Source organism: Falco biarmicus, chromosome 4 (assembly GCF_023638135.1).
Source record: "Falco biarmicus isolate bFalBia1 chromosome 4, bFalBia1.pri, whole genome shotgun sequence".
Classification (NCBI taxonomy): Eukaryota; Metazoa; Chordata; class Aves; order Falconiformes; family Falconidae; genus Falco; species Falco biarmicus.
In genome coordinates, this window is record NC_079291.1 from 76,165,145 (window position 1) to 76,226,092 (window position 60,948).

General features: G+C 47.2%; 1 protein-coding gene across 6 annotated transcripts; it reads left to right on the top strand.

Moving 5' to 3' along the window:
- The first annotated feature begins 30,302 nt into the window (after positions 1–30,302).
- On the top strand, positions 30,303–60,626 carry TBC1D24 (TBC1 domain family member 24). Of its 6 annotated transcripts, XM_056335750.1 has the most exons (10): positions 30,303–30,406; positions 33,890–33,943; positions 41,735–41,856; positions 43,508–44,542; positions 46,856–46,873; positions 51,321–51,479; positions 52,401–52,464; positions 54,585–54,680; positions 55,117–55,351; positions 56,190–60,626. In XM_056335750.1, exons 4-10 carry the CDS (start codon positions 43,584–43,586, stop codon positions 56,342–56,344), a joined length of 1,686 nt encoding a protein of 561 aa, XP_056191725.1. In that variant the 5' UTR covers positions 30,303–30,406; positions 33,890–33,943; positions 41,735–41,856; positions 43,508–43,583; the 3' UTR covers positions 56,345–60,626. The 6 variants fall into 6 exon arrangements, with proteins under 6 accessions (XP_056191725.1, XP_056191723.1, XP_056191728.1 ...); XM_056335748.1 differs by lacking the exon at positions 41,735–41,856; XM_056335751.1 differs by lacking the exon at positions 30,303–30,406 and having other exon boundaries at positions 33,552–33,943.
- The last annotated feature ends 322 nt before the right edge of the window (positions 60,627–60,948 follow it).

Below are 60,948 nucleotides of genomic sequence, written 5' to 3' on the forward strand. Positions count from 1 at the left end.
TCAGAGCAGTGCCGCGAGCCTGGAGGAAAGAACAGAGGGGAGGAAAATGTTCTTCTGCACTGCACTCACCCTGTTTTGAGCTCCCACTCAGCAAATTTTGAGCAGGACACCAACCCTGTGTGCCTACCCTGCTCATGGCCTCCATCTGCCAGGTGTCTGCTCCTACCCAAAAATCCCGTGGGAGTGGAGAGGGACTGGTCTGCAACCATGTCTCGCCTTCCCCCCACACAGTCCCCAAGACCCACCAGAGCAGCCCAGCTGCCTGAGCACCACCTTGGCTCACCCAGGCACCCCGGGACCCGGCACAACCTGGATCTCGTTTCATGGCAGCAGCATCCCATCACCAGCAGTAGGGACCAGCAGCAGGTGCTTTCTAAGCCAAGAAGGGACAAACCTACTCAATGCCTTGGGAGTGCTGAAAGAGACTGCTTGGGAAGCCAGGTCCCCAGTGCCTGTTGAAGCCATGCAGTCCACTTCAGAGAAGATATCTTGGATCAGAGGCACCATGCGCTGGAGAATCCACCACGCTCCTAATAAGTGGAAATTGTAGGCGTTGGGTGGTGTTGAAGCTGACAATGAAGACAGTGATTAGTGATGACGGGCAGTACCAATTAAGGCTAATCTGCCTAATGGCCAAGTCTGAGAGTAGTGCGTGTGTGTGTGTGACGGATGGTGACAAGTGATGGCAGCTGGAGGAGGCCACAGTGACCACAGAGATGTAAGACAATGCTGGTGGCAGACAGAGCAAACGAGTGGTGACACAGTAATCTGTTACTCGGGTTATTTGTAATCCTGCAGACACATCTGGCACCGAGCACGCCGCTGTCCTGCGCTTCTCCTGAAGGATCAAACCAGCAGCACTGGAGAAAAGACCTCTCTCTGCAGCTTTCTGAGGGAAGTGTGGGATGCAAAGGAGCAGTGGGACGGTCTGGCGTGGCACATCAACAGCTGATGTCTTGCTCTGCTCCAGCCCAGCTCCACCAGTGCCCTTTGGCTCAGCAAGAGGAGGGCAGAGCTGGCAGAGTGGTCTGGGAGGGGTCAGACCCCCTTGGCACAGCGGATCAAGGAACCTAAGGGTCCATTGGGCCCCGGCAACCAGCTGCCCACCACCAGCCACCTGCCCTGGCACAGCTCCTGTGCTGGCCAGTCCCTTGCAGCGGGAGCAGTCCCATGCCAGCAGTACACAGCTCCATGAACTGCCAGCCAGGGCAGCCAGCCAAGAGCAAGGAGCCAGTGCAGCCAGGGTGCTGGCATGGTCAACCCATGGGGCTATGGATGCACTGGGTGCTCCGTGGCCACTCATAGCCCAGGCCAGCACTAGGCATGTTGCTGGCATTCCTGTCCCCTCCCACACTGACTTTAAGCATCAGACACCGGCAGGGAGGAGGGACACAGATGCCCCAGCAGCAGAAACATAGGCACGTCCCAGCAGCAGGGTCAGCCAGTGCATGAAAAACAGGCTGGCCCTTGGGGACTGGGGTGATACTGCACATGGGTGAAAAGGGCAAAACATGTCAGCTCGCTGTGATAAGAGCAGTCACACAAAGCAGGCACCATTTGCAGAGCAATATGTTAACTGTCATCAAGCCTGGCAGCATGACAAGGGCCAGCACCTCATGCCCATCAGATTTGTTCTCTGCCTGAGGTTAAAGCAGGGCTCTGGTCCAAACGAAGCTGGTGCAGATCAGCTGAAAGCTGCCCAAGTATGACCACAGACTTACTAGCAGTGGTAGGGTGCAAGCAAGCTCCGGGACTGCTGCTAAAGGCTGAAACTGCAACCCAAGAACTGCTCACTGAGCCTGCCAGTTTGGGGTTAGAAAGGCTGGTTTTGTGCCATCTCCACGGGAGCAGGACAGGAGCCCTGCTCACACCAGGCCAGCACCCAGCACCTTCACCTGGGGTCCTTCCCAGCCGCGGTGATGAACAAGCTCGGCCCAAACCCCTCCTAACAGGGCTGCCCTGCCCGCACTGCAGCAGACCGCACCGGACACTGTCTGTGGCCCTTGCTTCTCCACGTCTGGGGGTCATGGTTGATGGAGCTAGGTGCTCCCATGAGGACGTGGCTGCAGCTCAGGTCATAAGAGCTCACAGGCAGTGTGCTGGCCACTGGGGACTTGGAAAGCAGACCAGCAGTGGTGGTACAAGCCCAGAGCCAACCTGGAAGCACCAGTGAAGGACATGGGCACCAGTGGCACCCGCAGCCCACATAGCACCTTGCTCAGGGGAGCCCCAGGTCTCCTAGTCCTGCATCCCTGCAGGCTCAGGATGCTCTCCACTGGTAGTACTGGGGGTGGGGAGCATGGCACGGTGGTGGCACAGTGCTGCTCCCAACTGGAGCAGGAATTTTCAGAGGGACATGCCCCAGCATGAGGGCACGGCAGGGCAGTCCCTGCTCTCACCCCCTCCCCCCCGCACACTGATCTTATCACCAGCCTTGAGACTCAGACACATTTTTGTCTAGATTTTGAATTTGCTCTGGTTTTAATTTGGGGGGATGATGCCGTATCTAGCGCTGCAGCCCTTGATTAGCACACGCACCAGCACACATACCCCCCCCACTGCCAGACTCAATCACACATGTTTGCTCAAAACCTCTTGGAAATCTTTGGATTCAGACCAACTTTTCTTTTCTTACATGCATTTGTTGTAGTCCGATATTTATAGTTTACTTAAAATAAATGGCTCCTTATGTTTCCCGCTTCCTGCTCCCGAGGGGAGGGTCTCATGGGGTTGCTGTCTGTCTTCTTCTCTCTTTCCTCAACCTTTTGCTATTTTTTTTCCTCTTCCATAAACATTTTTCAAGCAGATCCTACATTTGCCAGATGCTGCAGACCCTCTCCCCAGACCAGGGTGCGGTGCTGGGTGGTGGAGCCTTGTGAAGGTCTCTGCTCCCACCCGGGCCAGTTCTGAGCAGACTGCTCCAGTCTCGGTCTGTGTATCTCCAAGGTCAAAGATTCCTACCCCTCTCCAGGCCCCTACTGCAGTATCTGAGCACCCTCACAGCAGCCTCATAATCTGTCCTTGCATTTGCAGGGAATTTCCCTTGTTCCAGCTCCTGCTGCTGCCTCTCACTGTCTCTCTGTGCACCTTGAAGAAGACCCAGCTGCATCTTCCCTGCACCCTCACATTTGTTTTTGGATGACCAAATGCCTTGTGTCCTACAGCAAAGGGAGCTCAAGTGCTTGATGGAGGATGGACACCTCCCAGGGACCTCAGCCACTCAGCATGGCAGGTCTGGGGGAGCCAGAGAGAGGGACCCAGGACACCTCCTGGGGGAGGAGCAGTCCCCAGGCAGCTCCTTGTTGCCTTGCAGCATCTCGGGGTGCAAGAGGCAGGGATATTGCTAGAGCATCCCTACAGATGGTGGGAGGACAGAGGGATTAAGCCAATGTTTGCATGGCCTTTCCCACCCAGCAGCCTCTTGGCAGCTCTCTCTATTGCTGGGGCTGATGAGCCCCATTTGTTTTGGAAGAGCCATTTGTTTTCTAACACTGCTGCAAAGGGAACAATTTTACTGCAAAAATTATCCTCCCTTCTTTTTTCAGGCCCTGGGGCTCCATATAGCCCTGTCTCCCCAGGGGTAGCCCACCTGCACATACACACATGTGCAAGCTCACATCCAGCCCACCTTGCAGTATAAGTAGGATCACATACTCCCCATTTACACACTGACCCACATGCTGCATATCCCAACACATATGTGCAGGCTCAAAGACTGCCACCCACACACACACATGCAAGCTCAGAAGTCTGCAAGTTCACACACTGCACCTTTGCATACGCATGTGCAAGCTCACACACTGCTCTTCCGCATAAGCGTGCCTGCTCACACCCTACTGCTGTGCCTACACGCGTGCAAGCTCACACCTTACCCATCTGCAAGCATGTTGTAAGGTGAGCAGGCAGCTACTATCACCCTGGGACGGCAGCCTGGGGACCCTTATCCCCTCCTCTGAAGCACCACCTTGATGTATGGAGGAGCCCAGGCAAGCTAGAAGAGAGCTGGTCGCACACCAGTCCCCCTCCCAGCCTGCCTGGCGGCCCACATACGATGCCAGGCAGGACTGACTCTGCAGTGGCTTTATGGGCAAAGTGGTGGCCAGCACCACTCCATCTGCAGGCAGGGCTGTGCAGGCAGCAGGGCTGAGCATGCTCAGGGAAAGGCTGAGGCCCCCCTCCACCCAGGCACATATAGGATGACACCCACTGCCCTCACCTACAACAACAGCACCCCACCACCTCCCCAACTCCTGGGAAACACCCTGCAGAAAAAACAGAAGCACAGAATCACAGAGCGGTTTGGGTTGGAAGGGACTGCTAAAGGCCATCCAGTCTAACCCCCGCTGCAGCAAGCAGGGACACCTTGCACTGGATCAGGCTGCCCAGAGCCCCGTCCAGCCTGACCCTGGATGTGTCCAGGGATGGGGCATCCACCACCTCCCTGGGCAGCCTGTGCCAGTGTCTCACCACCCTCAGCATCAAAAATTTCCTCCTTATATCTAGTCTAAATCGACCCTCTTTTGGTTTAAAACCATTGTCCCTTGTCCCATTGCTACAGGCCCTGCTAACACATCTGTCCCCATCTTTCTAACAAGCCCCCTTTAAGTACTGAAAGGCCACAAGGAGGTCTCCTCAGAGCCTTCTCTTCTCCAGGCTGAACAGCCCCAACGTTCCCAGCCTTTCCCCCATAGAGAGGTGCTCCACCCTCTGATCATGTGTGATGCCAAAGGCTTCATCCAGGAGGAAGCCTGGATGCAATGGCAGGAGTAAAGCCAGGCTTTCTCCTCCAGACAGCCCTGCAGGCACATTGTCCCTTTGGAAAATGCTCCCAGATGATGGCACCACACAGGCCTGGGCTGTTTCCATATGGTGCTTTTACCTCAGTTGCTTTTTTCCTTTTCTTTTGTCTTTCTTTTCTCTTTTCGTTCCTTTCTTTCTTTTCTTTCTCTTTTTTCCCCATTATTTTTTATTTTTCCTTTTCTTTTTTATTTTCATTTCCTTTTCCCTTTTCTTTTTCCTCTTTCTTCCATTTGTCTCCCTCCTCCCTGGCCCAGCTGTACGCAATCCACGCAAAGAGCATTTGACTTTCACACACCCGTTAATCATTTGCCAGCTCGGGTTGTGAGTGGGCCGGCGGCACATGAGCACAGCAGCACCCTAAGGCTGGGGTGGGGGACAGGACTGGGGGGGGGGGGGGTGGCAGCACAAGCCTGAGCACCTAGTGCCTCCCAGCACCACAGCCAGTGGGCTGGGGGGACCCATGGCTGGGAAATGCCAGCAGATGGCCTGGCTCTAATGAGCAAAATCCCCCCGCAAAAATGCTCCTGCAGATAGCATTACAATGGGCTGAATTAAACTGCCTCCTCAAAATGCTCTCCGCTGGGAGCGGGGCCACCAGCAGCCGCTGCCTTGGCAGAGCTGCCTAACCAGCACCCAGCAGGCAGCTCTGCCCACCCTGCCTCTGCTCCAGGCTGCTCCCCACCCCAGCACAGCCCCCGCTCGCTGCTGAAAATCTTCAAATCTCTGTGGGTAAAATGTCATCAGAAAAAAGGGGATTCACCTGGGCAAGTGGTGGCCTCAGCTCTGGGGCTAGAAGGTATACTGGGCTGCTGGGTATAAAGTGATACAAGGCGAGGGTCCTCCCTGTCCAGCTGATCCTAGTGCAGGCGGGAGGCCCTGGGGATACACAGATGAGGAGCAACTTCTGACTACAAACCCTGACCAAGGGAGGAGCACAGCAAGGGCCAAGCAATATTTTCTGGAGTGTTTCTGGGCAGAGGTCCTGGGCTTAATGATGGAGGAGGGTGGTGTGGCACCCAGATGGATGCAAGAGCAAATCCCAAGCCCCATGGCAAACCAGACCCAGTGGCTGCAGGGCTTACACCCAGGAGCCCAAACAAGCACTCAGGTGCCTCTCTCCTGGTCTTCACTGAGCTCCTGGTCTTTGTCCAGTCCCAGCCCCACTCCCATTAGCACACCCCTCCTTGTCAGGGGGCTCTGAGGTGGACAATGCCACCATCCCACAGCAAGAAACAGGACCCAGTGAGCCAAAACACCCTGAGTCCCCTGGGCTGCTTGCAGCAGGCTGAAGAGCACATCTCCCAGGCATCAGCATGAACTCCTTCGCCATCCCTCATGCCCTGGAGACCTCAGACAGTCTGAAGGCACCAAGGGGCTTTGCTCCCCCGGAGGAAACCAAGACCCAACACAGGACAGGATCTCGGATTCTCATAGGAGTGGAGAGAGGGGCTGTAGAAGCCAGCTCACAAATGAACTCCCCAGACCCCGGAGGCACCATGCAGCGGGAAGGCCCTGCGGGAGTGCCGGAGCTGGCCAGGCTCTCCGCAGTACGTTGACAGCTCTCCAGCCACAGGGAGAGCAGTTGACGTCAGCTAGAGCAAACCAACACCCCACAGAGCCATGGGGTCAACATAACCTCTGGCTGTCCTGGGCAGCCTCACACGGACACCACTGAGAGTGGCCACGGCCACCCTCACACCCTGGGAAATGCCCTCCACCACCAGCGTGGCCCCAGGGATGAGCCCTCCTGGATTTTGACAGCTCCCAGATCTTTTTCTCCTGGCACAGGGAGTCCCCAGAAAGGGTCCAGGGCATCCAGTTTGGAGGGGAGCAAGAGCCAAGCACCTCGGGCAGGCCACGAGGATGCTGAAGCATTTCAGAGTGTGGGGGCAGGCCAGCAGGACCTGGCAGGCGATGAGACGGGAGGACAATACAACAGCCCGTTTGTGCTCCTGGCTCCCGGCATCCCCCGCCCTGCCCCATGCCATAGTAAGGCTGGTATTCAGGAATTAATTGATGTAATTAAAGTGTGGCATGACTTTGCCACGGCCTCCAAAGTTGGTGGCAGCAGGCCAGGGTCTGCGGGTGGAGGAGGAGCCCCTCGCGTGCTATTCTCCATATAGAAAAAGGGCAGATCCTGGGCAGATCCAAGGCATGAAATTGGTATAAAGAGATTGTCAGGGAAGCGTAATGGTGCCAGTCTTGCCGCCATCAGCAGCTGCAGGGCGATAATTCATCCTGGCAAGCTGCTGCATCCTGTCCCACTGCAGCAGCACCTCTGGCAGGAGATGCTAGACCTGACACTGAGTGGTGTCCAGGGATGTGCCAACCCGGCTGTGCTCCATGGTTGCTCCGTTCTGGTTCTGCACCATGGCTCCTGAGCATGGACAGGGCTTGGACATGGAGCCGGGGGCTGTGCTGGCAGGTCGGAGTCCCCTCACCTCACCCTGGTCCGCACACTACAGGATGGGTGTCTCCAGCCTTCCCCTGCCCCAGCTCTCAAAGGCGGCGCAATTCAAAGAGTGACAGTAACAATATCCTGAGACTGAGAGCACACGGGGAGAGCAAACAGAGCCTGGCCCTGATTTCTGACCGCTTGCCCGGGTGGGAATAATTTTCCCACTGGGGTTCCTGTGTCAGAGGGCTGTCAAGCCCGGGGCTAACTGCGGCACGCCAGCTGGAGCCCTCCCAGCTCACTGTCGGCCTGGCAAAGTTGTAAGCAAACCCCCTGGTGCTTTCAGCAGCCGAGGGAGAATGGAGCAGCATGGCCCGGGGGGAGCAGGATCCCACACAGGGCTCTGTGGCAAGCTGGTGACAGGGGACGCCTTGTTGTTAATGAGGTGCAGAAGAGGATGCAGACATCCGCCCCCTCACCTCCCCAAGGGCACTGGCTCTGCAGCCACCCCAGCAGCTTTCTCTGGGTATTGGAGCAGCAGCAGGCTGAACCCTGCGCTCCTCCTCATCTCCCCATCCAAGCACAGAGCGTGCCCACGCCTGCCCAAGGGAATGTGGGGTGCAGGTCGGAGAGCTGGGCCACAGGCAAGTGGTCTGACTCTGCTAGCACTGGGGTTTGGTTACTGCAGGATGGAGGAGTCCATTCCCGTCCCTATAGCACAGTGACAGCATCAGGACTGAATTCTGTCTCCTCCTGAGAAGCCTATGGCTCCTTGCACTGCATGGTCTGCTTCATCCACCCTCCCTGGTATCGTCTGGGCGACAGCCCAGCCTCCTGGTCAGGAGGAGGGATAAACCAGGAAGCTGGGAGACAAACGGCTCTAGAGTAAGCATCTCCCAGGGGTCTCCATCCCCACACCGCTGTGCTCCCTGCAGCCTCAGGCAAAGGGCTGTGCTTCCGTTTCCCCTGGGAAAGGGAGAAATAAGCCATGTGCCATCTTATTTCAGATGGTCATAGAGGGGTGACGATTGCCCCTGTGCCAGAGTGGTGTCTTCAGCCAGCCACTCCATCCCATGTGGGCCCTGGGATGGCAGAACAGGATCACAGAGCAGGCTGGGCATCCATGCAGCTGCAGCCACTAGCTCACTGGGCTGGGGACAAACCAGGAGGGCCGCACCTCCAGGGTCCCTTGCAGCCTCTCAACCAGAGCAGCAGAAGCCACTGGGTTCCCACCACTGCTCCACCAGTGTGGTGCTGGAGGGAGAGCAGACATAAGATCAACCTCTGGAGCAGCCACTGGAAACCCAAACAGAGCAATCCAGCTGTGCCACAGAACTGGGGCTCTCCCCATCCCTCCTTTCCAAACCCAGGGGCCACTTCTGTGAGCCACCACCAAAGCCATGCACTGGCTCCTCTGCCTGCCGAAACCACAGCTCCCACGCCGTGCACGCTCCATCCTCTTGCGGTTGCTCGCCAGACACTGCGGCTTGGCCCATGCCCCGCAGGCTCGAGCGCGCCTGTGGCCCAGGGTAAACAAACAGCCTTTCCTCCAGGGCTGTTGCCTCTTGCCACCACAGCCGTCTTCGGCTGGCCCGGCTGTGCCAGCAGCACGGCTGAGAGATTTAGCAAGGTCCACCCCTGTGGTCGCTGTGGGCTCGGCTGCCGGCGCTGCCTGCCACCACGGCTGGCGGAGAGCAGGACTGAAACAACAAACAAACAAGAAACATGCACAGCTTGGCTAGGCCTGCACATTGGAAACAGAGATAAGCTCCTCTAGAAGCTGAATCCCATCGAGGCGGTGGAGCGGGGAAGAGAGAGCGGCAGAGCTGCCACACGCCGGCCGGGGAGCAGACAGCCCTGTCAGACGCCAGCTCCCACCTCCAGGAGCTGGGGAGGGGAAGCACCCCAAGGTGTGAGCAGGAATGCCCAGCCATGCTGTGGCTCCTGGCTCTGCCATACAGTGCCCAGCTCCGGCCGCGGGCTGGAGGGAGGTCAGGCTGGGCTGGAGATGGCAGTCCCATCGCCTTGCACTGTAGCCAGCCCTGCCAGAGGCCACGTGGACAAGTGCATGTGGTGACGGTAGCAAAATGAAGGGTAGTAAATCATTAAGCTGCTGTGACTATGCTATTAGACCCTATGCTGGAAGCCCCTGGGCACCTCGACTTGCCTGTGACCACACAAAGGCTGGAGACAGGGTCTCTGCACCTGGCTCACTACCCTCTCCATTGTGCAAAGACCCTTGTGCTCTGCCCTGGCAGGAGCAGCTGCCTTGCTCCCTGGGCTCATATTTTTCTAAACAACCAATCTTGCAAGTGCAGTTTGGAGCAGAGCGTCTGCTGTGAAACTGGGACTGGGTTATTTCTGCAGCCCGGACTCTTTGGGAACTGCTGAAGCAGGCGAGAAAATAGTTCATGGTCCCCTCAAACGCACTCGACCTCCCGGGAGAAGCTGGCTGAGTTAGTGGTTTGAGCAGGAGAAGACTTGTGCTTTATTCCCAGCTCTGCCACTGACTCACTGGGTGGCTCTGAGTGAATCACTTCCCTCCGTGTGTGTTTTCAGCTGGGAAGTGCCAGCTGGGGCAGCTGCTGCTCCCCAGGCACCATGTGGATGTACCTGGCTGTCTGCAGGATGGGCAGCAAGGGCACAACATAGTGGAGAAGGGCAGCTCTCGGCTCCATCAGGACCAGCCTCTGCCCTGAGGACCAGGTCATCCCCGTTAACAGGCACAAGGTAAAGCAGGCGAACACCCCAAGCTGTACCCAGCCTGCCTGAAATACAGCCCGCTGCAGGCACAGTAGGGACAAGGCCACCTGTGCCACCAAAGTGGTTTCCTTCCTCTCCCTCCTGTGCCCCCTTCTGCCATCCCCACATCCTTGGAGCCCATTTTTGCCTCGGACAGCCTCATGTGCTCCAGCAGTCCAGTGCAGATGGGGCTCCCATACCCCCTCCCTGGTGCCATGTGCCTGGTTGGAAAGATCCAGGTTAGACCCAGCAGTGGTATCCCCAGGATTTCTGATGCTTGGGGAAAAAAAGGCTTGTTGCTAGAAATAAAACTTTAAATGTTCTGGACCATCAGGATGACTCAGTACTGTTAATGCTGCACAAGTTGTGCATCTGCTGGGCTTGCACTAGCGCAGATGCACGCCAGTCAGGGGGCTGCACCCACAGGCCTGTGAGGTACGGCTCCCACGCTTGTCATAGCACCGGGCTGGGCAATTGCAGCCATCAGGCATTTGGGGTAGGGACCATCAGGTTCCTTGAAGAGCTTCCACAAGAGTGGCCTCTGCGACATCACAAGGGGATGAAGTGAAGGCAGGAAATACAGAAACTGGTAGGGAATGTGGATGGCTGTCGCAGGCCATATGTCAGGGGGAGGCTAGGAGGTGCAGTAGGCAGCATTGCAGTTGTCTGGAGGAGAACAAGGGTCTGTCCATGAACACAAATCCCCCTGATGATACTGGCTTACAGTTTCCTTCCACATGGCATTACCCAGGGACATGATGTTCTCTGCATTTTACCAAAGAGAAAACTGTGACAGCAAGAGGCAAGTCAGCTACAGAGGTCAGCAACAGTGTGAAACTGGAAAGCAAGCTTGAAGCACCCTGCCCAGCACCTCCACCATGTACAGTCTTCCCATGAGGGCACTGTTCCCCTCTGCAGCGCACGTGGGTGCCCTGAGTGTGCAACCAGATGTCAGCCCTTCCACGGTGCAGGGTGAACAGCCACAGAGGCAGAGAGAGGAAAAATACATGCATCAGAACACAGGTATCTTCCACTGATAATGTGGCTACTGGGGTCCCAGGGGAGAAACAGAAGGGATGGGGAAGGATCTGCCAAAGGAAACACACAGCAGGCCCCAGCAGCCAGCTTTGTCCCCAGGGTTGCAAAGGTTTTGGATCCGGTCTCTTGTGACACAGACTGTGGTGGTGTGGCCCTGGCCACATCAGTCCCAGTCCCCACAAGGGCACCCCCGAGGGAGCCCCCAGGGATGCTCTGGTAGACCACGGCAGCTGAGCTCTCTGCCAGCAGGTCTGCAGGCAGCTCCTGGCACATCGGGGCCACAGCAGAGCCAGGTGAAGGCAGGGGGGCTGCTCCCAGGGCTCCATAGGCCTCCCCTGCCACCTCCAGCAGATCCACTGCCGAAGCCTGAACAGTTTGTTCCCCTTCACGTCCCAGCTGGCTCCAGGCAAGGCAGGGCTGCATGTGCTTTGGGCAGGCAGCTCTGCCTGCCTGCCTGCAGCCAGACCTGGGCAGGCAAAGAGCACCCTCTGCTGCTGCTCCGGCAGGCCCTGCTGTGAATCCAGCACCCAGCTCTCAGCCTGGAAAATGAGACAAACTCCAAGGCCCCAGCTTGTCACTAGTTTAATAGGCACAGAAAAAGGAAGTTTATAAATCCAGTTTGCTTCTCTAAATGGATTTGCATTTGGCATCTCTTTCAACAAGAGCAATGAAAACAGACTTTGATATCATATGCTATCATTTTACTAATAAAAACAGACCACAGTTGCCAAATACATCTAAGCATCTTAAAAGTGCTCTCTGAATTAAAGAGACATTGCCAAATTTAAAGTGCATGTTCTTGGTTTAGAAACTAGCCTGCATCAATTAGACGTGACTATACCAGCAGAGACAGAAGGATGCAGACCGAGTACGCCCAGTATATTCCTACACACATCTATACATGCACACAGCTGCTTGCATATATACGTGTCTGGCCTCTGCTTTGCTTCTTCAGCAGGAGCATCCCTGGGTACAGAGCGGACATCCTAGGCCTGCTCCCTTGCACACACCTGTCTGGGAGAGCTGGGCTCTCACAGGAACCAGGAAAGCAGCACTGCAGGAAGCTGCAGCAGCACAGCAGGCTCCCAGCAGCCAGCACAGGCTGCAGCTGGCCGTGCACGGAGCAGTGCGCCTCACCAGGAGCCAGCGCCTTGCTGCTGCTCTCCCACAAGGCTGCATGGCTTTCTAGGCTGCTCCCACCTGCAGAAAAAACTGGTGGGTGAGATCACTTCGGGGATCGGCCAGCCACTGAGGTGAGTTCATGGCACAGAGGTGAGAGCCCTTGGGTTTCCATCAGAGGGGACCTGCAGCTTGCATCTCCTCCAGTGCGGCTGCCTGCAGCAAGACACAAGTGAACGAGAGCCCAGCCTTCACCAGCCACCTGGTCTGGGGTTCAGCATGCCCACAGGGTTATTGATCAGAGTATGGGGGCCCTGCTTTTTGGGGAGAATGGGGGAGCAGCAGCTGGGATGGTTACAATGTCTGTCCCTACAGATTTCTGTCTCTGAGTCACTGGCTGATGCTGGCTAACAATACAGGGAGTTATCAAAAAAGCAGTTGTCGAAAGGGATAAGTCTGATTGTTCTTGTCCCTGTCTGCCTAAACCTGTCTGCATACCTTCACGCCATGTTGACAAAGTCCCCAAGGCCTGGAAAGGCTCCCACTTCCCAAAAGTCAGCAGTTCAGACAGCCGCTTTGAGGAGTCCCAGCCTCCACTCGGCATGCAGGAGGATGCAGGGGGCCATGTTCCCTGGGAGACCCTCTCTAGGGATGTACAACTCTCTCCATCCTAGAGCTCCCAGTCTTAGCTCCTCACAAAGGGGCCTAAAATTGGGAGAGGTGAATTATCCCCTTCCTTGCCCCTAGGGCAAAGCTGGTCAGGAATTTTCTGTCATTGTAATTTTCCTAAAGGAAAATCCACTTGTGCCCAGCCGTGCTTCTCAGCTCTGTGACCTTTAAGACTGACTGTCTGCTGGGAAAGCAGGAAACAGACAGATTTGTTTCATTCAGTTTGATCCGACTTGAAATATTTTTGGTTGTGGTCCTGATCCAAAGTGTTTCATCTCAGATCAGTTCCACATTAATCCGTAATTCCCTGGCAGGCTGCACTGCCAGCAGCACTGTAGCTGGGATGCTGCTCTCTCTTGGGGCCCCGCTCCCATGCCAGAGTGGATCTCTGTGGCTGCTCTGACTAGCCCTGGCCAGGTGTGCCATGAGGGTCACACACAGCTCGGCAGGAGCATTTTTCAGAGGTTGCGGGCCCCCAGCTGTGATTGAAGGTCTGCGACAGCTTCCCTCACTGCTGTCCCCAAGCAGTTCAGTGCCCACAACTGTGCACTGGCTGAGAACTTGGCCATAAAGCATCCGACAGGCCTTCGCAGCTCAGCAGGAGGCTCCTCTGAAGCAGCTCCTCACTGTCTTCTCTGCAACTTTTATTTGCTTCTCTCTGCCCTGTGACTGTCCCATTTCTTTCCTGCATTTGCCCCATCACCAGCGATCCTTGTCTTCTTGACACTGTCCCCCTGCCCTGCTCATAATGCCTTGTGTGAGCACAGTGGGAAGCTGAGCCCTGTATGAACAGACAAAAAAACCCTTGCCGACTCTTGCTGCTGAGCTGGTCTCATCAGTGTAAGTCAGTTAACGTTACAGGACATGGAGATGTGAGGGCAGAGGCCAGTGCTGCTGGTAGAAAAGCAAGGGCATCGTGTCAGGGACGGCAGCAAGCAAGGGCTACAGACAACCAGTGGCTGTGTGTGCTCATTCCACGCCAGCTCCCTTGAGCAAGCCCGGCTCCAGGCAGACGCACTTCCAGTATGGAGGTGTTGATGGAGCCACAGGCCTGCACGGGGGCCTGCTCACAGGAGGTTGTGTCTGAGGCAGAGCAGGATTGCTGTGACCAGGGTATCAGCCACATGCAGGGCAGAGAGCTCAGCCAGGAAGGCAGGGTCAGGTCCATCCACCTAACATGAACTTCAGGTGCCATGTGGCACAACTGTGCTGTCCCTCTGTTTTAGCCCTGGTTGTCCTCAGCCCTAAGCAGAAAGGGTTTGCAGAGCACAAGGATGCCGTCCTTCCCTTTGGTAGGATGCACCTGCAAGTGTGCATATGCAGAGAGCTACTCTGCAGCAGGGTCAGCTCCAAGGGTGTCTCTGTTGGACATGCACGCAGCTCACTCTGCCCTGAAATTGCAAGGGAGGACTCAAGTATCACACACCTTGCCACTCACTGCAGAAGTTTGTCCAGATACCAAAACATCCCAGCCAGCCTCAGTGGCTTTATCTGCAGGGTGGGAAGGAGCATCTCAGTGAACCTCTGCCCATTAATTACAGTCTCCTTCCTCTACCTCTTACAGAGCAACTCTTACAGAGTGATATAGAAGCCAGCTAGTGCATTTCCTCAGATAGGAGAGAGCAGAAGGCATGGTGAAGCTGAGGACAACTCAAGACAGTGGCCTTGGGTAGAGCCACTGAAGAGCAAGGATCGTGAGGAGCACCATGAACCTCTGTGGTCCAGCACAGCCTGTAACCCACAGCCACGACAGTGCTTTCAAGAGGGGTAACGTTTACTCCAGCAATACCTGTGAGTTACCCCAGCATCTGTGTTTCCCACTGACCTACAACATGGTTTTATAAATGGATAGTTCTTGGCCATGGAGGCTGGTGTACACATGGCCTCTATGAAAGATTTTCAGGTTGTTTCTGCAGAAAAATCTTACAGCGTCTAGGTGTTTTGGCCTATCCAGCTAAGATAACAGGCGCATACTATTGTCTCAAACAGCCAAGGTTCCCAGGAGCAGCATTACGAAGCCAAATGTTTGCATGCTCAAGATTGTGCTCCATGGCCCCTAGGCACATCTTTGCTGCCTTATTTCTGAAGAGCTTCTGGTCTGGGTCAGTTCCTGCACAGGAGCATAAGACACAAGACACACCACTATACACCCAAACAATTTGAATTTGTCACTTGAGCACCCAGTTCCCTGAGCAACTTTCCTGGCAGAAGACTCACTTCCCTTCTCCTTTTTGACTCTTGACACTTAAGACTGCCAGCCACATCACCTCACAGATACAGATCCCATGTGCCACCCCACCTCCATATGGACACATCCTCCCCTGCAGAGAGGCAACTCTTACTTCAAAGAATCACAGAATGGTTGAGGCTGGAAGGCAGCTCTTGTCCAACCCCCTCAGGGTAGGCACTTGGGAGGAGGGAGACACACAGAAAAGCGCATGGTTTTAGGTCAAGGCCATTCTGGCATGTCCACAGGCAACAACTACAAAACTATATTGACATGCTCACAGCAACTGCATTACTGCAGCGTAGCACATTACTGCCAGCTGCCATCCTCAGCTGTGTGAGTGCTGCAAGTAGCGGCAAATGCACAGAGAGCTGTGGCCATGAGTTGCCTCCAGAAACAGCTGCATGAGCACAGTACGTAGAGCCGCCACGCAGGGACTTGCGCCAGGAACTTCACAAGGAACCAGACAGCTCACGGAAGCGTCGGCGTAGCAGGAACCACCTCCATCCCTGGCAGCACACCTGCTCTCCTGGCATCACGGTGGTAGGGGGGCTACAGGAGGGGTGTGAGGTATGGGACAGAAGGGCAATGGATGGGTACAGAGGGTGGGAGAGGAACTGGGAAAGGGAGGCAGGCAGTGTGATTGGCCATGACAGAAAACAAGGAGCCAGAAAGAGTATTCTTAGTAATCTAAAAATAAGGTCTTTCAGTTCTTCATCTTTGCTGCCTCTGAGGGTTTCAGTCCTGAGGACTGAGAAGTATGAGACAGACCAGAGAGACAGTAATGTGCCTAAACTGGCAGACTCAGGAACACCTTTCAGCACCAGTATTTGGTAGGAATCAAGTCACATCACAGCTCTACAGCAGAGAAGTAACACGGTCATCCCTCCCGCTCTTGATGCCAAAGTAAGTCAAGGCAGCAGAAGCTGAGCAGTCAGCACACTGTCCTGGACTCACATACAGCTCTAAGCAGCAATATGTACAGTCTTTAGCAAGACCTCAAGGTACTGGGCAGACATTTGAGGAGCATCAGGAACATGGAGATGATGCACTAGGAAGCTCTGCCAACTCTCCTCCTTCAGGCTCAGCAGAGGTCACAGCCTGCTCAGTTGCTCATGGTTTCTTTATTCTGGCTCCCTTTTAAAAATTTTGCAGTTCTTTGTCTAGAAACACCTTTACTGCTCTTGGTGGTTTTTGCTTCTTCCTAACTCAACCATAACTTGCTTTGTTTTGTTCTGTTTATCTTTCCAAGGACACTTTGCCTGGTTTTCCTTATCTCTGTTCTTAAAGAGCCTTGAATCACACCAGAGCCGCTACTCTGCTCACTGTTTTCGTGGTTTATAGTATGTTGCTTGTGCTAACCATCACTCACAGCAGCTACAAACTGTTTGGCCTGCCCTCTCCCTTGCTGAGTTTTGTGGGAAAGCAAGCTGGACACACAGCTTGGAACAAAACTGTGACATGCTCTAATCCTGCAGATTAGGCATAATTTATTGATGTAGGGTGAAGAAGTACTGTGTACTGCAGGGGTAGGCTGGCCTCCAGCTTCTACTTTACTGCCACAAACAAAAATCCCTGGCAGCCAGGAAAGCCAAGCAGACCAAAACTGCTTGGGTCACCTCTCCCACCATCTGCATCCTCCTGCTGACTGGAGTCCAGTGGGATGGAACCTGTCTTGAGCCAGACCACCCCACCAGGGCCAGCACACCTCAGGCAGCTCTGCTCTGCTGTGCCTCACTTTGAAAGACTCCAGCACCTGGGAAAATGAGTGGTCTCACTTCTGTGTCCCCACTGTATTCAGTGGGGCTTGCTCTCTGTTGGCAGAAGCCCAAGAGCAAAATCAAGTGTTTCTTAACCCAGTTTTCTCCTTTGGCTACCTGTGCATGCCTTAGCATAGTTCTTTGAAACCCCAGCACAGCAGGATCTACAGTTTCAGGCCAGCTGCTGCAGATAAGCATCTGTCAGCTGGTTCCAATGGCACAGAACTAGTTTACACCAACAGAAAATCCCATCCAGGAACTAGGAAGCATTGTTCTCATTACCTCTGCAATGCTTTTGGTTGCAAGCTATCCCACAGGGAATGGCAGCGCAGGCTGTTTTAGCCTGGTTTCCAACAGAAACAAAACTTAAGCAATCATGCCATTTGTGTTTGTTCATCCATCCCCAACAGCTCAGGAACCCATCAGCAAGTTTCACCCAAACCTGACAGAGGGGTCAAGAAGCTAAGGGCTGACTCAGTTTCTAACATGAGATTCCTCTCTTCTACCAGTCGCATGGGACAAACCCACACAGAAAGCTGCTGTGAGAGCTCAACTTCTATCAGACATCTGAAAACAGTATACAGAGCTTCCCCAAACTCCCTCCTCATGCAGAACCTTTAGACGGGACTCACACTTTCCAGGACAGCAGAGGATCCAACAGAGAAGACAGAGCCCTGGGAAAGGTTTCCTTGAGCTGGCTGCTCAGACTTGCTGCCTCTGGTTTTGCACTGAGGCTGCCACCACCAGAAAACATACACAGAAGGTAATGCTAAGAAATAGAATGACCAAGAAAGAACTCCAGTACCCAATGAAAAGAAGCAGTCCCCTGCCTTAGGAGACCAGCACCCAAAAATGCCAGGCAGCATCAACCACACCCAGGCCCCAGAACAGCTGGAAAGGCCACGATTTTCTCACCCCTCCAGTTTTAAAAATAATGGTGTCTTTTCTACAGGCTTCACCAAACATTCAGAACAAAATCCAGGGGAAACAACTGATGTCACTGACTGATGTGCCCACTGCAGCACGTGAGCTGACCATAGGAAGAAGCACAAAAACTAATACAAGTTCACTGTTTATCTAACGCCGGCCAAGGGCAAAGTCAACAAACAGCCTTGGTATCTCTCAGAAGACACAAAGCTGACAGCCCCAGCCTGCCCTAAACTGACACAGGATACGCTGACTTGGGCAGCGCTGACTGCCGCATGCTGTCATGACAATAAACATCCCTGTATGGATATCTGAAAGAGGCAAATGGTCACGGGATATGGAGAGGAACAGTGTTTGCTACAAAGACACAAGGGAGAGAAAAAAAAAAATCAGTCTTAAAAATAGTAATACTTCACTCTATGATATGCCCATGAATATGGAAAAGTAGCAACACTGATGAGGGAGGCTGTCCCAGATACTGCCCAGAAGACACAGTATTGCTTATACTGCTGTGCAGCTGGGAACAGCTGAGGAGGTGGTGGTGGTGGTGATGATATGCTCCCATCACGCTTGCTGCTACTTTCCTGTGTGCTTCCAGAAACACCTTTTACCTCACCACAGTGTGGACCTCTGGTTACTCCTCTCCCAGAGCACAGTCCCCACTGTTTGCATGGAGAGGGATGCAGCTCTGTGCCGGGCTGTGGCTAGAGAGCTAACTTGGGGCACGGTTCCTCCAAGCCAACATCTCAGATCCAGCCCCTTTCCCACCTCACAGCCCATAGGCAAGTCATCCTCACAGCTACACCAGGATGGTATAGTAGCTTACACGTGGCTCCTGGTGATGCTGTTACTGTGGGAAACCCACAAGTACAGAACTACGACTCATAATGCAAATGTCACTCACTGACAATCCCTTCAGCTGCTTACTTTGAGAAGGGAAGTTTGTTTCCAAGATCTTCAGAGAAAGAGGGCTTCCTGAAATGGAACCAAGAAGCAAAGGAGCAGCCCAGGCAGCAGAGAAGAGCCAGGCCATCAGCTCTGTAATGCACACCACAGCATGAAAGAGACGACAGCTTGTGAAGGTCCCTCTGAATAGCAGCTGTGCCCTCCAGTGTATGAACTGTTTGCTTCCAATCTGGCATCATCCACAAACTCGCTGAGAGCATACTCTAAGCCATTAATAAAGACACTAAACATTATTGGTCCCAGTGTCAAAAAAGCATTGAATATCTTTGCCTTTTCCACCTCCTTTGTTTCTTGATCCTCTGCCCCAGCAAGGAGCAAGCCCACACTTCCCTTAGCCTTCTGGCATTTTGCTGCTGGCGCTTGAAAGAGGCCCTTCTTGGTGTCTTTTACATCGGCTGAGCTTTGGCTTTCCTCACTCCATTCTTGAAAGCTCAGGCAATGTCTCAATGTCCACTGCAGGTAGCTTGTCCCTGCTTTTGCTGCTTGTTCAGGAGTGCCCTCTTGGACTCCTCTCTGAAGCACCACTACTGCATTAAGGAAGCTGGTCCCTGTCCAAGATTCTGCTATTTCAGTGAATCCAGAATGAAAAGGAAGGCAAAGTTGCAGCCCAGTCTATCCAGGGGGAATTCAAGGGTGACATTCCACCTTTCTCAAAACATCTAGGCTGCACATACAGTGCAGAACCATTTTAAGAGCAACAATGCCCCCTGCCTGTCTCCCTCCCAGCACTCCCTTGCATTCCTTTGAATTTTCCAGCTGCAAATTAGTTGATTTAGATCCGTCCCCTCTCTCATATCACAGCTAGGACATGCAACTCCAGGCTTAGGGGAGATGGGGCTTTCAGGACTTGAATTCTGCTTCAATATGGTGTAGAGTAAGGGTGGCTTCACTGAAGTCTCTGCTGTTCAGCCTGAACCAGGGCTTGGTCATGGAGAAGTCAGGTCACTTTTAGAGGCCCACATCCTCACGAGCATCCAGAAACTCAGCTCCTTCTGTTTTCAGTTTCATAACCCATACTGTAACTTCATCTTGCCTCTCCTTTCAACTCCTTCATCTTTTCCAAACTCCCAACTGTGGATATGTTGGATACCCCAGAGAGAGGATATGGCCCAGATCTTCCCACTGACCTCACTAGGGTGCTCCACATCTTCTTGCTCTCTAAGGGTAGCACCTTGTCTTGACTCACAGCTTTCTCCAAATGGAGAGAACAAGCAAAGATGGAGAAGAAGCAGGTCACAGTGCCAAAGAAGGCCTGCTGGGCTGGAAAGGGACAGGTGTTTGCAGAGTGAGGTGATACGCTCTGAGCTGTGACCTAGGTCCCCACAGGGAGCTGGTTGCCTGAGTACCCTTGGCCGTGAAGAGGACTTAGGAGAGTCTGTCCCCCAAGGAGATCATTGTGACTCCACAGAGCAGGGCAGGAGAGATGCCAAAACTACTTTCTAGAGAGACAAGGGTAGGATCTGAGATAGAGAGCTGGGGTAGGATCACAGACATCCCTGATGCAGAGGAACCCGGGTACTGGGAACCTGGAACAAGGGACTGAGAAGCACAGCAAGGGAAGAGTTTGGGGCGATGAGTCACAGACTAAACGCAAATGCAGAAACAGGCTATCACGCGGTAACCAGTTACTGCATGTCAGCATTACAGTCCATGTGCATTCGCTTAGTCCGTGCAAATAAGGTCATTTCAGCCAGCTTAGTGCGGTTCTGTCACACTGGCTAACTTGAATTGACTTGCATGTGCCATGGATTAAGGGTGTGCACACAGATGCCCCCCACCGTCAGCTGATGTACACCAGCATATTCTTCTGTGATAACTTGTCCAGTCTGTCCGCGCCTCCAGCTGCATAAAAAGCTTCACCAAGTGGGACAGGGAAGCCTCAAGAAAAAGCGCCTGGGGTATGGTAAGGTAGCTAAGGAGGTAACAGAAATTAGGTTGCCAGTGGGGTTATGTTCAAGCACAGTGAAGACTCATCCCATGCCATTCCTGCCTTCCATCTTGGGCATGCCTTCTCCAAGACCACAGCCTCCCATGTTCCTCTCCTAGGCTGGAGCCTACTGGGCTTGGAGATGGCTGCTTGACAGAACTGCCTCGTTAGGAAATTTCGCAACAAGCTCCCTGTGACTGTATTAAGTGGCCTGCATCATCTGTTTTGACTTTGCTGGATTTGTCTGTGTTCAATATATTTCTCGCAAGGGTCCCAGTTCAGCCCTCATTGACGTCAATGGGAGTCGGTCCATTCCCTGCAGTGAGAGCAAGAGCTGTCCCTTGGTGCTTGTATCTCGGCTTTTTCATTTTGATGCCCAGCTCCATACACCCTCCTACCTTTCCCATCCCTTTGACATGGCTGCTGGCTCTAGCCTGTCCCTTCTGGCTGCCTAGTGAATCCTGTCCCAAACTCGCGCCCTGTTCCCTGACATGGTACCATGCCCATTTGTTGTTCGCCACGTATCTTGATTTTCTGAGCACCTTCAGCATCTTATTTCCTCATCAGGACCCTCAGCAACGTCTCCATTTCTTAAACACAGACAAAGCAAGTTTTGTTGGTTGGCCTCTCCACCTGGGCAATATCCTCCTTCTACAGCACAGTCATCCACCCTGACAGTAAGGAAGGCTTTCGCTTCAGCCAGTTTTATTTCTGCATTGGCTCCTTAATGACCAGTTCCCATGTTAACTTAGATCTCTGTGTGGGTGATTATCAAAGAGGAAGGCTGGACAGTCACAGGAGTCCAAAAATCTGGTTTCAGCACCACACTATTAAGGATTCCCACTGAAATTTTGGATAAGCCATTTAAGTTCTTTGCTCCCTCCTGTAAAACCGGGAATCATGCTCTCCTCTCTCCAGTGTTTTTTGATGGTCAGATGCCCTCACAGTACTTTTGAGACCACTACTAAATCTCACGCAGAGAACTTTATATCCCCAAGCCCTTCAGAATTAGCACCATTGCTGCTTTTAAAACACTTCAAAAATGGACAAAGATGCAAAATAATAGCTGATCACCCACTAGATAAACCTTTCATCACATCTATGGACTGCCAGAGAAGAGGCAGGACAACACACACCATGCATGCATTGTTTTAAGCCCTTTCCTAGAGCACTCACTCCAGCGATGCTGGGGAGAGGATCCCACACTAGACAGCTCCATGGTATGACCCAGTGCAGCCTTGCTTACGTTCGCATGTTCATCCTAGAGCCAAACTGTCTGTTTGATTTATGTTATCCTAAGGAAGATCTTGAGTTAATGGCACTAAAGTTCTTCAGAGAAGACCCATCTCATGGAATAGGGAAAAAGACAAGGGAAGAGGAAACAAAGAGAACTCTTCTCCTTCAACATCCCAGCTGGGCTTGGCTGGAGCTGGCTCCAATTATGCTGGTGGAGCCCAGCACTGCATGTGCTTCTGAGGCTGCCACAGTATCTCCCAGTGCCAGAGATGCACTGAGGCAAAGCAGGAAGCAGATGGGCTAAACAGAGCACCCCTACCTCCTTGCAGCAGGCACAATTTGAGAGAAAGGGATCATTTTTATCAATAACAGATATTCTGCTGGAAGGGGGTAGGCTTCCTGCGAGCTTCAGCAGTGAGGAGGGAATGGCAAAGCACTCAAAGAGCAGTCAGCCACGGCTCCAGGGGAACACTTTCAAGATGTGGTCCATCCCACTGATATGCAATCACAGAGAATTCAGCCTCAGGAGCAACCCCATATCCTTCCAGATTTAGAGATAAGAAGAAGGAGAGACAATGCTTCAAAAGTGATGTATCCAGGGTACCCCTGCACATCATCTCCCTGAGGATTGGTTGAGGCCCCTTAACTCTACCACAGGGAAAACCATTCTGACTAAAGCACTCACACTCAACTCCCATCTCACAAGCAAATCATGGAGCATGAACTGTCAAAGCCAAAGCCAGCCAGCATGGCACTCCCTCAGCACTTCACCTGCACAGCCAGGGAGGGGGACATGCAGTGACACTGCTGTTGGACTAAGGAGAAACCAGGGATGTGAGGAACAGGAAGGAGGAGGGATGGAAAAGGTGAACATGGGCTGCCAGAGCCTTGCTCAGGTGGGAGCTGGGCAAAAACATCAGCGAATCCACTATTTATGAGGAGTAAAGTGTTACAGACCACAGCTGGGCCTGGACTGCCTTCACCAACACTATGGCCTGCCAAGCTCCTAATAAAACCCAACACAGGTTGACTTGGGTTCTCATGGTGCTCCAGCACAGCAGCTTCCCCCCCTCACCTGGGGCCCACGTGCAGGAAGCGCTGCCCCAGCATTCATCACACCCAGTGCCTCCAGAGCTTCCCCACCCAGCTCCACAGCCAAGTGGAGCAGCCCAGGAGCAGGTCTGTGCCCTCGCTGCTTAACCTGCCCTCCGCAGCCCACCTCACCACACAGGCCTCCCTGCTCTGAGCCGGGATAGAGTACGCCCACGGTCTGTTGTTGTTGGTTTTGGCTCAGCAGTAGCAGGCTGCTTCCAGCAAGAGTGGTATGAATAATTGCCCAATTAACTGGAGGAACTTCCAGATGTGTGTTTGCTTTCATACCCATCCAGCCCCCCTCAATCCCACGTGCCTAACGCCGTGGAGAGCAGTGGGGGTGGGAGAGCCAAGTCTCTGCTAGCTTGCACAGCAGCATGGGCAGGGCTAGCCCGCTGCCTGGCTCAGCTCCCCTTTCCATCCCCACCTCCCTCCTGCTCTTTAAATGGGGAAACGGTCTTTTTTTAAAGACCCTGGGGAGAAGGAAATTTGCCCTGCCTGCCAGAGCTTGGTTACACATGCCAAAAGCCGAGCAAGCAGAGAAGAAAGCTGATCCCATGTTATGATTTTTATCAGGTGCACATACAGTGAACCCTCTTAAGACAGGTATTTTTTGCCATTTCTCCCCCTTTTCCCATTGAATAATCTCACACTCAGCAGAGGTTTTATTATCAGCCAAACTGCCTTCACTCTGCAGGATGCACTGAAGCATTTCAAGGTTGTGGTTCTCTGTTATCAGAGAGATCCAGTCCCAGCATTGCCACCCAGCCACTTCACACCATCTGAGGAAGGAGGGCTCTTTCTAAAATCTGAGTAGAGATTTGACCTGGGCACAGGGTGTCTGGAACTCAGTCGACAGAACAAGGCCAAAAGGTGGTTCAGACTTCAGATGACATGAGATTCCCCACCGTCTTTTGCTCACAAAAAAGTGCAAAGGGTGGCTTTCACCTTCTCTAGTTTTAGCACCCAGTTCGGCACCTGAATATCTAAGCTCCAGTGACAAGAAACAGATGCAGCTCCAGAGCAACCTGCTCCATCTGATAAGTGCTTAAGACACATGAGTTGATTCTTCAGTGTCTCCCCACTGCACAGCACAGATGAAGCTTAAAGGACAAAATTACACCTGATGGCAAACTTCTAGACAGCTACTGTTTGGGGAAATGAATGTCATCCAAAACATGCACTCTGCCCAGCCACAGCATGAGTGAAGCAACTCGCAGCTCGAGGCATTCTCCCAGACCTAAACCTCAGCCTTGGGACCCTTCAGACAGGATGTCTGGAAATAACAGCAACTAGGGGTGATGGCTCTGTTTGGAAGTGGCATTAGCTTGGCATTGTGGGCATCACACCACTCCTTGTATCATCCAACTCCCAAGGTTTTATCTTGCAGACCTTCAGACAGCAACTAGCAGAGAGCACCTGGGACTTACACACCAACACAACCACAACCAGAACATCTCCTTTAGCACCAGCACACAGATGCACACACAGCACTGTTGAAGCAGAAGGCTCGCAAGGCCTGCTTTTCACCCAGCAGCTGGCAAAGACTGAACCCGAAAAAAGAGGACAAACTGCCACATGATCCTTCCCCATGGTACACAGAGAGCCTGGCTCACTGCAGGCCAAGCAAATGCTCTCTCTAAGCAGCTTCCTGAAGCTGGTGAAATGGTTTGGACAATGCTCTGCTTCCCCATCCTTTGAATGAGGACAACTGGACAGGGCAGACAGCCAAGCTCTGAATACCTTTAAAAGATGAACGATGTTGTTTTCCTGAGAGAAGCTCAACAGCCAACATTAACTTTTCAGTAATCAGCAAACAGTCCCGTGTCAAAAACACTTTTCCATGCCAATTTTCCATATCATACATCGCAAGATTGGGGTATAAAGTCCCATTTCTCACAAGTCTCTCTTCAATCATCGGAAAAGTCACTGCTGGCAGGAATGACTTTCCCTTGCCCCCTAGATTGCTATTCAAATCCTGCCCACCTACAGCAATGACGATTCATTTGTCTCCATCTCTTCACAGCACATTTCCAGGTCAAATCCAGATGTAGCAAACTACTTCAGACAGAGCATGAATCTGGTTGCTAGAGAGAAGGTGACCTGCACCCTTCCTTTAGGAGGCGTTATTCACAGCTCCTGTGCTTGATCTGCTGCAGATGGGGCACCTTCTGCAGGCTGGTATTTGTTCTTCCACAAGAGGACAGGGCATTGGAGCCTGAGGAGGAAGGAAGAGCTGCCACATACATGAGAAACCTGAGGAAGGCAGGGTCTGAGATCCTGGCCTGAGGGGTGAGACTGTACAGGACCAGAAGCAGCAAAGATGTGGAATTCAGTAAATGCCCAAAGGGAGACGAAACTGTGTGTTTCCAAAAGACAGTAAGACCTTACATTTGTCCTGGGCATTGGTGTTTCAACCTGGTCTGACATCTATGGGGCAGGGGCACTGAGCCTGCCTGCCTACAGTGTTGCTGTCAGAAGGCAGAGGAAGCTTTCGGGCTGTGCGGTATTTTGCAAGGGTGGAACAACTGGCTTCCCCTCCGCAGCCGTCACCCTCCCCACCACCCTGCAGGACTCTAAGTGGGCCATAAATGTTTTCAGCATGGCACTTTACCAAGCATATGCCATAAATTACAGTCCCGTGCCGATAATAAGTCAGGTAATAGCGCCACTTTTTTGTCCCGCCAACTGCACAAAAGGTGGCAGAGGGGAGGGAGGAAGGCAGGGGGAGACGCCTATTAGCACCAGGCTGGATTTTACACACGATGGAAAGTGTTTGTTCAGCTGGAAGTGAGAACGGTCCTTAACCCAAGAGCACACACTAATGAAAACAGAGTGTGCAGAGGGGTGAGGGGCACCAGCACAGAGTAGCAATTCACGCTCCAGTGCAGGTGCGAGGGCTGCAAGGACCAGGCCTAGGTCAGAGCACCCAGCGAGCCTGCTTTTGCTCTGGCTCCATTTCACACCTTTTGGAAACACTAATTGCAGGTTCTGTTTTGCCCTACGGGAGAACACAGACAGGTCTGAGAGCACCCAGTGCCATGGATTTTGGTGCAAAGCCCACTTGACAGGCTGAGCTAGGGACCTGCCCTGGCTGTTTGGCTGGGACAGCAAGGAACTCACTCTGGCCAGAGGCTTTCTGGGCACCACACCCTCTCCTCATCCTTCACCTGGGTGGGTTCAGCCTATTCTCAAGTCTCCAGAAAGGAAAGCTATGGGATTGCAGCCTCGGTTTTCACTTGCTTGTCTAGCCACCTCTGCTGTGAACTCTGCAGGCCCCTTTCTGCTCCCTCTCCATCACACTATGTGGTAAATGTACCCAGAGCCAGCTGACTAAGCAGAAGCACAACACTATGAGGTACATCAGTGCCTGAAAAAATTGACCCTGCTTCGCCTGGTCAAAACCAGTAAGCCCCCCCAGTGCTCTGTTTTAGCTGGTGCAGAGGAGTACAGCAGGGAGGAAGGGACCAAGACATCATCAAAGACAGCAGCTGGGCACAAATCAAGCAACTTTTAGTTATCCATCCATGTCTGTAGCATGTGACTCACCAACAATCCCTAGAGCTTCTATGATACACCTGCACTTGAGAATAAACCAAACTCCTTCAAAATCACCCTCTCAGGAAGAGCCCTGGGAACATAAGCCACTCCCTAAGACCCTGCAGGTCATCAGAAAGACATTCCGTGGGCAGAGGCAAACTGCCACACGCAAGATCCTTCTGCAATGAACTCTTGACCCCCAGACAGTAAGGAGCTGGCAAGAGTGCCCCAAAGGTGCCCAACAGCCAGAGGGATCTCTGTGGACCTGACCCTATCGGGTACCTAATGTGACAGCAGTACCTGCAGCCAAAGCTAGATGCTAACAGGTGATCATCACACACTGAAATATCTGATGCAATATGCTGAGAGCATACCACATGTCACTACACAGCTACATCCTGGTCCCCTCATGAAGGAGGGGGGCATTAAAGTCATCCAGAAGGGAGGCTGTTAATTCCCTCCTAGCAAATCCTCTGTCCACACCAAAAGGATCACCCAACACCAAAAGCTAACCCTTCCATTGGCATTCATGGTACAACAAGATGACTGCCCACCCCTAGAAAGCAGGAGGTACCATAGCTAGGGAGAGGGATGGGACAAAGAAACAGGAAAACCTGGCTGCAGCCCATTCAACCGAACGGAAAACTCAGCATGCACAGAGCACTTCTTGGAATCACACAGAAACGCATGCATGGCTGCCTTCACAACAGTGACTCTTTTAGTGTCATTAAAACATCCCCCAGCACTCTCCCAATTTTGGTACCTCTGGCTTTAGCCTCATCCTCATTGCCAGGAGCTCAGCAGCAGCAGCTCCTCATCCAGAGGGGCGGAACGACAACTAGCTGCTGCAGGTGGAAGAGGTGATCCACTGGACAAAGCTGCCGTTAAGATGCTGGCACGTGAATGAAAAGAATTTGCTTAATTATCCCATGGCAATTCCCAGTTTTACCCACAGGAGGTCACACTTCGTCAGGCTTATCAGCTTTCCATGCAAGCAGCCCCGTGCAAACAGCATTGCTGTGCGACCAGCAAAGCCACAGCTTTACTAGCCCAGCTCAGATTTTGGCCTAAATCCCTTCTGTGCATCCTGGCATTCCCTGCCGATCATCCAGCCAATCTCCTGCCCACACACGAGTGCGAGCCTCATCTCCGAGGCTGTTGGACACCCACATGGACAGCTTTCCTATGTGATGGCCCATTCCACCCACCCAGCCATTCCTCACTTTCTTTTCTTTTCTTGCTTTCACATCCTTTCCCAATCCACCCTTCCAGTCCCTCCACTGTCCCTGCCAAAAACACTCCATTACACCCAATGCCTAGACTGGCTGGTTTCATAAGAAAATGAGATACACGCAACTGCATGCTCCGAGAAATGTCTGCTCCAATACACTTCAGGAAAATGAATGCTCAGGTGGAACAGCATCCCCACACAAAGAAATGGGTCAGTATGAGCTCACCCTTCATTAGTCTTCAGAGAAAAGAGAGAGAAACTGCCCTCAAGACACAAACCCGTAGGAAAACAGGCATCACTGAACACTGCACTTGTGGAACGACTATTTCATGATACGTGAAAGCTCTCCAAAACTCAGGGAAGCTGTTGATTGGCAGCCTTATAAACGAATATCCTTCATTTATCCCTGGAAAGCCCTTGCAGGCTCATTGCCCTCAGTGCCCAGGGGTCACCAGGTCTTGCTCTTTGTTTGAGCTGCTGTAGGGTTTAGTACTTAAAGCCTTAACACTCCCTGGTGTCTGTAAAGCTGTCAGCAATGAACACCTTTCTCCAGGAAGAAAAGTACATGCATTCAAACATGTTTTCCATCAGCCATCAACCAGCTAGTCAAGCATGGTTTCCACCCTCTTTCTCACATAGTCACAGCAGTTCAACAGCCTGAGTACAGGCTAGTGAAGATTATTCATATAGTCTCCCCAATTTTAAGACAGGACACAGCATCCAGTCTGTCCTCATCATCTGCCATTTTTTTCAACCTTTACTAGTCCACAGACTGCTACCTCCTTTTATCCTACCATCACACAGGCCTTCCTCCTGAAAAATTTCCCTGCATTGATCTTACCTCTGTGCAGGGCTCTGCTTCCCTGAACACTATCCCCTAAAGCACCTGGGTTACTGGAATGGTAAAACCATCAGGCAACGCAGAGCCTTTGATGACAAAAGTGTCACCAAACTCCTAGAATATCTTTTGCTTCTACTTTCTGAATACTGAGAACCACTCTTTGGCTAAAGGGTATGTTCTGTTCAAATCATAGTTCACTTTTCAACAGAGGAATTCCTGCAGTCCAATCCATCTCGCCATGCCTGGTCCTGCTTTTCTAAAGCCTGTCAATCCCCACTTCCATTCACACCATGGGAACACCTTTCTGCTGCAATTTCCCTGGAGAAACATGGGAATATCAGCACTGCTTTACCTCAGAGGGGCACCACAAGCCCAAATATACAGACTACATAGGACCCGTGTACTACAGTGAAAGGATGCTAAAACTACTGTAGACAGATGGAAGCTTTTCATCCTCCTACAAAATTTTATTAGATATTGCCCACATTTATCTGTTTCCACAGCTCTCCATCTTTCATGCTCTTTTAAAACTGCTTTCCTTGCCAGCTCAACTTTGTTTAGCATAGGGAACATACTCCCTTCCATGTGTGTAAGTGCCCTCTGGGACGCAACAGAATCAAACATAAGTGGACATAAAATAATGCATATTTCCAACTTACATTTGGATAAACAAATGACTTCTCAGCACAGCTTCTGGAAATGGTTCTGTCATGCACTTCTGTGACACAAGTTCATTGCTCTCCACAGCAGTATCAGCCAGTTACAAGGAAGCCTTGAAGGAAGCACATATTAACAGGTATGTTAATAACTGCTTAGTGCTTTCAGCTCAGCCATTCTTTGAAGCAGTAGAACTGCCCTGCCTTCTGAAGCAATTGCCACCATCAGAGGCAGGGTGCCCAGCACTGCCTGCCACCACAATGCCCGAGCCCCTAATCACCATTTATCCCTAGCACGATGGGTACTGTGTCTGTCTTGCTTCTGATCACTGCCCCAGTAGCTTTAAGATAAATATGAAAAACACCCTTAAGACCCCATTTAAAATCCAGCTGCAATGGTTACAACTCCTCTTTGTGTTTTATGTTTCATTATCATGCCTCATACTTTCCTTTGTGGTTTCCTCTAAATGGTAAACCTTCCAGGTAAGGAATTTGTTATCTGTTTAGCAAAAGCCTGCATTAACCAAGCTGTGTACATTTACAACGCCATATAAAAGATTAGTACTTTATTGGTCACTTAAGCATTCCTAGTTAATAATCTTTAATGTGGCAGTTATTTATCCACTCGTAAACAGAACGTTGCTGCCAAGTCGAGTCAAATAAACACTATGGAAGCCCTTCGTCTTTAAAATGAACCCATTTCTGTCCCGGCCATTTCAGGTTTGCGAAGAACCAGCCGCATTGTTCCTGAGCACAAAACTGTTCAGACCTCCAGAGTGTTCTTAAAGCAATAACGTACCTAGTACTTGCACTGCGCTTTGTCAGCTGAAGCACCTGCCAGGTGAGGGAACAGGGCAGCCTCCAGGGCAGAACCACAGGCCCGCGGCCTCCTTACCCAGCCCCACCGCCCCGACACCGCCCCTCACCGCCCCCGGGGACCCGCCACCGCCCGTCACCCCGCAGCACCACGGCCCCGGGGTCCCACGCTCCCCCACGGCCCCCCACGGCCCCTCACAACCCCCACGGCCCCTCACGGCCCCTCACCCGGCTCCCCCGGCGGCCCCGCCCCGCCTCGACGCCGCGCACGTGCCCGCGCTGCCCAGCAGGGCGCACGCGCAGAGGGCGCGGCGGCGGCGGGACGGCCGCACGCATGCGCACGGCGGCCGCGCGCTCCCCCGGCCCCGCCGGAGGCGGCCTGACAGGCGCGGCGGCAGGGAGGGTGGCGGCGAGGGCGGCCCCGGTAAGGCAAGGCCCGGGCTTGCTTCCGCCGGCACCGGGAGCTGGCTGCGGAGCGCGGGGGTGGAATTCGGTGCCGGTCGGTGGGCCCTTGGTGGCGCCCTCCCGGTGAGCGGCCGGGCGGCACCGGGAGGGGGCCTGCCCCGAGCCCGGCCTCCGCGGGCGCCGCGCCGGGGCTCCCTCCCGGTGGCCGCTCCCGGTGCCGAGGCCGGGGGCGGGACGGGACGCGACGCGCTCTCCCCCCTCACTGTCTCCGTGGGTTCCGGTGCCGGCTGCGGCGCCGCCGGGAGCTGTCGGTGCCCGGGGGCGCTGGCGCTCTCCCCTCGGTGCTGCGTGGCCCGGGGCGGCTCGGGGGTGGCCCTCGGTTCCGGAGCCGGGGGCGTTCTCCGGCAGGCAGCCGGGGGCGGGGGGGTGTCTCCCGCCGGGGGCAGCGCCTGGGGAGGGGGCAGAGGCCGGTCGCGCCCACCCTGACTCCCCGTTGCCACCCGCCCTGCTGGCTGGTCCCAGTGAAAGCCGCAGTTCCCGTTCACATGAAGAGCTCCCTCAAGCCAGCACTTGGTCTTCTGCAGCTTCTTCCCTCGATGCTTTAAAATTCCCGTAGTGAAAGTAAAACTTCTGTCACAAGCTTGTTTGCTTGTTGGTCTTTACCTAGGAGCTGCTTTCTGAACACACGCGTGTGTACAGCGCATGCTGAAGCGACAGGTTCCAGTTGGGCTACCGGGACTGCCCAAGTGTTAGCCAGCGGAGCACCGGGCTTGGGGTGCTGCCTCGAAGTTGCCAAAATGTCCCTCGTCGCGGAGAGCGCGGGGCTGGCACAGCCTCCGGTGCTGTCCGAGGGCAGCAGGAGGGATGGCACCTTGCGGGTGCTGCATCGCTGTGGCAAGAAGGGGAGTGGGGGGGTTTGGATTGAGCTGTCTTATCTTAAAACCTTGCATTTTCATGCCTAGTTCCCACAGGAAGCTAGAGCATGTGGAAGCTGTTCTGGTGTACAGGAAACCACAGGAGGATTGCTGGAGCATTCCGGAATACCCAGGGCACAGAAATTACATGGATCACATCTAGGGCTCTGTATTACCAGGAAAGGGAATTCCCTATTGTTAGAATTTCCTTCTTTGTGCAATCACTAGCAGTTAGACCATGTTGCAAAAGACCTCTCTAAGATAGTTACTCTGCAGGAATAGCATTGATAATCTAAGGACTCCAGCAACATTTTATGTTGGCTCTTTGTTGCTTCCAAGCCATACATGATGCTTACGTCCTTTTTAATTTGCAAAATGGCTGTGGGTAGTATTGCGCAACAATTAGCTATTGGGAATCTTTGTACGGAATGTCTTTTCTGTCATTAATATTTGAAAGTTTGCAGGTATTCCTGTGGCTAGAGATTAAATGCAAAGGAAAGCATGCAAAGGAAAGCAGCTTTCTGCTTCTCTTTTTTTTTTTTTTTTTTCCTGTTAATAATTAAATGTTGCCAAGTAAATGTTTCTAGCAGGCTGTCTGTAGACCTGTCACGTATTTAGGCACCTCTGCTCTTCCCAGCTCTGTCCTTTTATTGTGACCTTTGTTTTCTCCCCTTCGTTGTCTTTGTTGCTTGGTTCTGTTAATTTGAAATCATTTGGACTATAAAGAAAACTGGGGGGGGGAAGCTATTCTTGCACTAAAATTACCCTGTCCTTATATTTAAGGCAGGCAAGCAGGCAAAGCAGACCAGTCCACACTGCACATGTCTCTTGCCATCTCCAACACCAAGGTTATTGCAATCTGATACTACTTACCCTGGCATTTGTTTGGATCGCAAGTACCTTTACTTTGGTGCCAAAGCCGGATAGTGTTAGTGACAAGCAAATTATTGGCAACAGACTCTGAATTTAGGCCTTGCCATTATTCTTCTGCCTCTTTAGAGTACACTCTGCCTTGCCTGTTAGGTTGGAGAGGCCATCAAAACTGCTTGTGTTAGGCTGTATTGGGTGCATGCTCCAAAGCGGATAGATTTATGTTAACACTCAAAATAGATAAACTGTTAATGGTCTGAAAGAAAAATAGCTATTTATAGTCCATCTATACATAGCTTTGAATTGTGACTGACAACTAAAGAACTAAAATATCTTTCAAATGTTTGTTTGGGGATACCTTTATTGTCAGGTTTAATTGCAATATTCTGACATGTTTGCATAGGGTGTTTTGGGCGTGTGGGGTGTGACGTCCGGTGGGGTTTGTCTGGAGTAATGCTGGTCTTCAGGCATTTACTTCTTCTGTATTTGACCAAGCAGTCATGCAACCTTTCTGATATAAAAATAGGCAGACCTAATTGCACCATATTAATGATTGACTTGCTTGGAGTCCATGTGCATTGGTGGGAGTATGTGCTGGAGATGTTCAGCTGTGGAATCAACTGCTTTAAATTCTTGGAGATTAGTGTGTGAAAGCGCTCATATCTGTGCTGTGCACACTCTTAGGCTGTACCATATCTTGTTTGTTCTCCTCTTAAGCTTCTAAAGTTAGAGGACAATTACCTGAGTTTTCAGACATGTTGCAAAAGACCATGTAGTGATGATTCCCACCGTCTCAGGAAAGAGACTCAGAAGAAATCTCATAGACTGCCAAAGTCTTTATTAATGAGCATACTTAATTGTGCTTGGGCTTGTATGCAGCTACATGATGTTAGCAAATAGGTGTAACTTTGGTGTAGGTACACCAACACTGGATTATTTTGTTACATTTTTCAAGGGAAAACAAGGGAGAAATAACTGGTACACAAAGCTGTAATGACTGTATTTTGCAGAAAACTAGAACTAGGTTATTTCAAAATTTGCTAGGCTGACTATCATACATTTGAAAAGAAAAATAATGTTCAGCAGTTAATTCAAACTTTTCTACCTAATAGGACAAGGGCCTGGTATATCAACCCTCAGCAAATTAGCTGACCTAAACCCATACTCCAGTACAAATCTTCAGAATGTTTTTTTTTTTCAGAACTGGGGATCTAAATACTGTAAGCTGCAGAGCTGGCATTGTAAAATCCCCTACCTGTGCAGCACATACCTCTATTAGTCCTAGGAAGAGAAATGCTCTCCAGAGATTGCTGTTGAATGCAGAATTTTGTCCTTCCTGTAGAGAAAAGGGGGGGTGGGGGGGTGGGGGGGTGGCGCAGAACACAATAGTTGAAGTGACAATGAGAATGTTAGCTAAAAGTTTTTATAATAAAGGTGCCACAAGTAAAAATCCTGCTTGTGATTTTAGATACTTGGGTTGTTTATGCTGTAAGCACTTCAATGACGTGGTTAATTAGCTGCTCCTCTCTGTTGTGAGGGTATTTGTCTCCTTGTTCTCTACGATGCAGTTGCAAGTCTGAAGGTTGGAAGCCATGCAGAAGTGCAGGCAGATACCTGGAGGTCAATGGTGCATCTGATGCATGTGGATGTTGCCCAATGCATTGTTTAAAAAACAGCCTGATTTTTACTTTTTTTTTTTTTTTCCCCACCACCACCAGGCCTAGCAGAAGGGAGTAAGTCATAAGAAGATCCGTACAAGGGTGAGTTCTAAGGTAAGCATTAATAAAAACACTTCAGTCTGGGGACTGGAGGAGTGTTGGGGTTGTTTTGTTTGGGGGTTTTTTTGGTAATAATTTCACTGTATGCAGAAAATGTTTGTTTTATAACCTGGTTCCATGTGAAGGCAAAATTCCTGCTTTATATTTCAATATGCCAGTAAGCCCTGTCCTCTAATTCAGACACTTTGAATCCATTGGCCAGTGCAGTGATGCTTCAAGGAGGCCAGTAGGCATGTCAGGGATGTTAAGTCCCTTTAGGTTTACTCAGAACAAGCACATGGTAAAAAATACCATCAGCAGCAAAGCCTCTTAGACATCCAGTGCTCTGGCCCCTTCACTGTCTCAATGGCCTTCAAATGGGTCTAGTCTTCCCAAAGTTTTTCCGCTCTGGTAAGACTACCAGTATACACTAATAGTAAGATTATAAGCTTGGCATCTGATCCTGTTGTTATAAATGCCCTTTGATTTTAAAAATCATAATCAAAATAATGCAGGTCTAGTTTTGAATTCTACATTGATTAGTTTTTCTTTTGGAAACACTGTTTCTGTACCTTTGCTGCTGCAGAGGAGGTGTTTGTTGCTACTCTTTGACTTTTAATAGAGCATAACTTTGGAAAGACTACAGAAGTAAGCATCAAAATGAAGTAATATATTTTTCAAGTTCCATGAAACGCAACTGTTGGTGTTCTGCCTGAGATTAGGTCCTCCTTTACTTGTAAAGTATATCTGGAACTGGCTTGATGATGATGATGTCTGAACTCTCTCTTGTGTGAGGGATAATCTACCCTTTGTTTCAGGAAGGGGGTAGTCCATTATCAGGGATAACAGATTATTGAAGCTTTTCTTCTGAGCAATCTTGGATGAAAGGGAGAAGGCCTGTAGGGCTTTGCAGAGCTAGAAGAAAATAAATTGTATGTCAAATGACAGCTTTAACTTTATAAATTTTATATGCTTATCTTACTGTAAATTGGCTTTCTTTTTCTAAGAGAAAACTTCTACATCCTTAGAATTTAGTGCAGCGAATAATGAAATAGCCTGAAACGATAAAACTTTCCTACTCCATTTTTAGCTGTCAGATGAAATTATGGGAGCACAAAATTTACCACGGAATCAAACCAGATCTAGTGACAACCACTGGTGGCATAGAGTGTACCTCCTCATTTGCTCCCTGCAGAAGCAAGGAATGCATGCAGCCAGTTTACATAGGCTCACTACGAGAGTAAGAGCTTGTGTGCTTGATTAGACCAGGGCTACCGGTTCATCTGCCCATTTCCTAATTTAGGTATCCCTTAAGCTCTCCAGCACTACCAGATTAAGGCTTTGTATATTCATATATTGCACTGAGAGGTCTTAATATAAACATATCCAGTCAGTTAATTTAACAGAAGAATTACATTGGCATAACTATCCATATTGATACTTGTACTGCTTTGATTAAATTGTCTTTTCGTTTTGTTTTAAAGATGATGTGGGGAATTGAGGCACTGGCCTGTTTTTTTAGCAGACTTTAAATGGCATAGTTCATATTTTGAACCCTTTGCAAGAGAGAATATACAGGGTTCATCCATGTGGACATATTTTTGGTAAATGTGAATATTGTGAAGAAACTGAATTTTAGCAGTAATTTAAAAATTTGCATATCTCTTTGACCATAAATTGTATATATATGTACAATATATGGTATGTATATGTACAATGCAATGTGTTTTGTTTTTGTATGTATTTATATTTAAATGGAAAGTATATTTGTATTAACAAGATACAGGCTTAGACTGTGTTGAGCTAGTGCTGCTTATACATCACTTGAACAGCAAAGCCTTCTCTGTAGCCTGCAGACAGGGCTTCTGATTCTACTTGGCCCAGCCTAGCAGATGTTTTGTTAAATCCCACACAGAAAAGGCCTCTATTTTATGGAACAGAAGGATAAAACCAAAAAGAAAACCAGGTAGAGTATAGATGATGACTTGGAGAGTGCTGAGGTTGTCTGTAGGAAAGTATGTGGGGCTTTGTGAAAAGGTGTGTTAATCTCCATAGAGCAGCTTTCGTTCCCTGAGTGCAATCCTAACGCTGGCAGTCTGAGGCCAGGGCACCCCTGTCAGCTGGGAGCACTGGTCTGTTGTAGTCAGACTGCATTCGTTTTGCAACCTGCACCCACTGCAGTTTGGGTTGCTGAGTGTTCAAATAGCATAGCAGTTGTGGAGGTGCACTGGTGTGTAAAGACTGGCCCCGAGTAGAAACCAAACACTTCATGGAGAAAACTCCTTGACATGCTGTTGTGGTACTTGGTCACAAAACCTGTTGAAAAGGTATAATCATGTACTGTTGAAACTGGTCAGACAGTGGAAGGAACAGGCTGAGGAGCTATGTGCTCTTTAACCTCTGAACGGTTTTCTCATACTAATAAACCCATAAACATTGCTGTTGTCTGTGAAATGCGTCTTGGCAAATGTGTCCCTTAGACACCGGAAAAGGTCACACCTAAGATTGTGTCTTCTACTTGCAAAAATCCATCTGTGTTTCCATTCGTGCTGTCAGCTGCTGTTCTGGACCTAGAGAAATTAATATGTGAAAAATAAAAGGTGGTTACATGTGCTTCTGTAGAGAAAGTTTAGCTAGGAGGAGAAGAAATAAATCTGTGTTCAACATATGCAGACATTATGTCTAAGAGAACATTTCAAAACACAGATGTTTAAAGGTATTTTTCTGCCAGTGAATGTTTGTAGTGGAGGTCTAGAGGTGACAGACATCAAAACGACAGAGAGCATTCAATGCAGGAGAACAGGAAAATTGATTGTTTTATTGCATATAGACTTATTACCATGTTGGAGATTTTCACTGACAGTTACATTGCATCATTGGTTGTACGTAGTAGACTGTAGTTCCAAACAGAGAAAGATATAAACTGAGGTGTTCGGGGAAAGGAAAAAAATAGGAAGACTGAAGATTGCATGTTCAGTGTAAAATTTTTGTCAGAGCCAGAGTTTGCTGTTGAAGGGAGACCTGTTTATAGTTACTTCAGTTTTTAAAACAAAGGGAAGAATAATTGGCAGAATGTGAGGCTTTTATTCCAAATTGTAAAAATGAAAAAAAATATGAGACGGAAAGCACAGTCTATATAGTAAGAAAATTGTATTGATTTTTCTGCACTACTTTGACAGATGATGGGTTTTTTTAATGGATCATTTTTAATACATCACATATAATAGTTTTGCTGCTTAAATGCAGTTCTCTTTCGGTTTGCAGGGAGGGGGGAAGATGGGAATTCTTCCTTTAATTTTACTAGTTGTTCCTTGGGTTTTTTATGAGGTAGACAGGACAGAAAGCTCCTGATCTTGATGATAACGTTTACCATCCAGTATCCTCTTACAATGCTCTGTTCTTTAGCCTTTTTGACCCTTTGTGGAACATTACTCATTTCTCTTTCATTTTTTTCAACAAAAGTGTTTGGGTTTTTTTCCAGGCTTGTACCTTGTTTGTTTTTTGTGACTTTTTGTACCTCCATGGTATCTTAATGATCACTGCAGCTCACAGTATCAATGGTGATTGAGCATTACAGGTGCTTGTGTCATCCCTGGGCAGGGGTTGAGAAGGAGGGGGGGCTGCTTTCTGTTGAAGTGCTTGCAGATTTAAGGCATACACATTCTCCTAAATATAAGGTACTGTCATTTATCTGGCCAGCAGTGAAGAGCTCATTGTGTGTCTGACCTTTTGACTATGATAAAGAACACAATAGATTAATCACAGATAAATTTAAAGACACTGTTTAAGAAGGCAATAGTACTTTCCTAAGCATGAAAGCATGGGATTCTAGGACAAACTTTCTGTGTCTGTGCTTCATTTCCAGAGGTAACATGCCAAGAGAAATCATCTAGATGCCCAAAATTGTTTGCCCTGTAGTGTACTCTTATGTCAGGTCTTTATCAGGTAATCAGAAAAGTAAGAGGTTCCTAGACTTTGCCCCAAAAGAATATAAAAAAAACCCCAAAAAAACCAGCAGGGAGCAGCTAACTAATCCCCTATTGTTATTGGTAAACTAGTATTAGAACATTATCCATAATTGCATTCCTGGAGCCCAGCTTGTGCTGTACACTATGCCTGGGGCAAATCATAGAGAGATCGAACTGCATTTAACCTCGTTAAAGCAATCCATCGAACTCTGTATTCTTCCAAAAAGGATCATCATTCCAGAATGCATCAACATGGTCCAAATTGCTCTTCTAGCAAGATGAGCTGGTTGTGTTCAGCTTGTTCTAGTGCTAAATGGCGTGCTTAATTTTGGCTCCGATGCGTACATCTTCTTCAATGATGTGTGGCATAGGAAGTGATTGAAGCTGTAAATATGACCGAACATGCTTCTGATCAGGATATGTTTGTGTAAAGGAGGGATGGCACTATGGTGTCCAGTCTTGTTTCCAGATCCATGTAGCAGAGATGTCAAGGTATACCGCTGCAAGTCTGAGCTTGGGGAAAACCGCAGGACACACTGAAGTACTGGGGGAGAAAAGAGAAACTGCTAATTGTCTTTTATTCTGCAGTTATTACTGTCTTGCTGTGTTGCTTTGTTCTTCTGTCAGATTCTTTGGTGTATGAAGCAAACATCTCAGATGTGATTGAGTATTCCTCAGTGGTGGGAAATCACCTACTTGGAGGTTTGAGTTTAATTTTCGTTTCGTGGGATGAGGACTAATAGCTAGCAGTCTTGAGGAAGCAGTTCTCGTTATGTGTTTACATGCCTTCTGCACAGATTAGTTTAATGAGGTTATGAAAGAGAGCAGATCTGAGTCTTTTTCCTGGCTACATCACTACTCAACAGTGTAAACAGCAAATGGCATGCTGCAGGTCTGGGAGTTCAGATTAGTCTTGATTTGTAGAGCAGCAAAAGAAAATACTTGCTTTCTGTCAGCAGGTTATAAAAATGCATGCCAGAATTTTGATTGTTGGTATCTAACTGTATCTGTACAGTACATAGCAAATAGCTGAATCAAAGCTGTTGTAACTGTTCATGGTTAAGATGAAAAAGTGTTATTTTCAAAGTTTGAGGTTCTTGTTACAGCTACACTAGATTTGAATTAAGTATCTTAATAAGCTATTAATCTGTGGCAAGAATACCTAACTGGAATAGGGGACAAGGTTTTCTGGATTAATTATAATTTGGTTTTTAAGGAAACTTTCTTGTGTTTATTAAAAGCAATATCAAATCACATAATCTCAGGTTTTAACTAAAGTTTGAATTTATTTTTAAAAAGTTTAGAATGTAAATATTTCGCTGCTGTGAAGTAGTGCATGTACTCTGGATTTGAAAGAAAAAATGGTCCTCTGGGTTAGTTGCACTTCAGATATTACAGTTTGCTAATTCCTGCATTTTGGAAAGCAAAAAAAAACCACTGAAGTTGTGCCTAGCCATGTTAACTTTAGTAAAATTTTAGCCTTATATTCCCCATAATGAAGTTAAGTCATAATTCAGATCTTCTCTTTTCCTGCTGATGTACTTTTAGATGCTTTAACAGAATTTTTCTTCAGAGGCAGTATGGGAATTTGACTGTCACGCTTTGCTTCACTGCTGTGTATTTTATACAAATTCAGTGCAGTCTTCAGCTGTCTTCTGAAAGTAGCCCAAATGATGGTGGGAAGAACTAAGGGAAGGGAATGGAAAATGTGGCTAGACTAGCAAGCTAAATATTTCCTAAAAATTCAGTCAGTGACTTGGAATTATGCCAGTTCCAGTTACCATGGTTATTGCTTGGGTTTGAATTGTAATGATTACTTGCTTGCTTCATAGTTTAAATTTAACCTTGAAAAATCTTCTGCCTGTTCTGCAGCCATTTTTGGCATAGCTTCAGTATGTATATTTCTAGTTCTCACTTCTGTGCTTTTGGGTTTTTTTCACATTGCATTTAACTAAAGAGCTTTATTATAGACTAATAGATCTAGCAATCTCCAAATTGTGTGGCAGTTAGTAAGAAAAAGCTTTTTCTCCTGATTCTGTTTTGTGTTAACTCCTGTTTTGTAAAAGTCAGTCTGATTAGAAAGGGTGACTGCTTCCCCTTAAGTAAAGGTATACATAACTTTCATGTTTTGTGCTGGTTATGAGTAATGTAACATTTTTGCTAATTTTTACAATCCCCTTATAGTTCTGTTTTAACAGATATTTGAAAGCATTTCAGTTCTGTGCTGTTCAGGTGCTGATCCGTCCTGTTGTCCCCATGTACAGTTAGAGGATACTTACCACAGCATGATGCTAACTTCTCTAAAGTTGCTGTAACAAGAGGGAAAGAGTTTTGTTGCAGGGGGGTGGGAGTGTGTGAATGGGTCTCTCTGCCTGCCTTTAACCATATCTTTATACGAACTTTTCATTCTGAATTTTTTTTTTCTTTTCTGCCAGCGTCTTATCCTTTCCTTCTATGTGAAAGCTAAGTAGTTTAGGTAAAGATAGGACTTTTTGACACAGACACACACTCTTACACAGCCATCCTCCTCTGGTTTTACTCCTTAACTGACAACCCAGCCTTCCGTCCCTCCAAATACAAGCCTGCACTGCCAGCTTTTGCTCCCTTGTGGTAGGAGAGATGGGTAGGAGACAGCCTGACTAGCTGCCCCTTTGTTACTGAATGCAAGGCAGCTTTTGCCTCTTCTTCCCACCATCTCAAAGTTAAACATTGCTCTTTACGTGGTTGCCAGGAGACAACTTGCCTGGAGGGAGGGACTGAGGAAGATGTGGAAAGAGTGGGAGGAGATGAAGGCTGGCTGGAATTTTCCTGAGATTTCTTGGGCTCTTCGCCTTTGGGCAAGTAAATACTCCTCATTTGAGGCCTGCTGGCTTGCAGTAGCTGTTGGCACGCCATCAGGAGATATGCACCGTTACGCTGAAGCACACTAATTCTGTTAGTTTTGCAAGCACAATTAGAGCTGGTCATGCTCTGGCAACCTTGACAATGCCCATTTGCTTTGCTGTCATTTTTTCTTGCAGTATCTAGAGCTTTGAAAAGCTTAAACAGCCAGACCTACTTGCAGACCTATCCCAGCCAAAGTATTTAGAAGACTGTAAGCTCAAATCAAAAATTCTGGCCGTCTGACTTCCATCCTCTAGCTATGGACTCCAGTGTGCTTCCCTGAGGAGCAGCACCTACTTGCCAAATCCATTAGTTTCTGGAATGGGCAGTAACTTCTAGAGGGAAAAATGACTATTTGATACAACCTCTAAATATGCCTGTGTCTCTAAATCATAGAAGATAAGACAGGAAAGAGTATGGAGGAGGAAGCAGAAAGTTTACAGGAAAAAGGACAGCTGAGTATCTCGGAAGTTGTCTCGTATGATAGACATTTTACTTAACCCTCCCTAATATAAATATGAGCAGCTCCCAGGGGATGGTGGCAGAAGAGAGAAGCTGTTGTGTAGTGCAAACTCAAGCAACCACAGGATAGTAATAGTTTCTGTACTGAATTGAACCTGAACAGAATAGTTTTTCTCCATGCTTTGGTCACTGCTAAATAGGATTAAGGTTTCTCTTCTCCACAAGGATTTTATTCTAGGATTTGAATTAAAGATAATGAATTTCCCTATGGTTTCCAGGTGGAGAATAACATTAAAATGTTAACTTCACAGAGCTGATACTGACTCTGTGATGGACTGGTATCCTACCATTACTTTACTGTCTTTGCATATCCTGAAGACATGCTCGCAGCTCACACTGAGAGGCATTGTTTCCAAACATCGTAAGATACCTTGCTTTCAGAGCTGAAGTCAGGACAATGTGTCACCTCCTTTAATTACAGTCTGAGATTTAGTTTCAGATGTGGAAGATTGCAACAAAAAGAAATGGTGAGGATTTCTGTATTGCTCTTACATTGTACAAAGATGACTCAAAAAGAATCTTCTTAAAAGAAAAAAACCCCACACCAAAACTGAGGTAAGTGTTTGATAGAGAAGAACCATCCAAAAGCCTTTTCTGAAAATCTCCTGTGTGTTGGTACCAACCTTTTAAAAGAAGAGTTAAATTTTGGAGTTTTGGCATGTGATTCCAAAATACCCAGATTAATATTTAGTCAGAATGTAAAACTCCGAGTTAAATGTATGGCTGTCTAAACTAATGGTAACTGTATGTTTATGAACTTCTTTCTACTTGAAGCAAAATGTTTGCTTTACTTTCCTGTAGTGCAGTAGGGAGGATGACTTGTCTGTCTTGATGTGTATTGACTTAGGAGTTTCAAATCATTTTAATACACCTGCTGTACAAAAGACCATGCTGATAAATGTCAAGTTGTGTGCATTCTCCAGTCTGTTGACACAGAAATGACTTAAGGGTTCTTTGGAAGTGTTTCAGTAACTGGTTTTGTTGATTTAACCTTGCTACATAATATTTTTAATTGTACAAAACAGTTTTATAGGCCTGTTGCATTTTATAGGGATTATCTGCCTTTGCAGAATGTGCAGCATCAAGGGCCACGTGCTTCCTAGCTTTAATCAGTCTGGCAGAGATGTTCCAGCACTAGGCAAACCTGTTGCCTGCTGTTACAAGTGTATTTTATTCTATCTCCCCTTCTAGTATTGCACTGGCTTGATTAAAGCTGATTCAGGTGTGGCCATTACTGGCTGCAGTCATGCTGTCTGCTGGGACACAGGTGTACTTTAAAGCTAGAATCAACTGGTAGGTCATGTAAACTTGTGGTTTGAGGAACTAGAGGCAGAACCTGATCTTTCAGCTCTGGGTGCTGTTGCAGTGGTGTGTGTCTTCAGCATCTCCCACTGTTGGTGAGAGCAGGCCCTCTGGAGGGGGAATTGGTCATAGAAGTCGTGCACAGCTGGGACCAGAGGTCCAGTGTGGTACTCAAGAGAATTAAGGATCAGTTTCATGAAGCTCTTTCAAGCTGACTTGAGACCATACTGCAGTCAGAAGGGCTGGTTCTGTCCTGCACTCGTCTTTATTCTGGCAGCAATGATGGTCTGGCTGACCATACAGCTGCACCATCTTGTTTATCCTGTAGAAAAGAAAACTTGTACCAGATTAACAAGCTAATCTCGGTGACTGCGTGGCCACGTGAGTGCTAGTATCAGCATGAAGAAATGACTAAGAACACATGGCTGTGGCTAGCAGGAGGTCAGCATCTCTTGTCACTGGCCACGCACTCTTAGAACAGTGTAAGCTGCTCATCAGGCTGCATCTGTGTCGTGTAAGTAACAGTTACTTCCCCAGAGAACTGGGAAGAGAGATTGCAAATTGAACAGACTTTACAATGGCAGTTTTTGAAGTGGGAGTCTTCTGCTCTGTAAGTGAGAAGTTAACATAAAGGTCCGTGCCTCAGCTTGGACCTTCAGCTGGGGAAATTAACTTCCTGTGGAGGTGTCAACCTCTTGGCTGGCCATTGATAAATTACTTCAGTATGAGTTGTTGACAGAATGGAAGTAAAGTTTGGCTTAAAAATAAAAAGGCATGTATCTTTAACTTTTTGCTTTAGAAAACAGTTTTGGCATTTCAGGAACAAGTTGAATGTATGTGTGTGTTCCTAAAGAAAATGGATAATTACCTGTTACTCAAACCTATGTGTTTTTTCCTTTTGCAGAAAAAGCTGCAAGTCATTTAATGACTAAGTAAGGTCTCCATTCTCATGATTTATCTGATATGCTTCTCCTGGAGCCATGGATGAATACAACCGCTTTGTGGATTGGGACAAAATGGATGTTACTGTCCAGAGCCAGGATGCAAAGGAGCTAACCTGCACGGAGTTCCAGGAGCTCAAGCAGCTGGCCCGCCAGGGCTACTGGGCCAAGAACCACTCTCTGAGGGCCAAAGTGTACCACAAACTAATCAGCAATATCCCATGCCGCACAGTGACCCCAGATGCAAATGTGTACCGGGACATTGTTGTGAAGATCATTGGAAAACGTAACAGTAGCTCCCTTCCACTGCCAGAGTTTGTGGATAACAGCCTGGTCCCCACGTACTGTTTGAACGCAGAAGGCATTGGGGCAGTGAGGAAGATTATATTGTGCATTGCTAATCAGTTCCCGGACATATCGTTTTGCCCAGCACTGCCTTCTGTGATAGCTTTGCTCCTCCACTACAGCAAAGATGAGGCAGAGTGCTTCGAACAGGTTTGTCGCATCCTTGCTTGCAATGACCCATCTAAGCGGCTCATTGATCAGACGTTCTTAGCTTTTGAGTCATCCTGCATGACCTTTGGAGACCTGGTTAACAAGTACTGTCAGGCAGCACATAAGTTGATGGTGGCGGTGTCTGAGGATGTGTTGGAGGTATACTCCGACTGGCAGCGCTGGCTCTTCGGAGAACTGCCTATGGTGTACATTGCTCGGGTCTTTGATGTGTTTCTGGTGGAGGGCTACAAAGTTCTCTATCGTGTTGCACTGGCCCTTCTGAAATTTTTTCACAAAGTCAGAGCTGGGCAGCCCATGGAGTCTGACAGCATACAGCAAGACATTCGAGCTTTTGTGAGAGACATTGCCAAGTCAGTGTCTCCAGAGAGGCTTCTGGAAAAAGCCTTTGCTATCCGCCTTTTCTCACGGAAGGAGATCCAGCTTCTGCAGATGGCCAATGAGAAGGCTTTGCAGCAGAAGGGCATCACGGTCAAACAGAAAAGGTAGGGCTCTCGCTAGAGGTTGCCAGAGTGATCTCGTGAGTTTTTGCAGCATGGTGAGCTGTCAGGTAGTCCTGGTTGACTGGTGGGGAAGTTCTACTGGTACATGCTGGTATCTCTGCTGATTTTTTTTCCTCTCTAGAAAAAGTCAGCAGCCCCAAAATTAAGTGTTCCTGGGATTGTAAGGAGAAGTGTAACTGAAATGTTACAAAGCAGTTTCTCATGGCTTACTCAGTGATGAATTTACAATTACTTCTTACAGGTACATATTAATTGCAAGTACTGTATCTCAGAAGTGTCCTTCACAAGCTGTTTTTAAACCAAAAGGCATTTTAGAACAGCTGGAAGAAACACTGATAAATTACTTGGAAGAAAAATACCCAAACAAATATGAAAATTAATTCTTAACTGTGAGATCATTTGTATAAGAAGTCAATTTCATGCTGCCCCGTACTGTGAATTTAGCCGTATCTTTAGTGTAAGTAGGTGAACACTGTCCCAGTTGGGAACATTTTGCTTAACTGGGGAGTTATTTGAACAGAATGAGGAAGAATAAGTCTTATTTGCAGGTTACTTTTGAAATTAGTTTGACTGCAAGCCTCATGAAAGCCAAGAGTATAGTAACCATAGATAGGAGTTGGCCTATTATGTGAGAGGTTCATGTACTATTAGAAATATTTTTTTAAATAAATTTAAGTAATTATTTTGAAAGAACTGTGGAAGAGAAATGTGAGGATACTGATCCAAAAGGTGATTGCATAATCACAATTTCTTTTCAGAAATGAGAGGAGGAGAAACCAGCTGTGAAACTAGTAAATTAAATCCTGCTCTAATGTGATAATAAAAGACACAATAAAAAGCTTCGCTGAAAGACTGTATATGTAGAAATATATGTATGTATATAGAAAAGACAGCAATATATTCTAAACAAAATTAGCATCTTGCCAAGTGCAAATGTATGTGCAGGTAAATGCCGGGGTTGCAGATATGTCCTGTTTTCTCCTAAGGCCTTCTGTGACTGCAGAAAACTTCTCCCAGATGTTTTTCAAATCTTGTGTTGAACAGTTTTATCAGCTGTCCTCACCTCTGAAGGGAGGATGACTTCTAGAAGTCTACTGGGGTCAATAAGCGTGGTATTCTAGAGGGACAGTCTTTCATTTTCTCTAAATCTTCAAAAATCAAAAGGTACCAGCCACTGATGTGGTGGCATCTTATGGCCAATTGTTGCTGAGTTAGTTTCAGTAGTTGCAAACAGGTATCATTCCATGGTATTGAAATATATACCTAGCAGATTTCAGCCTATAAAATAATGTAAATGTTAGCAGAACCTCTTTTGTGTGCCTAAATACATGTAAAGTTGCCTCCAGTCTTTTCCAATGGTTTATTTTTAGATCACAGTTTGATTTACAATTAGTTTGTACTTTATTTCGATCATATCTTGGAAGAAGCTGCTCTGTACAGTCTTAAATATTTCAAGGCCTTTAGCCAGTGGAGTGTCACATCAGGTAGAGTTCAGACCATGGTATCTGGGACTTGCAACCAGAAGTATTAACTCTTCTGATGTGTGCCTTTTTCTTTCTGTACTGAACTTCAGGAGAGTTGTAATGCTCTTTCTCAGAAAGATTATATTCTTCAGCAACAGAATGACAGCTTTAAGTAAATAATAGGTTTTTAAAAAAAAAATTAACAAAAAAACCGAACAATACCAAGTAAAAACCCCAAGCAGCCACAGAAACCTCAGAAGCTCCTGGTGTGTTAAATGTGGTAGAGGTATTCTTGCTCAGAACAGTGATTTCTTCAAAGCAAAATACGGTGAATTCGTACCCAAATAATCCCAGTAGTTAGTGCCTCACCAGGCAGAGCTGCTAGTGAAAAAGTGCATACTGAAACTTCTCAGTATCCCCTGGCAAGGTACTGCATGAACTTGGTGCGGTTTGGATCCTAGTGTGGGCAGATGGAAGTGCTGGAGAGCTGAGCTTTTCTCCACTGCTCGATAGGATGTGGGCGAGTTCTCTGTCCAGATGTGTTTGGCCTGTGCAAAGAGATGATGAATTATTTTCCAATCGGATAACTACAAGTAGGTAGCAAAAAAAGTATTAAAAAAGGAAAGAAATGGGAAATATTTTAACCTTTTTTGTTTGTTTTTCTTGTGCTTGGTGATTTGAATCAAACCTTACTTTGTTTCTCTCCAGGCTCCTTTTATTCACTTTGTTGTGGATGTAGGAAATCACTGATCTCTTCTATCTTTTTTTGTCTTTCTCCTTATACGTTCTCCTTCTGTCAATTCCATACCCACTGCACCCCTCCTGTTTGCAGTGTTGCATCTCCCAAAAGGTAGGCTAAAACACTTGAATCTTTGCACTTTGCTCGTTTCTTCTGTCTTTGGCTTGTTATTTTTTCTGAAGCTGTCATTATTGCTAATGGTGGGGCAGGAGAAGAAGGGCAGCAATTACAGCATCCGATTGCTGTGTAACATCTCCTGAACACACTCTTGCAAAGTTAGTTCAAAGCACCTGCAAGGTTTTAAGATGAGGGATCACAGACCCAGCTGGTCAACATAGCACTTCCATACAGCGATACAAGCCTGTGTTTTCCAGAATGGAAAAAGAGTAATGTTAGTGGTGGGATAAAAGTCCGTTCTACACCAGAAGACGAAGTGTTATTTTGTTTTAAAAACCTCAAGTAACATGACAATACTGTTGGGTATCGTCCCACATCCAAACCTGGTATATGTTGTTGCAAGAGATGTGAGAGACATACTCAACTTTCTTTCTTCTTTGGAAGCTTTCTGTAGTTATTCAGAAAGATGTTGGACTGAACCCAATTTGGCATGCTCCTAAAAGTGACTTGTGTCTATTCATACTAGATTATATTTATTTTTAAGTAGGAAGGGCTTTTTTTAGAGGCAAGAAGACAAGACTCTTTTTCCTGTGTCGAGGAGGTCAGAGTTACTCAGCCATATAGCATTAATGGTTAATGAAGTCATTCATCAAGTCTTGGCCTGAAAAGCAAATCGTAAAGAACAAAACCGAGTGGATTGTGATACCTGATAAGCGGAGAACTTGGAAAGGAGAAAGACAGCCCTGTGAGTATTAAGTAACACAGATGTGTCTGTTTAATGCCTTTGAGAATCTTGGCCTTGTTGCAGGTGCCCTGAGTTAACTTTAGTAAGTGATGCGCACTAACATTTGTACTAATTTATAAAATCAAAATTGGAATTAATTTCCTTGTGTTTTCATGTCTGAAAGAACACCTTAAGAGACTTACCGAAGCATGTTTCATATCATATCCTGTGTGTTGAGGATTTTACCTCTAGTAAATTAGCAGGCTGTTAATTCCAGCCAGGCAAGTGTTCAGTGTCCATGTATTATTTTACTGTAGTTACAGTGTTCTGAAAGCAGTAGAAAGCTTTGGTTTCTGCTAGGAAGCATGTAGTTTGGGTTTGAGGAAACTTGGGTAAACGCAGGGTATCTGTTGACACTGATCTCAATGCAGGATTAGGTGTCAGCCTTATATACCACATACGGCTTATATTGCCATTTACAACTGAGAAACAATGTATCACTTCTACCATACATTTATGCCCTAACTGAAATTACAATGGATTTTAAACATAATGCAGACCCTGTAAGATTTGACCAAAACCAGAGCAGAGCAGGAAGATGTAATTCAGTGAGTCATACCTTGGAGTGTGGTATTTGCTGTCCTGGAAAACACGTACAGAGCGCATCTGCTCACGGCTGCTGCTGCATGTTCGTCAGCGTTGGCTTTACCTTCAGGAGCTTTGAGGTCTCTCAAGCGCATTGTGTCAATGATACAGCTGAAAAAACAACATTCCTATGAATATCGCGAATAAGCCGCTTTGTTAAACATTTAAATAGTGCTACTTTTCTAAATCTAATTTCCTTTGGGATAGTAACAATTGAACATGTCTTTCCAACATCAGCAATCAGTAGAAAGTCGTCATGTCAGTCCCAATAAGCCAGTATGAAGAACTGAGGAAAACGCTAATGCAGGGTGAAATCTTAATGGATTTGTTTGGTTCTAGTGGTAGATTTTAATGCAATGTCAGTCCAAATAAAGCATTCTCTCAAACTGCTGAATTTTTACCGGATAACCCTGAAAGACTGTGGTGAATGCTAAACTTAATTTTCATCAGCCAATATAAACCAAAACACTGAGGCTTTTTCTTAGCCAATTTATGTGCTGTGTGCAGTCATTTAATACTTTGAAAAGCAACCACCCAACTGAAGTAAATTATTTTCAGTGTCATTAGGGAAATACCGTCAAAGATGAGAAAATGCATACAGGTTAGATACTTGTAACTCTAGTTGCAATTTTCTGAAACACGCACACTGGCCAGCCAAAAGCTTGTATTTTTGTTGAGCAGCACAGTTTGGTGTGATGCAGGCCAGGCTGTGTATCCCCACTGGTCTCAACACAGCATCAGGTTTCAGTCTTAAGCACCTGCAGCTGTGATTTAGCACTGGGAAACAGCAGGTCATTTTATTTCAAATCCTTTGGTCAAGCTACGGTCTCGGTTTTACTAACTGAATGATGACATTAGATATGAAATGATTTGTCGTGATACTCAAGGGGCAGGAGTGGCGTGCTTGGAATATTTTTAAATGGCCGATACAATGGTAAATGCTTTGGAGTAAATCAGAAAGATCTGATTTTAAAGGTGATGTTCTGCCTACATGGAAAAGTTGTAGGAAGGCACAGGCACTGAAAGTGATGTGTTGCTATGAATACTGCTGAACGCAGGCTTTAAGTGGGGTCTGAGTAGGAAAGTCCTTAAGTCAGCAGTTCATAGTAGCCAGGAGAAGGAACAGAGGCAAAAGAAAAGGTACACCAAGGCTGAGAGCCTTTTAGGAACGAGTACGTCAGTTTAGTTGCCCAAACAGGTCACGTAGGTGTGAAAAATGTACAGACCAAGCATACAAATAATTGAGGCTTGCTTGTTTGAGGTTTAGTAAGTTTAAAACTGTTTTGGTATTTGCTACTAACTCGGCCTGTTTATCATCATTACTTTTCCTCCAGAAATTCACTGTGATAAGCTAGTTGACTGCACTGAACATTTTTTAATTCCTTGAACGTGAGAAAAATCTGATTTCTGATGAACTGAAACCAAGGCTTTTTCTCAGCTCTGTTCCGTAGTGCCACCACTCTAGCTGCACCAGACAGGACTGGAAGGGCTGAGACCTAAAGTAAGGTTCTGAAGATGTGGGTTCAAGTCTTGGCTCATACTTTGCTTCAGTTGATCTCTCCTGTGCCTTGCTTTGCTGGTTTAAAAGCACAAATAATGTCCTAGTCAGTGGTACTGCAGGTTTTAAAAATCATTAATAATTGCAGCTTGCTTAAATAGGTGTCCATACAAGTTCCTTGCTAGTTAGATAATGCAGGGTAGTAACACAAGTAGTGATTTGGTTCATTTTGCTAGAGGAAGCAGTAATTTATTTTATTTTTCAGTGACCTAAGGAGTCACTTCATTAGAAATGCTGACACTAAGGCAGCTACAGTAAATTTCAGTAAGCATTTCCCAATGTCTCTAAGTCAGCACTGTTCTAAAGTACCATGCAAATGCCACTGATTTCTTGGCACTACAAGCAAGAAAAATAATAAAAAAAATGTGTAGTTTGTGTGTTTTAGGGAGTGAGCTAAGCTATTCAGATACATGCAGATATGCAGTATTAAGGTTCTCTTTATGTTCCATGAAACTAAGAAGAAAGAATTCTGTAAGGAAAAAAAAACCAACAAAAGAAACCCCACCAGAAATTGGCAGATACTTGCAACTGAACCCTTGCATGCAGAGCAAACTGCCTAAAGCTTCATTTAACTAATGGCTACCCAGTAATTTAGTATCTTACATAAGTTCCTATGTCACTTCCACCAAGTACTTGGCTGTCACCCTTGCATTTTAAAGTCTGTAACATTGGCCATGGATGCAATAACACTTGTTTAATCCCCAGGCTCTGAGTTTGTGTGCTTATTTATTCTGAGAAATGAAGGCTGGTTAAGATGATGATGATGATTACCCTCAAGTGTTTCAAAGCCATGAATCCATTCTAATAATTGTGCCAGAGGGCTTTGCTTTCTGGGGTGTCTAGCACTCCTTCATGTTTTCAGGCTCTGTCTGTAACAGTGAACCTAGGAACTTTTTTGGTTCTTAATGAAGTGGAAGTCATTGGTGATGACATGTTTCCAAGAGGTGAAACTTTCTAAAAGCTTCAAATATTTGCCTTGGATTAAAATTGCTTAGCCCGGTAATAACCAATTCCTCTAAAATTTCTGAGGGGTTTATGAATTCTCTAATTCCATGGTACAGGCGGGACCTCAGAGGGAGAAAAAGTACTACCTCTTCCTTTCAGACCCTGGCTGTTTCTTTAGCTATTCTGTTCTCTGTGCTTAAATACTAGCACCAGTGAGGCTGTCTCAGACGGTGAATACGATTTGATCTATTTAAGCTCGCAGTCATCCTAGCTGGCTTCACTGTTGTGTCCTCTGTATATAAAGGCCACAGCTGCCATACAGAGGAATTGCTCCAGGTATTTCAGTAAGGCCAGATCACTGCCTCTTGAGGATTACACTAAACTGCAGTAGTTTACTGTATTCGCTAAATCATGGCCTTCTAATCCCATGGGCTGGAGCTTTGAACAATGGCATATGCACTAGGGTCTTCTAGCGTTCAGCTGTCTTTGCATGTTACTGTCCAGTAATCCAAAGCTTGGGGTTTTTTGTTAAATTATTATTTCTCAGTGTTTTGTATTGTATTTCTCAGGCAGAATGTGCACTTGGCAGTTCATGCTGAGAACTTCAAGTCTGAAATTGTCAGTGTGAAAGAGATGCGAGATATCTGGTCATGGATCCCAGAGCGATTTGCACTTTGCCAGCCCCTCCTGCTTTTCACCACCTTGGAACATGGCTGTAGTCTGAGCAGGTAAGGAACACCTTCCCAAAAATGAGCAGCTGGTGAACTGTTTGCTGGATTGACAAAAACACCATGCTAGTCCGAACTTGATCAGAAGAATATTATTAGCAATGGTTTGCAAATGTGACAAATTCGTATTGGCTACAGCATTTGACCAGGATACTTCATATGCCAGAGCATGGCAAGCCCTTCTAAACTGTCCAAGACCAGATGGAAAAGTCAAACTTGCATCATTTCACAGAATGTGCTAGTTTGAGACTGTTTCGTTCCCCGCTGGATACGAATGCTTAACTCGGTGGCTGCTGTGCAGACTCTCTTGGGTAGGTAACCACATCCAAACTGATCCAAAGAATAAGGGAACTGGAAACTGGAGATTCCTCTACCTATGACACTGTGTTAGTTTTAAAGTGAAGTAAACTGGATAGGAGTTCTCCTTGCACATGACACAGAAGACTATAATTGTATAGCTCCTAATAATGACTTTGACATCAGCAGTTGAGGTGCTGAGGTGGGGAGAGGTCTGCTGTCCCAGCCCCATTTGCCATGAGGAAAAGCAAAAGCGAGCAAAGAGAATGTGTCATAATTATTTTCTGGTGAAACCAAAAGCTCTTCAGACACAGCCATCAGTCCTTGTTCGTGATTGAAAGTGCTGTAAAATACCACTTTTGTGATAGGTAGTCTTGTAGTTGCTCTGCAGAGGCATAAACTGTATGGAGAACTGAGAAGAACTGCTGGATAATTTTGATGACACTCAACTCTGTTATTTACGAAGACCATAGAAAACATTTACAGGAATATGCTTAGTCTTCAGATGTCTCTTTTGCCATGCAAAAAGGATGGTTGGACGAAGGGATGGTGCCTGAGTTAAGGAGGAAGAGAACTGCAGTCGGTGGTAGTTGAGTGCTCATTTTTGTGTACTTTGCACTTCAGGTTCTATTCTCACAGTGAGGGACATGAACCAACTCTTCTCCTCATCAAGACCACAACAAAAGAGGTGAGTGAGGTGAAAGGCAACTGATTAAATTAGGTTTTAGGCAGTTATGTAATGCTGTATGGCGACACATATTTATTATAACTGCTTATAATAAAATGAAGAAGCAAGGGACCTGAAATTGCTTGGGGTTTTGTTTCTGTTTTTTAACAACGCATGCTTTAAATGGTTCCGTTTGTTGATTGTGGGACTGTGCATTCTTGGGTAAATCTTGTAAACTAGGTCTTGGTCAGCAGTTCTTTCTCTTGTAAGTAATGTGGGATGATGGACTAGAGTATCTCATTAAGCTCTTGGACAGACTCTTTTTAATTGCAGAATCAGAGGGAGAGGCTGGGGAATTGTGTTAAGAAACTCAGTGATTGATAGAAGTTATTTTCATTTTCTCCAGGATATGAGGAGAGAAAGTAGCATAATTTAAAAGGTGTGAATAATACTGGAAACAAAAGCTTTAGCTTCATCTCTGTCTTTGGGGTGGGGGGTGTGTGAAAGAGGCAGCTCTGAGAACCTGAGGATTGCACACAGGTGCCTTATTTAATGAGTGGTTGTTCTCTGGTGTACTCTGTGCGACAATATAGGACAACATAATGTGAAAATAGAAATATTAGCTTCACCTCATTCTTGTTGAAAAAAAAACATAAACCATAAAACAAAGTTTCCCAGAACCTCTGAGGGAGAGTATACAGGTGCTTTCGGTAATGAGCGTTGGTTATCTGTGCCACTGTGCATGACTTCAATATTTTGTATATAATGTTAAGCTATTAGTGCAGCCTGTGGACTTATATTTTTACTTATGTTCATGCAGGATGACTGTCCGTGAAATAAGCCCATTTCTACTCTTGTTTGCATCTACCTAATGCTAACGCTCCATGCCATTTCATAGTTCTGTGTATGGTTTCTGGCCATCCCAGGCCTACACTGACATGCCAGTGGCTTATAGAATGCCTGTGGTATCAAAAGGGAAGAGGGAAAATGTTTATTATTTTGCCTCTTGTCCTGGAGCATGCCAAAAGTCTAGTTTTGTAAGTGATACTGGTTTGTATAGTATGGTTCATTTCTTATCCCTCAAAAAAAAATAGTAGAAACAAAAAAGCGGGAGAAAAATACGGGGTTTCTTGTTTGGTGGTTGTGGGTTTTGGTGGGGTTTTTTTGTTGGTGTTTTTTTTTTCCAAAGGATTACATTCATTCTTTGTTCATATGTCCATCTTTACATTTTAGAAAGATTTGTCTTCTGGTTTTCTGTCTGTCATGCACTTCAGGCATATCAGATGAAACTGAGTTCTGGGGCATCTTTTTGTTTATGCATACAAAAAAAAATACAAAAAAACCTGCTCTTCAGTAATTTTGTCCTAGGAGCTCTGCTTTTAATACTGGTGGAAACTAAACGGCAAATATACCTTAGAACAATCTGTTTAACCATAGTTTCTGGGGGGGGGCGGGGAAAGCAGGGTTGCTTTCATGCCATTCTTAGAACTTCATTGTTTGGTCTCTATCCACTTGGCAGTGATGCTTATTGCTGGTAGCGAGAAATTCTTCTAGTGCAAACAAAAGACTCCACAGAAAGGCTCAGCCCTCTAAGGCTATGTTTTTCTTTATTGGAAACTAGTGAACCCCATGCTGTTTGAATAGGCTGCTTTAAATACCTGAGCTAGTTCAGCATTGGCTTAGTTAAGCTAATTTTAACCTACAGTCTGAAATGGAAAAAGCCACCAAGGCTACTGTTTATGACCAGAAAATATTCAGGCAGAACTGCTCATACTGTGACTTGTGACAACACTGTTGCTTTGGATGCCAAAATGAGGAAGTGGAAGTCAGGCTTTACAAATTCAGAGTGATTTGTGTTTTGGTACCTGGGGTTATGTTGGAACATTTCTCCTTTAAGGCCTCGTATGTGAAATAATTTATGAAACTCTTGAGGTTTAAGGGTACCCACCAGTGGATTAAAGCAGTTTAAATCTGTTTAGACCTAAGTATTTGTGCTGCCTTAATCCACTGCTACAGAGATTTTTGAAAATCAAATATCTAATACAAAACCTTCAGTTCTGGACTCTGAAATGATGGTGTCTGTTGGTTTAACACACTTTCTTCTACAACGGAAAGCCTCCTGACGGTGCTGTTTGTGCTAGGTCTGTGGGGCTTATCTGTCCACTGACTGGAGCGAGCGCAGGCGAGGAGGGAACAAGCTGAGTTTCTTTGGAACTGGGGAGTGCTTTGTATTTAGGGTGAGTAAAATTTCCTTGTCATTACCCAGTAGCAAGGCAGAACTGCTGTACCGCTGTCACTCTTGCTTCCCCTCTACTTGAAGAGGCTGGGTTATACACCCTCCTAGTTTATAAATTCTCCTGAACTCCTAATGTGGAGAAAATTTTACTTTTTGGTTTCATGGTAATGCTTTTCCTTCCCTTGCACAGAATATTTTCTTGAAACATGTATTAAGATAACTTGGAAAACACTGCATCATTTCTTCAGTCTAAAAATACCCAAAAGGCAAAGGTGTAAAGTAAGAAAATAACATCTGGCCTAAAAGACAGTTTGATCCAATCTTTACCACTCACCGTGCAGGTGGAGTCTGAGGGGTTTCAGTGTTCTTTGCTGTGCAGAGCTGCCTGCGTAATGCATGTGCACTAACCACCTTTGCTCTTCTCTGCCCCTATGCAGCTGCAGCCAGAAGTGGAACGCTATGAGTGGGTGATCATAAAACATCCAGAACTGGCCACAGCTGGTTCAGAGATGGAAAATCATGCCTCACCAGCTTCCAGCACCCTCTCTTCTGGCAGCGTCCCATCGGACCCCTCAGATCGCCTTTCTCCCTTCTTATCAGCTCGCCACTTCAACTTGCCTTCCAAAACAGCCTCCATGTTCATGGCTGGCAGCAGTGAATGCATCATTATAGGTAAGGCAGTGTGAGAATTTGAGCATATATCCTACCAGCTCTTCCTGCCTGCCTCAGATAAGACAGTCACCTACATTTACCATGTGTGTATTTCAGTATCACTACAGTTAGAGGTGAAAGTGAACAAAACCTGATATTATTGCCCAACAAAAATTTTCAGTGGGAAAACTTGCATATCAAGCATTTTAGAGTAATGTAGTAACTCACAGCTTTAAGCACAGCCGCACCTTCGTACTGCCTAATTCGTGATGAGAAATAGTTCTTGAAGAGGAACTTACTTTCCCCTGAGGCTTTTCTCTCTAAATCTGTTTTACTTCACTGCATTCTCTGGTTGTAAGCTCTCTGAGTCTTGACATAAACCCACAGATAATCAAAATGTTTTTAATTCTTGACATGTTTCTTAATGATTTAGAAGACCAAGCCAGGGTGCTTACTTCTTGATCTTGTTCTCCTGCCAGCTTTGATTTTTGACTGCTAACAGAATTCTTTACTGGAGGGAAAATATGCAGTTGGTAGCTGTAGCTCCCAAGATCGTCCAGCACTGAAAAATAAATCTTAAATGCAGGCATTTGAATCAGGCTTCTTGCTCTTACTGCCCTGCATTACTGTGGGTTTTTTTTTTTAATTTTTTAAAAAATCATCCAGTTCTGATAGTGTCATTTAAAAGCTGTACATTTGATCATGCTCTGTTACAACTGAAGACAGCAAACAAACATCACTTAGGGCTTCCAGATGTTCCCATGAGAAAAGCACTTGCGTCCTGTGGGCGGTTTTTGTATAGCAGTTTCCCGTGCTAAGAAATGCAGAGACCCTCACACTTGCCTTTGTCTCTTCACAGGAGGTGGTGATGGCCAGGCTCTTTACCTCGATGCAGATCTGAACCACGGAAGAACCAGCCACTGCAATACTTTCAATAATCAGCCACTGTGCTCTGAAAGCTTCCAAATCTCTGTCTTGGAGGTGTGGGGCTTCAGGGACACCATGAATGGTTGACATGACTATCATTAATCAAATAGTTTTTCAATTGTCTTAGGATTCCCAACAAAAATTCGAATGCAGGAGCCAAGTTAGAACGTAATTTCTGCTGGGCTCGGTGTTTTTTTAGTAATTACTAAGCGGTACACTTGAATGCAGAGCTTAGTTGTTTACTCTTAGTTTATCTAAGACAGGTCAAGGTGAAGTAATGTATCTGATTAACTCCTTAGCTGTTTACCTCTAGAGATTTGGATTCAGGTCCCGTTATTAGGGTAAAAATGAAAATGTAATGATTTCAAACCATCCTAAATGGATACAAGTCCATATCACGGGATAGCTTTGTAGTTTGATGCAATCCCTCAGAGGCACAGAGCTGGCTGAGGTGTACGGTAGAGCTGTGTGCCACTGGCACCGATATCTGGCTTGAGCCAGTAATATCAAGTGTCTGCTCCCAGGGAACATTAATGACCTCAGATTTGATGTAGAACAGTAGTTAATAAAATCATTGCCCTACTATAAGCAGACATTGTGCAGACAAATCAGTACCGTTCCATAAGTTATGAAAGCCCTCAGTTCACACAAGAACCATGATTGCTAGTTATCCTTCTCCTTGTACCTGAGCCCTTGACACATTCCAGTTGCATGAGGACTCTGCCTCTGAGAAAGGCATTCAGACTGGACAGCGATATCTCAAAGGCGTAATTTTGTTTACATTCCTATTCCATATCAGTATAATGACTTGAAATAGGCTCACGTTTCAGGCAGCCAGAGCATATATGCAGCGCTCGGAAACTTCCTTTTCTTCATCTTTCCTGGAAGCTGAAATGGAGCTTTAAATCTGAGAATAACTGTGCTCATATCCCTGCGTGTTTGGGAAATGAGACATGGTTGATGCAGAAGCTTAATGCTCTCCCCACAAGTAAATGAAGGGAGGTGGTAGGCAGATCTTCTGTGTAGTATTATTCTGGGAGTGGAAGAGTTTCCCAGGAGAACTCTAGGTGACACTGTTTCTCCATATCATGAGTCTTACCAGCGATGAGATCCTGAAAAAGGTAATGCTTTTTTTCCAGCAGTGTTCTAGTAGGTTTGAATGATGCTCATTCCTGAGAATTTGTATAGTTCTCTGCAAGCGTGCCTTGTGGCATGTATTGTCTGGAGGCAATTGCCTAGTTATCTAATTATCGGTAATTATCAATTATCTGAAACTTGTAGTATCTGTTGCAAAACTTCTCCCACATGAAGCACAAATACATAAACATCAATGGATAGTCCAGAGCATATGACAGGATGCTCTCAAAGCTTTGGTGGGTAATTCACTAGGAAGACTTACAACAGGTAAAATGAACGGAAAAGAGGAATTGCTGGGTTTTTCAGCAGTTCAATGTAAAAAATTGCTTTAGAGCAGGAGAAATGTTATTACTACTTAAGCTTGATGAACATCAAAAGGAAAAATTAAAAATCTGTACTGATAAAATCTCAGTTAGGCTGGACAGGGTCATGTTAATATTCAAAGGTCACGGGTGAGTCTTAATGTTGGCTTGTTTAGCTTGCCATCAAGGAAGATACCATGTGTCTTGGTAAAATGTTGCCTCTTGCAAAGTACACAAACAAACTTGGCAAAAATATGATTTGCTTCTTAAGGTGCCATTTTAAAATTGTCAGAATAACTTTTTGAATTACTAGACGGCATATACAATTTAAGATGTCTTTTGCACCTTTTATATTTGCAGTTAGATTTTGAGAGTCAGTACTGGGCCTCTCTTTCCTACTTCCCACTCTGTGAGTTCTGTCCAGCTATCTTTTCATAGGTTTACCGTAAACTTGATTGAACTGGAAGGAGAGATATAATTCAGTTTTACTTATGTATTTTGTTGCGGAAGAACTTTAACAGTCCTGTCTGGCTTTTTACAGATACTGGCTGATGCTGCATCCTATTATTTTTCCAAAGCTAGCAGTATCACTTTGCACTTGCTAGTATCTCACAAGCTTCCTCAGACAAAAGAAATCACTCAGAAAATGTATCCAGTTCAGTAGGTTCTCTTACATGTAGGTGGGATTTCAGTTTTGTCCGTATCTCTTCTCTTTTGAGCTTGTCTGAGGTGCCCTTGGAAAACAAACCATAAAACAAAAACCGAAAACACAATAGCATTAATTTTCAGCTTAAGTTCTCAGAAATTCCCTTGAGCTGTGTGTTGGTAGGATTTGTGGGAGTTTAGTATTACAGTCAAAATGAACAGATTTTATCTGCGAAATCTTTCCTGCAGCTGGCAGTGGTGATGTGATTTTTCTTGCTCCCCATCCGTGCCGGATGCAGCTATGTCAGCGAAACCGGAGTACCATACCATGTCAAAGAGGCGCTGTTCCTTTTCCTGCTCTGTTCTTAGTGCACCAGGGATTTGGATGTTTTAAATCAGAAATAACTCATAGTTGCTCAGAAATCATCGTAGGGTATTAGTGTGAGAATCCAAAGAGCAGTACTGAAGAATCAGTGAGGTTTAGGCATCTGAGTCTCAAGTGTCTTTCAAAAGTCAAATCACAGACCAGGAGTACAGCTGCTGACACACACACAGAAGGTCCACAGAAGGCCCCTTTTTGGTAGCTTATCTAGGTGGTCGGCCAGTCTGGCATGGGGCTAAAGGCATCTTCATTCTTAAAGCCAGGCGTTGGGCTGGGTGGCTGGCAGCGTCTCACGGCGGCTGTGTGTGCGTTTGTAACTGGTGTGGGCGTGCTTGGAGCACACACAATGCCCAGAGCAACTGGAGTTTGCAAATCACAGCAGGGGCTAAAAGGGCTAAGTCAGCCTTGGCACACGTGTCACGGGGATGGTTTTAGTTTGATGCAGCGTTACCCTGCGGTAGGCTTCCTGCAGGACTAGTATGTGTGTTTTAAATTTGAACAGACTGAATAAGCAAGAGGCTGCAATAATCTAGCAAGAGGAATTGCGCGATGCTGTGTCATCTTCACCCAGTCCTTTTGTTCACTAAAAATGAATGTTCCTTTTCATGCACAAATCCTCCCGTGTAATTCTTGTTATGGTTGTGGGACACCTTAGAGGAGCAGCATTGTGACTTGGCTTTCTTTCCAGTAGCAGAGGCATTTTTTGTGTCTGTGTAGTTGATGGTTGTTGCTGACCAAGTGTGTATCAAAGTTCATGTAATTAAGCCAACAGTTTGTTACATGCAAAACTCTTGAGGTGGAGACCACAGATTGGGTTTTAAGACAATGACTGCAATGGGCGCCTTATCAGAAAGTTATCAGTTATCTGAAGTACCCCAGTGGTGAAGTGCTTTGGTCATTGTAACTCTGAACAGCTGTTGATGTAGTTTGTAGGCCTGATGGCAGCAATGACAGCAAGAGTGGAGAGTGCCAGTGTTGCTTGATGAGCTGTTTGGAGCGGAGCTGGAGAGCTGAAGGCTGGGCATCAGCTACCACAGTTCTGCAAGAACATTTTTGCTTTGTAATATTCTCCTGAAAGGAGAAAAGACGAGAAACTCCTGACATCAGAAACTTGAATTTATTGTAAATGGCATTTCAGCTGTTTCCAAGCCACAGGAACTATTTCCAGCTGTCAGCCGGGCTGGACAAACTTCATCACTGCACCCAAACTGTCATTCCTACGGATCATACACTTTGACACACTTCCTTTTCTAATGAAGCATGTTAATTGGCCTCCCATTATTAGAAGCCAGTTAGCAAAGGGAAGGGGAAAACTGTTATTTCCTCTGTGTTGAGATAACTGAAGATAAATTGGAGGGGCGGGCAGGACTGTTCTTTAAAGAGGTAAATTTCATGCCAGTAGAGATACGTGCTTAGCTGTGGAGGGGTGGCACTTGCAGATCGATCAACTGCTGTTGGTGTGTGTGCATTGAAATTGTGTACTTTGTCCTTGGAAATCCGTCCTCATTTTTGATGGGGAATGATCTCCTCTGCCCACTGACCATACAGTGGTCATAGAGATGCTGGTGCCACGGTCTGTGGGGACCAGGAGGTCGCCTGCAGCCTCAGCACTGGAACCGCTCAGCTCCTGCAACCAGCACCCAGAGTCCGGTTGTTGGATGGATGGGTGGCTCGGGCACCTGGCTGTTAATGGTGAGATGCCTTTCTGCCAGCTCTCTGTTGTGACTTTCAGACTATTCGTAGTTGAATGTGCATATTATTTGGGGTGTTGTTTTTCTTCAGATGAGTGGTAGTGTGCTGCTGAATGGGTTTTTTACCCTATCATTGGAATCACTGCCCTATATCAATGGTATTTTTGTCACTGTGCAGGATTTATGATTATATTAAAAGTTGTTTGACTGTGGGGGCTACTGACTTTGTCCTTTGTTCGGTTATTTCCCTTCCTGTAGACCTCATAGCAAATGGCATGCCGAAACTGAGAAATAAACTGTGGAACGTGCTCGCTCACATGAACTCTTCGCTACGGTGGAGCGGTTACACAGCTCCTGACTGCGAGAAGATCTCCCAAGGCTTCCACCAACATCAGCTGCCAAACTCACTGTAAAAAAAAAAAAACAACCAAAAACAAAACTTCAATTGGCAAACTCTGAAATGAGCCTTCTTCCTTTTGGTGGGTCTAGAGTGTGTTTTGCCCCAGCCCAGCCTGGGTTTAAAATGGAGTTGAG

Coding starts and splice junctions, on each gene's coding strand:
- TBC1D24 (XM_056335750.1), top strand. CDS start 43,584: ATGGATGAATACAACCGCTTTGTGGATTGGGACAAAATGGATGTTACT. Junction 52,465..54,584: donor TCAAGACCACAACAAAAGAG/GTGAGTGAGGTG, acceptor TGTTTGTGCTAG/GTCTGTGGGGCTTATCTGTC. Junction 55,352..56,189: donor CAGTGAATGCATCATTATAG/GTAAGGCAGTGT, acceptor GTCTCTTCACAG/GAGGTGGTGATGGCCAGGCT.